A 72,089-nucleotide genomic window follows, 5' to 3' on the forward strand; every position below is an offset into this window, starting at 1 on the left:
TTGGCTATAGCCTATATATTATATTTTATATACAGTCAGTCACCACTGAAAGAAGTTGTGCGCTCGCAGCAGGACACACAATCAGATGGATAATCGGTAACGTTAATAATTTCACTTAATGTGGCCATGAATAAATTAATTCTAATGTTTCGCCTTATATGTCAGTGTTGCCCAAACGCAAATCTTGAATAGGTCTCCACTGTTTTCACATTTAAAAAGGTCTTTGTTGTCTTTGTACAGAGACAATATGAGATTTGCTTGTAGTGCAGCACCTAAAACACCCCCAATGTAGCCTATTCAGCCTCGCTTCCAATAAAACACACACTCGCGTTATAATTGCGATCAGTGAAATATATAGGCAATATAAAACACAATTTAAAATGACAGTTGATGTTGCTCTAGTTTATTTAGTTTAAATGGGTAACGCTTCATATTTAAAAGTAGCGCAAGAGCTGTCAGAAAAATTAAAAGCAACCTCCTCTCTTGTCATATTTGCAGCAATACTGTTGCTTCAGGCTGCGATCGTGCTTTTTTTTTTATATCGCTCATACTCTCTCCAGCGAGTGCAGCAGTGCGCGCGCGGTACGGTAAAAGCGAAACTATACCGATCAGTGCGTCAACTCAACAGATCTCCGACTCTTTCAAATGACGTTAAATCTTAATAAACAACATGGAATTATGGGTATTTGTTCTGTAAATTAATATATACATATTATTATTTTATTTTAAACATTTTTAAAACGTTTTTTTTTATGAGAGGTGCCAGATCTGCCCAAATAAGTACCAGAACACAGGGAGGCCAAAATTAAGAGGTGCCGGATCTTTTTCCGGCAGGATCCGGCACAAATTAACCCCTGGTTGTACCACGATCAGAATAAAAATCATGAACCCAGACACGGCAGCGTTTGGGTTTCCGATCCAAATCGTACATCCACAACAGGTAAAGTGCAGCTACGATTGTTAACTCAGCCATGGTTGATGAGAGAAAGAAAATAGTGGGAGGTGGGTTGCGTCATTGCGCGATTGAAGCGATGATCAAAAATGTGACAAATGTGATCAAGCGACACGATACTCGCTTGACGGGTTACGGGCGATGACATCGCCTCTATCGCGTTTGGTGTGAACGCACAATTAGAATGACATTTTTGGTTTTAAGTGAAATATCTATCTTGTAATGGAAGTAATTTCCCTCTGGGTGATTTGTAATAACTGTAATTGTAATAACTTTTCACCCTGATCAACCACAAGCAAAACTACGATCCAACATAATTTGTGTCAAGTAGGCTATGGCAAATTTTAGCATACTAACTCACTAAACTAGCTACTTTTATGAACATGTGCTTATATTTGCCATGTTCATCATGAACACAGTAAATGTTATAAACAATATAAATATATCACATAAGCTTATGTTATGAACATGTTGGTGTTAGCATTGTTGCTCAAAGCAGCACTGTTTCAAAGGAAGGTGTTGAGCTGCTAGCATACGCTCTTGATTTTCTTTGACTTCTCCACCTACTTTTTCTCTCCCCATCTACCTGAATGCACTCTGTTTTTCAGAGCAGAAAAAAGTCCCAACATTTAGACATTAACCACGTTTCTGTTTACATTGGCAACAGAGGTTGTAGTTGGTATAAACTTCTATTATCACAACTGATTAAACCATGTCACCCCTCAGGCGTGAGGCATTATTGTACAAATTAGGATGATTTCTTCTTACGAGCAACAACTTGCAACACACATGGATTATGTATTATTTTCTATTTCTATAAGCAATGTCAGCTGATGAAGTGTCTCTGCTGGCATAGACGATGATTTGGAATGGCACATGTGCCCTGTTTGCACGGTTGCCTGCCTGTCTGCCTGCACTTCAAAGGCATGTATGTATCAGCTACAGTGGCCGGTCCAGGTTTCTTGGGGGTGCAGACAAGGTCAACAACATGTGCTATGACTACCAACCAACCCCCTGCGGCTCCAGACTGCATCTGTTACATTCCTTGCAAAACAGAACGAAACCCGGTCACCCCGTTTGTTTTGGTAACCCGGAGCATGAAAACACATTAGTGCCTACATCAGGGGGCTTGAAATGCAAAGGTTGGGATTCTTTAATGTGGTTTACAACTCAGCGACTGTGCCACCTTTGGCTGCCTTCTCTCACAGTGCTAGGTGCTCTGCATTATTCACTCAGTAAGCCCCTTTCTTTATACACACTTTCTATTTACCACTTATACACATGCATTCACATATCCTCTTAATCTACTTTACCTACGCTTTGTTTACCTTCCTGTCTTTTCCTCGCTCTCAGTCTTTTTCTCCATCTCTGTCTCTCCCACATTTATCCCTTTCTCCGTTCTATGTATTCCACTCTCGCAGTCTGCCTCTCTGCCCCTGTGTGTTAAACTGGAGCATGGAAACAGATTCCCTTAAGTACCTGCTCTGGAATCTCCTCCACGATGATAACTCCAGACCCTTTCCATGCAGAAACTGGGAAAGCAGTCAAACCGAGCTTGAAATTTTCAGAGTGGGGAAAGAAAAAAAAACAAGCCATTAAAGTGTTTTTGCAACCTTTGAAATGTAAATTATTGTCATTGATGGTGTCACCTCTTCACTCGCAGCATTCGTCAGAATATTTATGAGCATGTAATCTTGGAAAGCGTTCATTTGTGTATGGTTCAAATGGGGTGCTCATAAATTACTGTAAGCTGCCGTAGCAGGAGACAGATGAGCTGTTGTCACCCAGATTTTCTTTATGCCACATTACTGTTCTGTCAGAGCTCGGTTCTATGCACGATCTGGCTCTGATAGAGTTGCACACATCTGGCCACAGAGCTATATATATATATATATATAAATTATTGACACTTGAGTTCACCTCTATGCTCTCACCAGCTATGGCCATGTCCTCAGGTGAGTATGGCAAATACAGTAAAAGGGCACGTAGTTTATTGCCAAATGCCACCTGGATTTTTCATTATTGCCCCTTCTTACAGTAGGCAATAAGTCTCTAAAGTTTATTTATGCTTAAATAGTCCCACATCATTAATCCTGAGAGCAATGGACTGATATATAGAGGTCATTATGTGTGTGTGTGTGTGTGTGTGTGTGTGTGTGTGTGTGTGTGTGTGTGTGTGTGTGTGTGTGTGTGTGTGTGTGTGTGTGTGTGTGTGTGTGTGTGTGTGTGTGTGTGTGTGTGTGTGTGTGTGTGAGAGAGTGTGTGTGTGTGTAGGCAGTAGCACAGAGGATGAGTGACAGACACCCACAGCGGAAGAAGACTGATTTGGTCCCATGTGAAGAAGACGTGATTGCGTCAGTAGGACTGGATCATCAGAACCCAATGAGGCCTTCCACTGTCTACCTCAGTCTATTCCCTGTTGCACCATCACTGAGTAATTTGTTTTCTGAGGCAGTATGGGAAAAAGGGATGTTCACATATTTGTGCTCGGGTTATTGCTGTTATGTGTTCTAATCTCAACAGAGTTTGATACAAGCAGGAGAGAAAAAAGCCTATTTTTCCTTCACCGACTTAAACTCATAACCTGCAGCCGAACATCCTTCAGAGGGTTGCACTTTCCTCGTATGTGGTGTTATGTATGTTGTGTCTTTGTCTCATGGAAAGAGTGCAGTGCCACAGATAAGCGTCCTTGGGGGACACTGGGGGCTGGAGCACAATACAAAGCAAACAGCGTCTAAACCGGTGAAATGATAGACTTTCCAGCTGCCATCTGTGTCCAGTCTTTCTTTTTCCCTGCCTCTGTTTGTATCTCTTAACAACCACTTCCTTTTCACTCATTCAAGTGAAACATATTGATACAACCAATTGTATTTATGGAAAGTTTACCTGGGGGTGTTGAAAATGAGAGGATTGCCTGTTTTGTTCTCACTGTCTCTGATTAGAAAGGGGTTATCTCCAGATCAGATTTTCCATAAGATATTTCCAGTGGAAGAGAGGTGGTTAAGTATAGACAGAGCACAGGCAGTGTTTCAGCTTTCAAAGGGGCTCTTGAAGGCGACAAATCTGCTACAATTGCCCTTTGATGTTCGGCACCAAATATTATCATGTGGTTAGAAACAATGTAGTTCTATATCACTTGGCAAAATGCAATTAATCTGTTTGATGACAGGTGCAGAGATCGAGAACAATGATAGCGATGAAACACGTTTTCAGTTTAGATCCTGTCGGCATCATGGCAATGAAAATAACTCCATGCGGGTTTTCAGGGGGAGATTATGATACAGAAATCGCCCACAAGTGCATGACACGCACACGGTGTAATGAAATGCCTTTATTAAAAAAAAAATTCCATGATTGTTGAAGACACACGGGTCTCCACCCTTGAACAGATTTATTTTCACACATGCTGGGTGAGGTGTCTGCAATTCCTCCCCACCCTGTCATTGTTTGTTCTGCTGTTAAGTGTGAATATGAGCAGAAGCCAGGCAGAAATATATAGTCTTGTTTAAGGACTTCTCCTGCTCCACTGAGTGCCGTTTGCTGATGTCACACTAACCCAACAGCTTTCCAGACGTCTGCAGTCGTGTCCATTGTTGTGTTGAGAACCAGACCCTGAGGCTCAACATTTGGCTGTGTGACGTAAAAATCCAGAAATGACATGCATTATTCTCCCCCGTTCCAACATTACATACTCATACATGTATAATGTACCAAAACAACTTTCTAGAAATCTCTCTGTGCAATGCATTGGTGTTAATAGGTTAATCGTAGAATGCATTCAGCCTTTCTCTGTGTTGTGTTAAGCTAAATTGCAAATGGCGTGTGTGACTATGTTCTGGGAAGTCATAGCCGTGTTTTCTTGTACTGGTCTGTCTCTCTAATTACTGCTGTGCTCATGTCTGATTTTTGCACACATACCTTTTCTCTAAATGTGGGCAACTCAGTACAGCGACTCTTTGATCACCTGGACACACACCAATGACAATATGTTACGACAAATGCAGACTTTCCAATATGTGCTCCATATTGACTTCAAACGGATGTACACATGATGAATTCCCTGTCCAGACACTGAAGCATGCAGGGAATGAAATGGAAATCCTATCAAACTCAGCACTGCATCATCGTGCATCGTTGCAAAGAAAAAAAACAAACAAAACAGCATAGAGACAGACGTACAGTCTGCAAACACAAAAAACAAGTCATACCTCCGTCCCCCTTCCCCAGGCATACACACATAAGCCCCGTTGCTCCCACACACACACCTCCCAAATGAATCACCCTCCCAAGTGCTTAGCATCATCAGCATTCCCTGAATCAGCCGTGACTGCGGAGCACAACTGCATGACATGAGAGTCTCAGGGGTCAAATGAAATGCACACTCTAAGTGCCACTTCATCTTCAAGGCATAACAGTGAGCAGCAGCTCAAGTGCAAACTCAAATAATGCCGGATTGTGTTGGCCATTGTGCCTGCATGGTGGTACATTGTAAGACCAGGTCCTTTTGCACTTCTCCACAGCCACGCTGCCCACGCATGACTTCTCCCCAAATGGGCTCTCCTCCAGCCCCTACTGTCTGTTTATGTAGACTACCACCGGGGCGGCATGGAATGCACCTCCAACACACTCGGCTCACACACACATCTCCGAGACAAGGAGTCTGCCTCAACCTGCTGATACGAGCTGTTTCTATTTTACTTTTACACAAGGCTAAATGTTTTGATTAAAAGGCCGTTACTATTTTGCTAGTCACAATGGCTTTGTAGTGGAGGGGTTTGCAGCCGTGCTGATGGACTGACGGCCGCTCCCTGCCTCCAGTGAGTGGTTGAATGAGAGAGGAGCTGTCATCACCCGGCTGCCGACAGTGTTGCCTGAAGAGGGGGTGGGTGGGGGTGTGGGGGTGTGTGTGTGTGTGGGGGGGGGGCAAAGAGAGTAGGATTTGGATGGAGAGCAAGTGACAGACAATGTGTGGAAGAGGGAGAAGATGTCAGGGAAATGAGTAGGCCCACAGAGAGAAGGGAGAGAACATGTGTTATGGAAGAGAGTAGGTCAGTTCTGGGTGCAGCTCACCTCACACCCCTATCCCAGAAGGCACTGCAGAGAGGCAGTCTGCATTACGTAAAGAGAGGGAGTGAGTGGGTTGGGGTGGGGGGCAGGTGATACTACGAAGCACACAAAGCCTCCTCTGCACGGCCTGTGATCAACAGTCCTGCTGGGCTGTTAGAGTCCACGGTTAAATGCTCCACTGACTCTGGGGTCCCATGACATGATGAAAAGTTTCACAGCATTCAGTAATGGGAAGACTATTACACTAGTTTCTACGTATTGTGTTGGACAGCCACGTCAGAGAATGACGGCATGCCATAAATCTTCAGAACAAAAGGAGTAAACTGGGGGAGCAGCATCTCTCTGAAGAGTTGGAGGAGAAATTAATGTGGTATATTAAATATGAGAGTTATTCTCTCCTAACCAGAGATCAGTGCTGATAGTGACATCAGCTATATTTGTCTTCCTGGAATAAGATCGCTTTCTCTGTTTTCTCATGTTCTACAAAGATAACTGTGAGCCATGAAAACACAAGTTTATGTTTAGACAAATCTAATTAAGTCTAATTGGATACAATGATGTTGTAACACACCACCATGCGGCCTCAGTTTCCTTTGATGCAGATATCCAAACGAACATAGTGGGAGGGACACTTCCAATTTGTTCACTTACATCTGACTTTAACCATATTCATTTTCAAATTTGAGATTGTTCAAAGAGCAAACTGCTGCAAACTGCTCAGACGAGATTGTGGAAGAAAGGCTGAGAGTCAGCTGCGTTCAAACAGTCTCACAGTGCCTCCCATTGGTGACTCCTGCTCAGTGCACCCAAAATGCCTCAGTAGCCTACATTTTAAAGACCCCCTCCCATGAAAATCGTGTTTTTCGTGCTTTTCACATGTTCCTGTGGCATTTTTCTTGTGTTAGAGCACATATCAGCAGAAAAGGAAATGCAATTTTGCACTTCTGCCTTCAAATTGCTGTGAACCAATGGCAGACGCAAACTGGCAGTTTCAGGGAGACTGGAGCTGACGTGTCACAGCTCCAGGGGAGGGCACTAGTGCTACAAGCTCCCACCCCGCTCTGCATCTGGCTCAGAGGTGAAAGGCTTGACAGCTCGGTGTAGCTGTCAAGGTATAACAGGTATAGCTCACCTAGTAGAGCAGCTTGCATTGTGAGTAAGGACTATATTCCAGTTTAGGATCGAATCGCAGTGTGCAGTTTTACGCTAAACACGCTGAATCGGTAATTGTATCAGGAATTCTGGGGCCCCTGAAAGAATACTAAAGTGTGCCCTTGACTTTTCCACTTTTTTTCTTAGACTACGTATGTATTATCATTTTTTATTTAGCCTACTTTGTTTTGATGCTAATGCAGCATTACTATGAGTATTAGTCAGGGTCTTATGCAGAATAATACAGTCACACAAAGATTAGGCTACTGGGGTTTTTTGTGGGCCCCACTGGGCGCTGGGCCCTAGAATTATCATCACCTTTCTCCCCTGGTGTGGCTTGAGATGAGAGGATAGGGATGAGAGCTCTCCTAAAATCATCAGTGAGACAAGATCCAGAACAGTGTTGATCTATTTCGTCTTTAGGAGAAAGACAATTGTGAGTCAAGAAGTATGAGCACTAGAGAAAGGAGAATCATCCTCAGCTCCGCCTCAGCGGTCAGTAGAGTGAGAGAGCTGATTGACTGGAGACACCACACTCCCATACATCAAATGAAATGTCAACACATGGGCTACTAAGCAGAAGAAAGCACAGTGAACTGTTGTTTCGGTACGCAGCAGCACATTGTCATCAGTTGTTCCTTGAGCGTCATTAACTTTGTTGTTCAGACGACGCAGCAAGAAAACAGGCAAGAGAGGCGATGAGATGAGCAGCCTATTGAATAGTCAGGCTGTCATAGGGCTGAACCTGACACCCTGGAGACAGTAACACACAATCCTTTAACCCCCTCTGTGATGAGCTGATGCATGAAGCACCTACAGGTTCCACCTCATACCTCAAAGGCGTGACAGGAAACCAATGTGCAAATATCAATCTCAGCTTTACTTTCTCACCAAGTGGACTGATATGATTATGAGGCAACCTGGGAAAGCTGAAACAACAACTGATGCTGCTGGGACAAAGCAGAGACCTATCCTCTGGATAGCCTGCAGGATATTACTCTGCTTCATGAGAAGAACATTTTTTCATATTGTGCTGCACATATTTCTACATTTATATCCAATACAATGACGTCAAGCATCTCTTTTTCATAATGGGATCATATAACCACATTTCGTTGGCAGTAACACTACAGATGCTGTTTTACATCTGTACTGGAATAAAGATTATTCACTGGACGTACTGTACAAAACATGTCCAAGTACTGGATTTTTCACAGGTGTAGCAATCATTTTTTCCCTTCATTCATTACACTTTCCTCTCATGTATCAAATTAGTTTGTTGCCGAAATGCATGTACTATAATGACCCCATTGTGTCATTAATAAAGTTTAAATGAATCCACTCAAATCTGAAAGTTTTGCCAGCTTGCTGTGTAAACTGGGGACGGCTGCGATCAAAGTCGGTGCAAAATTATCACATTAAGCTTAAATACAAAACAACCCAATATGATGTAATCCACTGAGCAGGAGGGTGAACTTGATTCTTTATGTTGAAAAAAGCTAATTAACCGCAGGAGCATTCGAGACTCACTTTCAAAGAATTCCGATCCAATTTAGCTCTTGGGAGGTCAAAACAATTAGGTGATTTCTTGTTTGTTTGCGTGAGACCTGCAGAGATTTTGCAGAGAGAAATCCAGCTGGCTGTGTAACCTATAAATCAAGCACACAGGAGTAAACAAGAGCACTTAATTGAAAAAATACTGCATTAAAGTTAAATCAATCCCTGGTTCAGATCTAATTGGCGACCCATGTTGCTCTCATTTACTGTCACCTGTCTTCTGTCCACTCCTCTGAGCACATGTATATGTATATGTGTCAGAGAATAAATAACAAGAAACTACAATACTACACGCCAGAGACGGTGGGGATTTAGAAATATTGTTGGCTATTGACTGTTTTGTCCATCAGAGAGAAGCCATACATTTGTTTTTACACTGTAAAGTATCTTGTTTGGTACAAAACAATGTGTGGGTCACCTATTTTATGTTGAATATTGTTGTTTGATACTAATCTGTCTTTCAGTTATCAATAATGACCATGTATTAGCTCATGTTGTTGGGTTATAGTAAAAAATAAGTTCTAGTAATGGAAAATTAGGTGGTGACAGTTTAGTTGTGCACATGCCTCAATGAGAGACTACAGGACTCGTGTGTCCATCTGTTTTTCATCATTTATCGGTAGAGTCTGTGGTTCAATCCCAGCTTCACCTTGTCCACAGGACAGTGAAACAAAAAGGCAAAAGTAGAAGCCACACTGTATCCACAATTGCCTCCATGTGAACTATGCATGTGTTACAGCAAATAATAAGAGATTGAAATGTGTTCTCACGTATGCTGCAAAGAAAAATGTCTTATTACAATGGATTAATCCCCCCAGCCAACCCCAACCATTAGTGGCTGACAAAAGGTGCTGCTTGATTTAGTGTCATTGGAATATCTTATATATAGCCTAACTCAAACTCAAACAAAAACCTTTTTTTAAGTATATTTTTGGGCTTTTTCTTATTGGATAGTATAGTTGAGAGAGACAAGAAATGGGGAGGCAGAGAAAGGGGGAATGACATGCAGTAAAGGGCTGCCCGATGCAGGATTTGAACCGGGGCCGACTATAGCCCCAAAGACAGACCAATTTTATAGGATTTGGGAACCAGGTATGTAGAGCCTGATACATCTGTCATTATGCTGCAAATTACAGCTGATGCGACTGTTATGAAAACAAGCCTTTTTTTGTGTGTGTGGATGTGCCGTTGTTTTGTTTTTTACATACCATTTTTGTGTTTTGTTTTATGTTGCCATTATTGATTTGAAATGTACATTTCATTCATGTTTGCTTGAAAATCATAAACATTTTGTTTAAAAAAAACAACAATGCATATGTTCATAACAATATCAAATGTATTTAGTAGGAAAGACAAATTGAGTGAAATATAAATGCCTCTAAATTTAGACCCACTGGTGATGGTGAAAGACACACATTAAAAATGGTTGATAGGATTTGATATGGTTTCTGTACAACCTTTCTCCCAAGAGCTAATTAAGCAAACACATGGATTGAAAAATAGCTACCTGAGGGCATTTTCATAGGTTACATAATGTTGATCATTCAGTGAATTATATGAATGTTTTTTTCTGCAAAAAATAAACCTTGATAGGAAAAAAACACAGTTGTTCCTGATAACATACTGTAGCTAGATAGATGAATCCACTTTTATTTAAGTAGGCCTACTGCTGAACTGAATTGAACCATTATTCATTTGATGAATTGCACTTGGACTTTATCTTCTGTAACAATAGCCTATCTATTTCATATTGGGGGTCCTCTGCTAAAATATGTTTAATGTAACTTTTTATCAGCCTGTCTTAGGCTAACGAGCTCATAGACCATTAGGCACAAATACAAAGTCAAGGATTTTATGGGTGAATTAACGTTTGACTTTCACATTGTGATGAAACAAGTTGTTAGCCTATTTCAGACAGCCAAACATAAGGACGCTGCTGGTTTCCACGGTTAGGTGAGTGAGTCGCTCCCCGATGTCACCGATGGGTAAACCCCAGCCAGGCCTGGTAGTCGATCGCAGAGCCGGGCAGCGGTTAGATGGAACATGGCTCTCTCCAGAGGTTTGAGATGCTGTCAGAGGGTTTTCTCCTGGATACCTGTGCTTATTATAACCTCCGTGGTGTTGTGGTCGTACTACGCCTACGTCTTTGAGCTATGTCTTTGTAAGTACGATAAGCTGTGGTCGTTTGTTGTGATTTGGACCGTTCAAAGTGTGGACATCGCAGATTGCCGCACAGCAGTGTTGACAAAAATAACGATATAGACCGAGCAGGAGCTAGCAAAGCGGGCGGAAGTGGATTAGGGTGTGCGCTTTTCTTTGGTCACCGAGAAATGTAGCGTTTATGAAGTGACTCGTTATTTAATTTCTTATTGAGAGAGGTCAGTGTTAACTGTTTGGCAATAGAAAAGACTTGACTACTGTTGTCTTTCAGAGCTACAACCTGTCAATCTGGCTAATCGTGTTAGCCAGTAAATGCTGTTCCTCTTTTGAATACCAACATTTGTTGATACAAACACTGTGTCTCCAGCAGCCGACTTGTGTGTGTGTGTTTTAATGCTATATCGTTTTTTGTTGTGGTTTTTTACAGTTACACTGACCAACACATTGGAAAAAGGTGAGTTCCTGTTTCTGGTACAAGCACTCTGCCCTTTTTAACAGTGATGAACTTTTATGCCATTGTGGTTTATGTGTGTGTTTTCATGACTGGTGCTTTGTCCTTTCAGTGGTTTATATACTAGTATTTCATGTTTGCTTCGTGATGTTCTCCTGGACCTACTGGAAGTCCATCTTTACCCCTCCTGCATCACCATGCAAAAAGGTATCTTGGGGGTGTAAAAGTATATAGCCTACTTGGTGTACCAGGAGTAATTCTGTAATCTAAAAGAAATGTGCCGTTGAACATGATGCATGTTTGCTGCTCTAGTTTCAGCTGTCATACTCAGACAAGCAGAGATACGAGATGGAGGAGAGGCCAGATGCTCAGAAACAAATCCTGGTTGAGATCGCAAAGAAACTGCCCATCTTCACTCGCGCTCAATCTGGAGGTAGACTGTGCTGTCAAGTAATCTGTATTTTCTTTCGTATGGTATTATTCACTTAATACTCCAAACCACTCGGGGTAACAAGACAGGTAGTTTAGCTACAGTCTGTCATCTCGCACACAATCTGTGTGTTGAAAGCAAGCAGGAAAGACAATTAGCTTTGTGTGTGCATCCCCGTCCGCAGTAATCAGCCAATGTATCTGTTTCATTAGTGCTGATTGCTAAGATAAGTTCGAGGCAGCAGGAAGTAAGTGAAGGGTAAGCTCAGCTCAAATGTCGTTAATTCAACTGGCCATCCTCTTGTCTCCAGCTATCAGGTTCTGCGACCGCTGCCAGGTTCTGAAGCCTGACCGCTGTCACCACTGCTCGGTTTGTGAAACGTAAGTCGCCCTTTCCTCCCCAATACATTCTTCTAGAGAGATTACCCCAGGCAAGGCGATATTTGTCTTCTAATTATCACAATAGCCCCTTTGTGATAATTAGAAGGTGTTGCTTTTGTTGGCTCACTGTCTCAGTAAGAATATCCTAATGATCAATCAGTGTTTTGGATTGAAAACAGGATGTTAAGAGTTTTAGTGTGTGTGGCCATGCTGTTAAAATTATGATATATGGAGAAAAAAAACAGAGACTTTTTTGTTCTTTTAAAGGTGTGTGCTGAAGATGGACCATCACTGTCCCTGGTAAGTTAAATCCTTTTCACATATAAGACAATTGAAAATAATATAACCCTTTTATATTCAAAATATACCCTGTCAATAATAAATAATATTTACATATTTAATAGTTATGTCCCATTTATAGTGAGTTTGTACAGACTGACTTGCCTGTACTCCCTCATGAGAATATTTTTGTGTATTAGTTTTGTTCTGACACTAGGATTTATTTTTCTTTCAGGGTGAACAACTGTGTGGGCTTTTCCAACTACAAGTTTTTTCTGCTTTTCCTCTCCTACTCCATGCTGTACTGTGTATTCATTGCAGCAACAGTCTTTCAGTATTTCCTCAAATTCTGGGTGGTGAGTGTCTTTTGTCTAAATTGTTACTCATGCCAATGTGATTTAACACAGTCATTTGATAAGTTTGAGTTGTTCATAGTCAGCACAAGGGTCACGGAGAACTGAACCCTTTGTCATAAATTATGCCTTTTTTTAAAGCCCATACTTTTTCTCAAGTTTCTCCTTCTCCTGTTTCTCTCTCCCAGGGGGAATTGCCAAATAGGCCTGCAAAGTTCCACGTCCTCTTCCTTATGTTTGTGGCGCTCATGTTCTTTGTCAGTCTCATGTTCCTCTTTGGCTATCACTGTTGGTTGGTGGCCAAGAACAGATCCACTTTAGGTGAGGGTTTACATATTTATTGGAAAACTTCTTAGATTCTACTCATTAAGCAGCTTTCACTGCTGCCTGAATGACAGGCGGGTCACTTGCTCAAGCTCCTTTTTGTTATTAATGTAAGTTCTGGAGGTAGTAGATGAGGAGAGTTGAAGCATGGAAACATGTTCTCACCCACGCTTGTTTCTTTTTTCTTTAAAAAAAAAAAAAAACTTTTGTAGAGGCCTTCTCAGCTCCAGTTTTTGTCAATGGACCAGACAGAAATGGCTTTAATGTTGGCATACGCAGAAACCTGCAGCAGGTATTTGGAGAGGATCGGAGACTGTGGTTCATCCCTGTCTTCACAAGGTGAGTCTGCTGTCAAGTCAGCAAGCTAAGATGCTTAATTAGCTGATTCTGTTCCTGCTGTTCATTTTCTATATGCTACGCACTCTTACATTTGATGTTTAGAAAGCTAGGAAAAACAGAATTTAAAGCAGAGGCCAATTACACATTACAAGATGGATGAACATAATAATTTAAATACTTTTTTGGCCAATGAATAAAATGTACAGTAGAATGAGGAACTGGATCAGTGGATGGGATTAGGTCATGGTCATGGTGCTTTAACTACCTTCCATCTTCTTTTGTGCAATGTATGTGTCAGCCAAGGGCATGGCCACTACTTCCCCTTGAAGAATCGGAATTCTGAATCCCACAACCCCTTATTAGCTAATGAGGACATGTGGGAGGAGTCGGATGACGGCTCTGAGGAAGGAAGCTTAGGTGAGTCCCTCTTATTTTGTCATATTTATATTTCCACACAGCCACTGTAGTACTTAGAGTACAGCTGATTTGCAGTTTCTGTAAAGCAGTCAGTTTCTGAGTTTAAATATATATTTTTTATTGAAGTTCAAAAATTAGAAGGACCAATTAGACCAGGACAGGTCCCACCTGATGAACTGGATTATAAGTTCGCAGTCTGAAGAGTGTTTGACCTCAAATGTGACATTTAAAGTGTTTCATCACAGTAGATATTGCCTAATGCATAGGAATACAGGAAATTGGTGGCACCAGAAAGCTTGAATTTGATGGTGATGATGAGTAACTCGACAAACAAAACCAGCAATCGCACACTCAACGCTGTGTATATCAATATATTTCTGCAAGCTTTCGGTCTGTGACCTTCTTCAGGCCTTTTCTAAGTAAAATAGTGTTTCCAGGATTTTTTTTAAAGCAACTTTTCTGTTTTTTTGTTAATCGTTTTAAGGCATTTTCAAACAAAAATACCAAATGATAAACAACCAATTAGCTGAAAGTGTACTAACTGATAATGGATATAATCATTACCTGCTATGCTAGTGGAATAAAAATGGTCTTGGAAAGAAAATCACCGTAACTGTGTCATAAAAGAGTACTCTCCATTATTGCCCAGCGTGATGTTGATTAAGTGAATGTTGAATAGTTACATACTAAACGGGAGCAAACCTGGATGTTTCCATTCTGCTGCTCAATGTCCAACTACAATTAATATAATCTTAGAAGTATCACTATTCATCCTAATGTGGTTAAACACAGTGTTACAACATTGAATAGTATCTTCTCCTCAAAACATGGATTAGGGCATTGTTATTGTTCTCACAGCACACTTGCTCTAACTGATAACTTTTTTATTTTTTTATTTAAATCCTCTAATGTACCATATTTAGAAACCACCAACCACCCCACTGCTTGTGGCCTCACCGCCTCCTTCAGAAACTGTTAACTTACAGTTTTAAAAAAAAATCCATTAACAACTTCTTCAGTGACAAGACATGCATAGCTGTGTTCCCAAAGCTTATTATGTGGTTAATTATTGTTTCTATTTGGTAATTTTCACCTCTCAAATTACTTTGCACTGTTACTTGTGATGATGCTGTGCAGTCAAAACAAAATCCCAAGATAGAAAGAGACAAATGCATGCTGGGAAACGTATCTTCACTTTAACTGTCCTCTCAAGCTTAACGGATCCCACTGCCTTTATGTCTTCAACAAAAATTTATACAAATGGCATCAAGTCAATGCCTACATCTAAAAAATTGTATTCATTTTTTGCAACAGAAAGATTTTATATGATTTCAGTTTTTAACAATATAACAATGCTACAGGAACCTTGAAATATATTAATACATGTAAATGATCTGGATCCATCTGATGACACAAACATTTTAATGTTCCATTCTCAGAGCATTAATTTTAAACGACAAAACAAACCAGTAATTTGTTTAAGCAGCAGCTGGAAGGATGACATTTTATAACCTTCAATTAAAAGGAAGAGGAGTGTGATTGTGAATGTTCTGTGCTACAGTAAATTCCCATATGTTAGTATGGACTGTAACCATATTATTCTGCTACCACCTGGTGGTCACACACAACGCAATGTTAACTACTTCATGAGCTCAACCACTAAAAGAACAAAAAAACATTCATTTACACATTTAAATGTGTTTTCTTTTTTTTCATTGCAGTTGACCAAGACCCCTCTGTTACAATAGAGATGGAAGAATAATAATTTAATGTAAAGACAATTTACAGTGGTACAGAGGATGGAGATTTATATTGCACACACTGTGTACCATGAGGCAAATGCATTCCACATCATATGGATGCTCAGACACTACGAAAAAAAGAAAGACCGAAGGGGGCCAAACACTGGATTAAAAAACCTGCATTTGGATTGTTATTGCCACCTTTACCCTGGCATTTTACATATTGAAAAACAGAGGAACTCATCGGATGAACAGCAGCAGTATCGTCTCTCATGGATGGACAAACAACAGTATCAACTTTGATTTGGAAGAAAAAAAAAAGTCAAATATTACCTCACCTACAAAAAGGCAACTGTAATTTACCACAGGTATATATTTGCTTCTTGTTGTTTATCTCAAAGTACTGGTCTCTGTGGGATTTTGAAATTACTGTTAATTGGGAAGCTTCTGTCGGGCATTGTGCTTTTGTTTTTTTCATATATGCCTCTCTTACAGTGTTGGGGTGAGTTTACAGTGTTGCACCTTTAGAGATTGGTCCGTGCAGTATCTAATGTGACCTCACACCCATGATGCTCCAGAGCTCTCTTGTAGTTATTCGGTTGCCTGGTACTGGAACTTGCAGCATATTAACATTGTCATTATTTTATTGTATTTTTTTCAGTGAACATAAGCATATTAGAATACCTGACTTAACCTGCGCCTTATTAATGTATTTATACCTGTGTATCAGGAGTCCACTTCTCCTAAGAATGTATCCAGCATCCTGCTTGTGAGTAGATCGTGCCAACTTTTTAGGCACCTATTTACGAAAGAACCTATCATATGTTTGAACAGAGTATTTTATCATTAATATTTTAGTTAAAATGCCCTTACCAATGTCTGACCACACTGGTGACAACAGTCAAAACTCGCATACATTTGTAGCTTTGGTTACAGCTCATTATGTCTGATAACTAATGTTGACATGTCAGTCAGAGTATTACAACAAACTAATATAATGTTGATCATTTTTAAGTGGAATCATAATCTGAATATACTGTATATCATGACTTAAATGCTGGTGGATACAGTGCTGATTACAGTAAAGAAAATGCACTGCTCGATTGTGGCTATAAAGTCTGGGATGGTCTTACAAAACATACTGTGATAAACAAAAAAAAATGTTATTTATAAAATGAATTATCACAATCTTGTTTTCAATCATACCAGCCATCCTGTTAAGAACACACTGCTGTGTGGATGCTAAGTGATAAGAAAATAGCTTTCATCATAGGCAGCAAAAAAATCATGTATAGAAGAGGACATTGATTCTTCTGTGTCTATGTTTTTTTTTCTTCATTTTTGATCTTTTATACATACATATATATGCATATACATATATATATGCTAGTAATAACTGATCCTAATCCACTGGTTGGTAGAGTTCAGTACTCTTCTGCAATATCATGTCCTGATTTTTTTTTACTACTTGTGTTTATGTATTTGAAATTGTGAACCATTGAAACTGATTCTCCTCATCACGGTTGTTTGGTTTATAGACTTATGTATTTAGCCAGTGTGCTTAATTGAAAACCATAATCTGTCATTGGATTAATCCATTTATCTATTATGAGTTAAACATTAGGCCTTTTACAAACTTGCTGTACGATCTTGGCACTTGCTTCATCAGATTTGTTTTTCTATCGTGTTGGGTAAGCCAAATGAAATGCTGCTCATGTCTAAGAAATACATGGAGTCATTTATTGATTTAAAATGTTGGTTTTATCTTAGGTATGATTTGTTGTTTGAAAGCATGTACAAAACATTAGAAAAGATGTGGATGTTGAGTGTTTCATGTCGTCTTGTGTCTATTTATTGTTACGCTTTTTCCTGTGTATTGAGTTTACTGATTCATAACTGCTGCAGGCAGTGTCTTGTTTATTTTGCTCCATCAAGTGACACTTAACCTATTGAAGCCATGTGCTTTTATCAAATCGTAGGATATTTATAAAAATGAGAAGATGACAAATTATACCCATTTTGCAAACAGGAAATAGGAGTTCAGCATTGCTAGAGAGCACATACCTGTGATCTATCTTTGGAGTATGTGATTGTGGCCGTGGCGCTTCCCCTTTTTTAAATGCCTCCAAACCACCTACAACCATACTGACACAGTTTCATTTGCTGTTCTGTCTGTTAACAAATATAAATTCTTTATTGATCCATCAGTTGTTGTAACATGCAAAATAAAATGCTCCATGTTGAACTCTTTACATGGGTTGTATGCATTCTTTCCATAGCATGAGTATTCACAGAAAAAAAGCATTACTACAATCAGATAAATCATTTTGTATAATTCTAGGAACTACGGAGATGATGTTACAGTATTTTTGGCACAACAAGGAGAACATGAAATGCATTTAAATAAACGACAAAATAGACTCCAAACAGATCACCCATCATGTTCCTCACGTTGTTCTCTGTTTAGTCGGTGCCGAAGTACCGCTGTCCAAAATGTGTGGGAGCCACTGGGTGAACCTCTGTGGTCAAGATGGTGATATCTGGGAACTCCTGGATTATAGATTTGGCTCCTAGAAGAAAAGTAAAATGTATTACTGTAAGGGGTGGACTTTTATAGGTGGTCTGATGTTTCACTTCCGCCAGAAGTTGGTAAAAGTGGTAGCTGAAATTGATGCATGAGTAAAAGACAAGATTATATTGTTGATGGCCAGGTTGTCATGAAGTGAGGTACAGTATGGAAATAATCATCCTCAGGTGATGATTCCTATTTACCGCTCCTTCAACTTTTCTCTTGACAGGTGTTACGGTCACTTTCGTAGGTTTGAGAAGGGGGGGCTGCCATATTGTGTAATGTTTTGATTGGTTGCCTGGCTACCTGTCCGCTTAAGTCTGACGTGAGCGGAAGGAGCAAGGAATGCTGGGAAGTCGCCAAAGTGGGAGCCGCGTGGAGACGAGGCTGCAGCCCCGCTGAGTAGTCAAGGGAACTTGACAATGAGAAAGGACATGTTTCACCTCAAGATTGATTTATCGTTTAGTTATTGTCTCGTCTAAACACAAATGAACTGACAAAGCCACGACCGTGTGACGACGGACGGAGGTCGACGCACGCAGGACGACGAGCTAGTGCCGGTCTGGTGCCACTGCAGCACCTGAGCTGCACTGAATCGTAACCGAGTCTTACAAAACAAGCTCAAACTTCATATTTACTTGAGGGTTAGTGTAAATACACCTAATGGAGGGTGTGCTTATTCCTTTGGCATTACATAACATTATCCTCTCAGCATGTTAACGCTGCAGTGGCCACCAGGAGGCTTTAGAGAAATGGAAGTATTAAAACATTTTGTTTGCCTTCAGGAAAGTCAAGGGGGTTATTAAAATCAACAGATTTCATCCTCTTAGGAGAATTAAAGGGTTTAGAAAATGTTGTGCTAGCATGCCCTTCAGATTTCTATATCATGGTAAAGTGGATTTTTTTTCACTTGGTGACAGCAGTCAATGGAAGGTCAAGGGCTTACATTTGAAATCCTTCTCTGGCAAACCAAAGATATCCACATTACGTGTCATGGAAATCTGGCCTGAAGTGAAGACAACTCCTGAGGTCCACAAAAATAATCCCCATAATTTCTAATACTTTATGTAAAGCCTTAAAAAAAGACCTTTTTATGGAAAAATTGATATTTAAAAATACATTTTAAATAATAAAATCTCTCTTTTTATTAATTTAAAACCACTGTTGATTGATCAAACTGATGATCCTCAGCACAATTCAACAGCATAATGGTTACAAGCAGAACACTGTATAAAGACAGTGATACAGCAAAGAGAGAGAAGAGGAGAGGAGACTGGGGGTAAACAGAAGTAAACTGGTAATGAGCTGCAGTTGCAGTGGTTTACCGTGAGGCGTGGAGAAGAGGCTGAGGAGGATAATGTGTCTGGGCTGCACTCCGTGCTCTATCAGCACCCTCACCGCTTCAATCACCGTGTTGCCTGTACCTGCAGACACAGAAAATCCAAGGTTCAATTCACATTTTTCACTACTTGTACACAAATAAAAACTGGAAACTTTGCGCATCATGGGCGTTACCGGTAAATCATATTCAGTGATTTACCGGTAATGCAAAACATTTTCAAATCAAAAGCATTACAATTGATCTATTTGCATAGCACTAGAAAAAGGTACTGATCTTTGTGCTGATTGATCAGCCCACAGGTTTTGCCATTTGGCAGGCTTTAATTTCTGACCCTGCTGACATACATCAATGTAACCCTATGTTCCATCATTCTGACATAATAAAACATACTTTCAACCTGGCTTAGTCGACATCATATTTTTTTCAAAAACAGAGCAGAAAAATGCTGCTTTTTGGCACTGGGAAACCAGAGCTATTAAGATACTATTTTTGTTGGCTCTCATTATGCTATTCAGCAGCTTGGTGGCTATCTCCCAGGCAGTGTATAATTTTCACCATGAGAGCTATAATTATCAGAACAGTGTGAATGGGCCTGTATGATGTGGAAATGCAGACTTGGTGTGAAGGTCAACTCAAGGGAGATTTCTCAAAACGGATAAATACATAGAACTGTTTTTACATTTGCACAAATGGGGACATCTCTTGACATTTAAGAGCTTCTGAAGATGGTAAACTGGAGCCATCAGCAGGATAAACCATGCTCAGCCCTGTGTTACTTACTGAGGATGGGATACATGAGCAGCACTTTTCTTCTGTACACGTCTGGGGGGAACTTGGCGTAGTAGACCTTGGCTTTCTGTGTCTCCTCGTCGCTCTGGATGAGGATCTTACCGATGCGAATGGAGCGGCAGCAGTCCCTGAGACCCTGCTCCATGGCCTCACCTGTGGTGAGACAAAAAGACCCCCACTGAGTCAAAACGTTGTCCATCTCCAAAAACCTAGCACCTGAATGTGTGTACGATGATGCCCTTTGTAGTGGGGCACATGGACGGTCATATCTAAACCAAAACTGTTGCAGTTTTTAATGGTTTGTGGCATACTGGTTGTTGTGATAAAAATATATACTTCACTGAAAAAATTTAAAATTCTTGGTATAATTATCTTGATCTGTCTGCAAATGCATTAGGTTCTTCCCTGGCCCATGCTCCCTCACTCCACCAAGATTTTGTGTAACCCTACTGACAGGTAAACAAACAGACACAGGTGGAAACATCTGCAGATTTAATGAATAACACTCGTAAAAATCTATTCAGTAAATTAAATCCAGAGCATAAACTCTTGTGTCACTTACATTAAAAGGTGCAGCTATTTCAACTTACAATATAAACTGTGGATATGCCTTTACATACAGTACTTCAGCTGCACTGTGTGTCGAACAGGCCTACATTTCATATTTCCAGACCTAGCATTACTGTCATAAAAGAATGTTACATTTTTTCATAAGACTGTGATAACAGCCTAATTAAATCTGAAGGAGAGAGAGCGAGTCAGTCCCGCTGACTGTAGTGTCTGCAGAGAACATGCTCGGCACAGTACAGAACTGCATCTGACTCATAACTCATGTAACATTTCTTTTCTGATATATTATTTAGTGCTCATATGATCAATCAATTTCGCTGAGGGAAAAGAACTGCTGATAAAAAGTGTATAATCAAGTTCACACAATAGCCTGTCCTGATGACTGAGCACAGAACAGTGTGCAGCACGAGTGCACAGTTGGCACAAATCCTCTCATAATTTGTGTCCTTGGAGAAGAAAAAGACCTGTTGTCCTGACTGGTGGAAGAACTTACCACTCCTCATAATGCTGACTCCACAGTTTCCTCTTTCAAACTTGACACCTTCATACTTGTACCCTGCGGAAAGAAATAAAAAGGACGGTGTATTCACAAATTTCTAGACAAAGTTATGGACCGGTCCACTCAGTCATAAACCACGATGCAGGTCAGATTGTAAAGAATTGATCTATTTATGCGATTCATGTTATTGTAAATGGTTGACTCTGTTGTGCTTGGCCCAGGAGGATTGCACATGTCAGAGCAACTCAGACTATCAGATTTAAACCAGACCACTGACTTTGTAGTTAAGAGAGGTGTCCTCACCCGTTGGTGTGGTCACAGTGCACTCTGAGTAGGGGAGCTGGTTCAAGCCTTCTTCAACCACTAGTCTGATCTGTTGTTGGACAAAATAGGTATTATATCGTTTATAAAATGTACACAAACACTTTTGAAATATTTTGTATTTAAGTCATGATCTTACCAGTCGGTCAGCACAAAACACAAAATCTCCTCTGCTTGTTGTCCTGAAAAGATAAATATTAACTCGATTAGATCAATTGATGGTTTTGGTCGATACGCGGCACTGCTCCAAAACTGTGATCTTATCTTTTAGTTTTACATTTTTACCGCACTGTGTAACTGAATGGGATCATCGCTTTACATGAATGGGTAAGGTAACATGAAGTACACCATTTTTATTTAGTGTGCACATATCTCTCATCAGCTTGTTCCTGGTCTTCACTGAATGTAAGTAATGTCCACACAGAATAAAATTATGTAAAAACAACCATTTGCCATGTTTCTTTATGATGTAATTTTCATTTCGAAATGAAAATTACATCATAAAGAAACATGGCAAATGGTTGATTCCATGGTTGATAAAGAAATCATTGCTTAGCACTGAAAGATTCCTCATGTCTTTCACAAATTTTCCCCAGAATTCACCTGGACATATTTTTAGCTGCTGTAAACTTTGTAACTGGAAATGGAAATTAAGAAAATGGGGGGGGACATTATGCAAAGAGTGTTGTGTCATCAGTCCCACAGGCAAGACAGTGAGACGTAAGAGGTTGATGTCAATCATTACTGAGGGATGTTGTTGTTTTTTGTCATTTAGCTACATCGGTGCTGATGGCTCATCTCAGGTGAGTGTTGTTAATAATACCAGATGAGATATCAGACCCTGGGCTAAAAGAGTAATTTCTGTATTTGTGATAGTTATATGGGATTTATAACTTGAATGTTGCCTTTTCACAGAATGAGATGCTGTCGCAAAAACAAATGACATGATATCAGTAGGAATGAACATTTGCATATAATTTGCACTTGACAATATATTTATATTTTTTAAATGTGATTTTTTGTCAGGTCTTCTACATCTAGCATTTCCCCTCACACTTGAAGAATATGATTTACAGGCAGGGGCACTTCTGTGGCAACACAATGTTTCATTTCTGCTTTGTTGTGACACATTTCACCTTCAAATACAGCAGCCAGAATACTGCACTCAGCCATATTGCGATGATTTTCGATTTTTTTCTAACTGTCTAGCTCTAATGAGCACATAAGGGTTTCTCTTGAGGCTGAACTGGAGATAATACATATTGAAAATCGCAACAACACTATGTAAAGGTTGCACAACAGCCACCAGATTTGCTCCTGCGTGTTGTGGTGGTCTGCATGTGGAGATGTAGGAGTGGGGGACTCACTTGTCTCTGATTATAGTCTGTAATTCACGGATCTGGTCGTTGAGAGGAAGCAGTTTGAGCTGAGGGCCCAGGTTATCCAGGCTGACTGGCTGCTCGGTGGTTGCATCACTTGGCTCAGGGCTGGTCAGCACTACAGGGACATTGCTGCTGCTGCTGCTGCTGCTATTGTTGTTGCTGTTGTTGTTTGCAAACCGCACTTGCTTCATCTGGTGCTCCTGTCCACCCACACCGTTCACGTGCTGATCGTGGCACAGCATCCTGACTATAAAATCGGGCAGGTTGTTTCCCCCCTTTTTTTTCTAATTAACTGTGCTAAGGGCAGATGCAGTTTCTCGACCCACTTACTTACAGCACTAGTGCTTCAGCCGCCGCCGCCTGACAAAGACGAGCAGCCTGACAACGTGCTCCTCCTTTAGCCTCGACGCCTGTTTTTACATTGACTTATCCGGCTCGCGCGGGGACAGGGTGGACAGCCCCCACCAGGACCACTTTCGCAAACCTTCAGAGACTCAGTCACGTCGTGTTAAAATCAAACTAAAGGGCCGATATGTCCTCTGGTGGCCCGTGAAGCTGCCGCTGCTAGCTGTGGCACACACTCACTGACAGGCAGCGTCGGCGTCGGCCGGATGTGACGTAGCCGGCGTGTTGACTGACCGCCTTCCTCCTTCGTCAACATGGCGCCGATGTTGGCACCGCTGAAATGTGGCTTTCACTTGCAAAGACGAAAATTAGCGCTTCTCCTTCGACAGACCAGCTCGTATCACATTTGGAGTAAAAGCCACAACGAGAGCAGGAGCGACTGTAAGCGCCAGAGCACATACCTGGTGAGTAGGGGGCTGCGGGGAGTCGGGGCGGGTGGAGAGGACACAGTGTTTTGGTGAAGACACCACGCAAGGACAGAGGGGGAAAGTGTCCCTAACTAACTTTCGGGGAAGTTAGGTGTGATAATTTTGTCACAGTTTGTCGATTTATTTTGCTAAAGAGGTTGATGTCATGCAAACAATAATAATCGCGTGGGTCGAGTTGACTCCGCGTGCTAACTCGCTATGATAACAACTAGTTGTGTTATCTGTGACGTCGTGTCTTCGTACACCACGGTGAATTAATGAAACGCGACCTGGTCTTGTCCCTCACTTTTAGACAGAAATTATAATTCATTTTGTAAATGCTACAACCTGTCGGTGGTCTCAGAGTCACGTGCTGCCTGACTGGGGTCAGTTAAATGTTAGATAAGGATTGGGGACCCAGCTGACGTAACTAGTGTAATCACGTGCCCACAGCCAGTTTAGTTATTGATTACTTGACATACAGTTCTTTTCAACTAACACTCACTTTACTACTTATTCATTTAAATGTCTTACAAAAAGTTAAAAAGTCAACCAGTCAAACGACTGCCTCTAAAACTAACTTTAACATGCGCATTTTTTCCGATTTCTGATATTTCGTCATGTCTTGCGTCATTGTTTTAGTTTTTGAGATACAAGCTCAGTTTACAAACCAATCACACATTTGCAATTAATAATTTTTTTTTTCATGACACTGGAGTAAAAGAAAAGAGTAAATATGGGAAATAATGTATTCACAAAAGCATTGTGTCAGGTAGCCTATCTGTCTAAATTGCACAATCACAGATAAGAGGGTTGCATTGAAATTGTGGCTTCAAAGAGATAAGAGTGAGATAAGTGTTGTCCAATCCATATATCACCAATAAAAGATGTGAGTTTGTAAGAGCCCAATTGCTTTACAGTCGTTCAGTATGCTTATCTGTAACCACCCACCGTATGTCTGGCATTATCAAGCACTTGGCACCGGTGGGTGTCGTAGTTGTTGTCGGTCTTCATAAACAGTGACTGTTTTTTCACAAGTCCTAGCCATCAGTTAACTTTGCCTCTGTTTGATATTTGTTTGTTCAGTTCATCCCCAACCTTTGCATGACCTTCAAACTCTGACTTTGCTGACTAATGATTCAAACTTAGTTGAAAACACAGGGAGGAGAGTGTTTCGTTTGTTTTCACCAAAATAATTGTATTTTAAGCTTATTTTTACTTTTTGTGAATGATTTATTAGTTCTGATCTTTCATACTGTGGTTTAGTAATTGTGAATGTTCCATGAAATCAATCAGCAAAAAATAAGAAACAACAGTTTAATGAGCCACCTCATGTGTTTCAGTTGAGTACCCCTCCACACTTACGGACAGCTACATGGAGCACAAACAGGAGCGAAAACTGTCGTCGTATTTTAGAGGCAACAAAGGTAAGAATATGTGAGAGTAAATTAGTGTCTGTTATCAAAATCCACACCAGAATAACAACATACATTCATTGTTTCCACAGCATTTGCAGGTGACAGACAAACGAACATGTTGGCATGGACATGCAGGAGGAGGGCTTAACGCAAATCCAAAAAATGTGGTGAGTGAATACAGAGCCCTCTTTTAGCCCTTGGTTACTGAATACTGAAAATTATTGTTTTGGCAAAATTTCGCATGTAAGCACAAATAAAGTAAAAAATAAGGCGGTGGACTCTGGCTGCAACCCGTGATTTGTTTTCGGTATTCATTCATCGGAGAATTTCAAAAATACAGAAAAATGCCTTTCCCGAGTGACTAAAGCTAAAAGTGTTTTTAGAAACCCAGGTTTTTCTGTGAGATTTGTTTTTGTGCTGATGGAATTACATCATATAAGTCTGATATATTGATTTATATGAGTTAATGCATTTAAATAATTATAAAATAATAATACATTGGTTTGAAATGCATCCTCATTTATACATTCACAATCTTCAAATTCTACATAAAATATTTTCCTTGCTGAGACTCACACGTCTGATCAAAGAAATTTGAGAAACCCTTGACCAGTCACTCAGTTGCCCAAATCTTGGTTTCACCAGTAGTATCATTAAATCCATCATTTCTGTAGCATACAGGTCTTGTAGATACAGTGGCTTGTGGTTTAAATTTGCACACTTAATTGATTTTGAATGTAATATAAGAGTAAAATTTCAGGTGAAAGCATTATGGCCCTTTGTTGTCCTAACTGTATTAAATAACCATTAATTCTATATCAGAAATTGTCAGGGTAACAGACTTTTATTTTTTATTTTTTATTGACAGTTGTTTTCCTTTTCCAAACAAAAATGTTAGTAACAGACTTTTATTATTATACATGAATCGGCCTCCTCCACATATGGTGCAGGAACCTTCCGTTCAAGTGTTACTGTTAATCCTCTCTTTGCAGTCATATAGCTTGATTGTGTTTGATTAAATGCAGGTGTTGGGCACAGTTTCAGTGTAATTTACTTGGAGGCGCTGCCATACAGCAGCACTGTAACATGGTGCCACCATATTGAGTGGATTAGAGGAATTACTGCATATTCTTTGGCCTCCAGAGGGTCCCCGCGGCAGGTGTGTGGAGGGTGGGTAAACAGCCATGTTGGCACCAGGCTCTCACCCTCAGCTGGGATGACAGCCCAGGTGTCTCCAAGGACTCGTGGTGTCAGACTAGATCCCCAAGTCCACCTGGAGACTCTGCTGTTGCAGCTTCTCCCAGATCTCCCAAGGGAGTCTCACTGACATTTGATGCTCCATGCGTCTGCCCAGAGAGCCATCTATAGGTCAATGCTGAATGCAATATAGTTGGGTGCCAAAACTGACAAATATAAGATAGGTTAGAAAGTAAACATTTCTCTAAATGCTACTCCCCCCCGTGAAGCTACATCCTGTGCTTCACACTACAGACTAATTCATTGAAGTGGAGGTGCTATGATCTAAGAACAGGTCTTTATTTTCCTCTCCACAGCTGAACGAGGTAAACTCAGCCAAGATCCTGTCTGCAATGCTGTCTTACGTATGGCCAAAAGACAGGCCAGACCTGCGGGCTCGTGTTGCCATTTCTCTGGGCTTGCTCGCTGGAGCAAAGGTAAGTTTATGTACAGTGTTGTGGCTATTAAAGTGCGGTTTTATTGACATGTTGTTTTTTGTTGTATAAATCTATTTTCATCCATTTTAACAACAGAAACGGGGAAATAGATGCATACATCACATTTGAATTTATTTTTAATTTGATGTCCAGCCACTTAACTTTGAAGCTTGTGCCCCTGTTTCTTAAGCCAGGGACACACCGGCCCGACCGTCGGGCGTCGGGCCTCGTCGGACGGCGTCGGGAGCTCGTCTGTTTGGTGTGTTCCTCTCCGACGGGGAGCGTCGGGTCTTGTCGGGTCTCGTCGGGGCCGATTGAACATGCTCAATCGGGACTCGTCGGCCGTCGGGAGAGTAGACTCGTCGGGTACTCTGATTGGCTGTGTGCTAGCTATGGCGATTCTGATTGGCGGTGCCCTAAGCGAATCAGCGCGGTGTGTGGGAGGGACGGAAGTGACCACAGTAAACAAACGGTGTCCTAGCCTGTCCTACAGTAAAAATGGTATACAAAATAAAAAGAGGAGTAAAGCAATATATTAAGCGGCAATATATATATATTTAAGCATCAAAGATGTTCAATCAAACCCACATAGTTTGAAACAATGTTCAAAACACACACAGCTCACAACTAAGCATATAAAGCCCGCTGGCTTAATGCTAACATGTAATGTAAAACACCATAGACGGGCTAACAGAAATTAGCATCGGCTATCGCCAATTCGCGGCAACCGAGCCACAGCAGTAAGCTGCTAAAAACTGTTTTAATTTTGGCTTTAGCGCTGTTAACACATGGCTGGTTAAATTGTTTTTGGGAGATTAAGGTTGGTCTCATTGATGAAATTAACTGTGGCAGTGGCATTAGTTTGTTTGAATGAAAAGTGATCAGGACTGCTTCTGGGCTACGTACTGAAATCACCACATTTACGTAAATAAATAAATGTTTTACAATGAACCGATCAGTCTAATACATTTTATTTTGTTGAGTCAACATTACTGTACATGGCAAAGCTTATTACTACCACTTTATGACTTAGAATTGGTCTGTAATACCCCTTTCCCACTGGCCAAAAAACCCGTTTAAACCCGCTAACAATCGGCTTTTGGTGGCAGTGGGAAAGGCGCAATGAGCCGCGTCGACGCGGGTCAAACGACTCGGCAAGCGACGCGGGTTAAAATCGCCTTTAATCGGCTCGGCTCTGCTCGGCTTGCAGTGGGAACACCAGACCCGCGTCAACCCGCTAATTTACGTGATGACACTGAACGTAACGTGACGCTACGTCATCGCGCCGGTCGCGTCTCATATCACGTACCAAAACAAAGCTCTGCTCCGCTCTGCTCTCATCCGAGACTGGGATCAAAACATCAGAGAACACTGACCAAAAACGATTGAAAAAAAAAGAAAGAAACGGCAGTCTGTTTAACTGACGTGTTGTGCCGCGGCGTCCGTCATCCGGCCGCAGCAGACTCCCTGACCTCCGCGGTCCTGGTGCTCCAGCTCAGCCAGCCAGAGAGTCTGCCTCGGCGGACGGACACTCCGCGGCGGGCGGCTGTGGCATGACTGTGTGTGTCTCTTGCACCGCGGTTGAGAGCGGGGCGACATTTTGGTTAATGGGAAAGGGGCCAAATGCCGATTGTTAGCGGGTCGACCCGCGTTTAAAGAACCTGCGTCGACCCGCTAATTTTAGTGGGAAAAAAAAAAAAAGTGGGCTTATTTCTATGGGGGAGTCCTCGCCACTCAATCGCTCTGGTCGGCAGTCGGGGCAGTGTGTTTCACTTTTTCCTTTCTCCCGACGAGAGGCGACAGACTCGTCGGCCAAAGCCGTCGGCGTCGGGAAGCGTCGTGGCGGTGTGTTCCTGGCTTTATGTGTCCCTGTGTCTTACTTCTGCTTCATCATTTTCTTCCACCCCAAAATGAAACTGTCTCATTTTAACTAATGCCCCCCCTGATTACATCCAGCAAATACGGTATTTCAAAACACCAGAGAACTGATTTAAAATGGTTAAAAATAATTAAGAAAAGCTGAGGAAAAATCATAATCCATTATGCATAATGCTGGTATTGTCCTTTAACACAAACAAATATTGCCAACATCTGTGTTTATACCACTGACGGTGCTCCTGATAACTGTTACAGTGTAAATGGTAAATAATAATTTAAAAAATAAACTGTGGATGCATATGTGTGAAATGTAGACAGTGCTGCTATTATCTCCTAACATCCTCTAGTGTCTTCACTCATCATCCAGTCCAGTGGTTTCAGAGTCCTTAGCACATGTTACTGCTCATTTGAATTTGTGCTTGTCGTGGTGTATCATGGAGAACTGGCAACTGGAAACAGTCATCTGTAATTTTTCCTCTGGCATCGTCAGGATGCTGAAATACCCCAAATCCTATTAAGAATAATAAGTCACGTAAATGGCTGCTTCGATAATTGCCAATTAAAGACGCCACATTGAAGTGTCAGAGGCCAATCAAAAGAGGCCATTCTCTCTTAGAAACAAGTGTCAGGAATCATGAAGGGATGCACTCAACCGAAAAGAGACAAGGCTGTGGCTTCACTCAGGTTTAGCTAAAACCTGTTACGCAGCAAAATTGTGCACAACCAGTTCAGTCAAACTCAATGCCTTGTTTTATTTTGAGTGGTGTGCCTGTTGGAAGACAAGGTTAATATGAAAAGCCTGGTCATGTAGTGCATGTTGCTGTGGCAAAGAGTCTCTGAAGTCCAGCAGTTGAGAGTTGGCTGCTCACACAGCATTGCTTTCATATGTTGGTGGAAAATGAACCCTGCAAGATAAAGAGCAGAGGTGTTTGTAAAAAGAAACTAGAGACCATCTTGTGATGGGTCATACCCATTGTGACACCTGACATTGACTTTCCATGACCACTCACTCAGTAGTCATTACCTCATTAGTGACAGGCCCCATTGCAATGTGGTGTATGATTTAACCCAATGTCAGACAGTGGAGAGGAATGACTGAAGCTCTGATACAGTTATCTGTGACTCAAAACAAATGTAGGCTAGGATTGTAAAGTGGGATGTTATGTGACTGTATCTTGAATGGCTGTGACACTATTGCCCCAGCTAAATCTGTCCACTGTCTCTGTGGTAATTCCCGCTACAGCAGATATATTAATAACAAGCACTGAAAATTAGTACATTAACAAATAATACTACCGAGTTCATACTGGCATGGGATTAACTAACACACAAACACAAACACTAAGATGGAAATCATAATTACCTATCTCCGCCAGTGTAACTCCTGAATATTCCGTTTATAGAAACTGCACTGAGGGGGTACCATTTCTTTTTTGTTTTGGCAGTATGTAAGGATTTTTTTCTAGTGCCATTATTGATTGCATCTCCTTGATTCACCTGCATGTGAATGACAAAATATATACATACATATATCTTTAAATTTAATAATGGAGGTGTTTAATTACCAGACTCAGCACAGGAAGTGGAAAAAGGCATGTCATTATAAAACACAGTTAAGTCTATGTGCTTTTAGATCAAATATTTAACATCAAACATACATCCTTGCTAAAACAAAATCACTTCTCAGCCTTTTGTCAAGCAACATGAGTTGCTCACCATGATGACACTGTGTAAATAACTGGTGTCAAAAACGCTGTGCATTTAAAACAGACTGCATTACGAAAAATTAATTAACTACAAGCTACAATCAGTGCATGATGTATTTCCTCTTCCTTTGTTGATGCTCTCTAATTTACACCCTGGAAAACAATCACAAATCCTCAGCCCCTGAATGAGCCTGTCCTGCTGCTGCTCAGCATGGCTCCCTCTAGTGTATGGTAAGGAGGAGAGAGCACTCGCATGCAAGCCAATCTTCTCCCGTCTTCCTGCTTGTCAGGGCTTGGCCTCCATTTCTCTAGTTTGTCTGTTTGAATTGAAACGACCAGGACTGTGGAGGCAATTTTTAAATCATCTGAGTAATTATGTGGTTACAATGCGTCAAACCCTCCACACTCCACATTATCTGTGACATTTTTATTTCAAACAACTGATTATATAGAAGCTCTTGTTTTTGTTGGGCTTAAATGTAGCCCTCTCTGTCCGTGTGCCACTCTGTGTCTCATGCTATAGACTTGATAGCCTGAAGCGTCTTCTAAACTACTTGACACAATATCTCTATTATGAGATGACATATCACTAGGTACAGATTGACATGGTGTCAGTTTAATCTCCAGTGTTGGCCGTTAATGGGTTAAAAGAGCACATCCTTATCATGTACTAGTGGTAAAATTGGGGACATGTTTTGGACCTGTAATAATAGCCTGAGCCCATTTTTTTTTCATGTGCTGTTGTCTTGGTAGCAAAGTAGCAGATATTGTTTTTCCTTGAGGGACTCAGAGGACTTCTATTGTCTGAGTATAATACCCATGTGTATAAAGCGAGATCCCTGGAGATGTAGCTTTTGCTGTATAAATGGTGCATTTTTCTGTGTCCTTTTATATTAGTAGGGTTGAGTTTTTTATTTTTATTTTTTTTATATATAAACTCTAATTGTAGTTACCGTTATTTTGTCAGAATTATATCATGCAGAATTTGACAGGGGTAATGGAACAAAAAAAAGAAAAGTTAAAAAAAAAGCCCTCCCCTGTGTTCGGGGTTGAGAGGTTCAAATGAAATGGGTTTCAAATGAAAATGCTTTGCTGTGTGCTGCTGTGTTCTCTGGCTGTCCTAATGCGCTGCGGCCCGCCTAGCCTGAGTCACACAGCTGTCCCTGTGCTTTTAATTAGCCCTAATAACCATTTCAATTCCATTAGCAGGAAGCACCAGCACAGCCAGTCAAGAAGAATACACAGCACACCATACATAGATGCAGACCTGCATATCCTTCAGTGCACCTGAATAGGTTGGAATTACTGCCTGAAAACAGCGGACGTCCATCCTTCAAAACGTTTGGAGTGCACCATACAAAGATACTGTAGAGAGGCACTACAGAAGAGCACCGAAAACATGGCACTGAACTATATTGAGCATATGTCTGTCTAATAGGCTATTTGAAACTACTTCCTCTCTTTTTTTCCCCCTCCTCCTCTCTGAACGTTTCCTCCCTCTCTCTCTGCCCTCCCAGCTCACCAATGTGATGGTGCCCTTCATGTTTAAGTATGCAGTGGACGAGCTTAACCAGATGTCGGGACACATGCTGAACCTGAATGACGCGCCAAGCACAGTGGCTACCATGGCAACGGCGGTGCTGATTGGCTGTGAGTCCCAGACTTGTATTGCACTGGCAGGTGCCGTGCTCATCAGAGGGGACTGTGGGACTGCCTGTTATCTACAGGATGACCTTTCCCAACACATTCATATCAATGCAGCGCCGCAACCTCCGCCTCCTCCTCACATTATTTACATTATGTGCTCTACCCTGCCTGCGTCTTGAGTTCACTTCTATTAATCCACATGGCCCCATCGTGAGTGCTGAGGACTTTTCACTATGATACCTGTGTGCCCCCAAAGCAAACAGAGCGGGATACATTTCCAAAGCAGCACGGAAGAAATCGCTAATGTTCTTTGAAAGTGGTTGGGTATTTTTTAGAGTTACACAGAGGCCAGGGATGTTTCTTTCATTTACTTCCTTGAGAGTGACTCCCTTTTTACTCTTCCCTGTCCAAATTGGCCCATTGAATAAAATAGAGACTGGGGCTAAGATATAGTGGGAATGCCAAGTTCCACCTTGATTAGATTCTCTAAATTGATGATGAAAAGCAAAAATAAATAAATAATGAATATTGTAAACGTGAGACCCACTGCAAGTCTTTTTGGCCTTGAGTGAGATCTGCTTGGATGCAGCGTACACTTAGCCCTGTAGCCACTTATTTTAATGAACCCACTTAGGTCTTGCACACTAATGCTTCCTCTTGAATAGCCGGGGTACATGAACGAGGCCCCAGACAGGACGAATCAGGACGACAAGGAAGAATGAAGGGGGTGCTCTTAAAGAAAGGAATTGTGTTTTTTTTTTTTGTTCCTTCTTTGCGACACTTGAGGCCTGGTACTTTGAGCCTGTGGTGATGGATGTAATTTGGCAGAAAAGGTTGCACAGTGCTCATCCTACCTTGTCAGATGTGGACACATTGTTCATTAGAAGAGCATTCCTATTTAACGCCACATTATAGCCCCGTGAAGACCGGCAGACAGAGCGATTATTACCCTGACTTTGGTCTCAGCAGACAAGTCTTGTATTCGCACAGCTCGGTGAAATCACCACAGGAAGGCCATGTGTCATTCAAACACAGACTAATATTAATTTGCGACAGTCATGCTAGCCATCTGCTTGTATAACAGTTTATGAGAAATGTAAGGGACCAGATAACAGACGTTTCTTGGATTAGATTAGATTACTGTTTCTATTAAACTATAGAAAACTGTGTTTCTTTAATTAGTTTTTAAAGACTTTAATTATGCAATAATAAATACACCCAAAGAAATGTTATGAAAAAGTCAGATAGTTGGGAAATTCAAGTCCATTCATGGACAACTCACAGAGACATCTTTTCATGGCACTCTTATTAAAACATCCTCCCCCTCTTCTAGTATTCTGCCTGAACCTGTGGCCTGCTCTCCACCACATGTACACACTCAAACCACTTGTGTTCGCTCCCTTCCCTCAGTCTGCAGTGTGCTGGCCTGCCAAAGTAGTGAAGCTTCAGACAGCAGCACGCTGCCCTGTAATTACAGAGGCTCGGTGAGGCTGCTGCTGTAGCACTGCAGACCTTGCAGACCAGAGATGAAGCCAAAAGCTGGTCCCTCATACAAACCTTTACATTAGAGCAGGCGACAAACATCAACCCCGACCAGTCTGAACACACAGTCTTGATATACTGTGTTACTTCTTAGAGGACAGGAAAGGTGTGGGTCTGATTCTTGTTTTGCTGCTTAATAACAGTCCTGGCAGTGTTTAGGATGGGCATAGCTTCACACTAGGTAACACCCAGTCCTGCTGTTTGTACTGTACCTCGCTGCTTTTCACAGTAGGTATGCTAAACTCTCCTTCTCTCCCCCCATCCCAGATGGCGCGTCGCGGGCTTGTGCAGCCCTCTTCAACGAGCTGAGGAACACCGTGTTCGGCAAAGTGGCCCAGAGCTCAATTCGACGCATTGCCAAGAATGTCTTCCTCCACTTGCACAATCTGGATTTGGGTTTCCATCTCAGCCGCCAGACAGGGGCGCTGTCCAAGGCCATCGACCGCGGCACACGGGGCATCTCCTTTGTCCTCAGTGCGATCGTCTTCAATCTAGGACCCACAGTCTTCGAGATGGGCCTCGTCAGTGCCATTTTGGTGAGTTGTAGTGTGAAACTGACACAGAGACATGATGGCAGTCATTAACACTGATCATTAAGTTACTGTTGGGTACTACAGGAAACACTGCTTACGATTTTCTGGTCTTTATTTTTTGTAGCTGTTACATTTTCAGTCCTTAATGTTAGCTCAGGATCCTTCCATCACCTTGACACTCTTCAGAGCAGATTGTCCGGAAATTAATTTCGGGGATATTGTCTCATTTACATTCTAAATGGAAAATGAATCCCCATGAACTTTTGGTGGCAACACAGAGCCCATTAGTGTCAATGATGAATCCCAAAGCTTTGTAGGAGCTTAATGTCCTCCTGCGGAGTATGCCCTGAACAGATGCCCCCCCCCCCCCCCCCCCCCCCCCCTGGCCAGCATTGAAAGAACGACTCGTCTATAGCTTCCTGCCATTATTCCACTCTGGACCATAATGTCAGCTTGCCTGTAATGAGGGCAGACTCCATTGCCCAAATAGCTAAAGCATTAGCACGATTACCTTTTGTAGTTTCCCCTCCATTTGTAACACTCTGTTTCATAGTGGAATGGTCAAAAACAGTACGATCCCAAAATACCTTGTGACGTCGCCAGTGTTGGAGCCCGTTTAGTTTGATGTGGTCACTGGTCACTCTTCTTTTTTTCTCAACCACAAAGCCATATAGTCACATGTTGCCATAGATAGTTTATCTAATTGTGCCTTTTCTCTTCTGCAGTATTATAAGTGTGGTGGAGAGTTTGCAGCTGTAACATTGGGTACCTTGTCGGCATACACCCTCTTCACGATCCTCGTCACACAGTGGAGGTAATGAGGACGTTTGGACTTTTTCTGTGTCTGTCTGTAATTCAATTCTTTTTTTTTTATTACTTCTTATATTTGATTTAATTATACTTGACAAAGAGTTTATGAGTACTTCTGCAATGACGTAACTGATAGCAACAAAGTTTATACACAGGCTGAAACTTACACCCCTTTCCCACTGGTCAAAAAACCCGTTTAAACCCGCTAACAATCGGCTTTTGGTGGCAGTGGGAAAGGCGCACCGAGCCGACTTGGCAAGCGACGCGGGTTTAAATCGCCTATAATCGACTCGGCTCCGATCGGCTTGCAGTGGGAACGCCCGACCCGCGTCAACCCGCTAATTTACGTGATGACACTGAGCGTCATCGCGCCGGTCGCGTCTCTTATCACGTACCAAAACAAAGCTCTGCTCTCATTCGAGACTGGGATCAAAAGATCAAACAACACTGACCAAAAACGATTGAAAAAAAGAAAAGAAACAACAGTCTGTTTAACTGACGTGTTGTGCCGCGGACGTCCATCATCCGGCCGCAGCAGACTCGTTGTACTCCGCGGTCCTGGTGCTCCAGGTCAGCCAGCCAGAGAGTCTGCCTCGGCGGACGGACACTCCGCGGCGGGCGGCTGTGGCATGACTGTGTGTGTCTCTTGCACCGCGGATGAGAGCGGGGCGACTGGTTTATGCTCTGTCTGATCCCTCAGCGGGGGGTCAGACTCGGCTCATTTTGGTCAATGGGAAAGGGGCGGGTCGACCCGCGTTTAAAAAACCTGCGTCGACCCGCTAATTTTAGTGGAAAAACGGCTTAGAGTGCTGATATCATTGTGCATGTGTATCTACACACAGGACTCGTTTCCGGATAGAAATGAACAAAGCAGACAATGAAGCAGGGAATGCAGCTATTGACTCCCTTCTTAACTATGAGACTGTTAAGGTGAGATTCAACCCACAGCATGAACACACACACACACACACACACACACACACACACACACACACACACACACACACACACACACACACACACACACACACACACACACACACACACACACACACCTCCATTACACTCTCTTACACAGCTGCTCATCTTCGCCCCTCCTCCCTTCATCAACCTTTGATTTTTTCTCTCCTGCTCTCTCCTTCTAGTCTTTGTCTCCTTTCACTTAAGCCAGACACATAGACATGAACAAATATTTACTTGTCTGTGATAACAGTATTGCTCCTGCATGATTGCCACTGCCTTTTAATCTCTCGCCGTCTCTTCCTCTGACTCCCAACACTTTCACACAAACTCTGTCAAAGCTAGGACAAGTTAAACTTTAAAGTCAAATTTTAACATCTCACAGCGTGGGAAGAGTGACATTTATGGTTGAAAGTCACAGCCAACCTCTGCTATTGTTTTACTTGTAGGTGGTTACTGTATTCCCCCCTTGTTATTACGGAGCAGTGTGCTGCGAACGTGATGTTTCTACAGGATTAATTCAGTCCCATTGTTGCCCAATTTACAAAGTGATTATAATTGATGAAGGTTGTTCTGTGCTCTTTATAATTTATTGGGTCTTTATAATTTTAAACATCTAGGAAAAATATGTTCTTGTCAAATCATATGTCATTCCAAATGATAGACAGTATCCTTTCAATAAGGTCAGAGTGATGTCTGAAAATAGAAGACATGCTGCTATTTTGCTGCTAGTTTACGATCACATACGACAAAGAAAAGCAACAAAGAATGATGATTGAGAAAGTGGAATTGTGTATTATTTGGCAGATACACATGAAAAATGAAGATTATCAAAACAATTTGGGTTTTTTTCTACACTGAATTCAGACAGTCTTCAGACCACTTGATATTTTTCACATTTTGATATGCTGCAGTCATGCTAAGATTAAAAAAAAGAAGAAAATAATCTCTCAACAATTGGCACTGTCTGTCTTTATCTCTTTATTTCTCTCCCATCATCATTCTCCATCCTATCCTTTTACTCCTCTTCTCTCACAGTGTGAAATTGCCTACACTTTTTTTTGTAAATGTCATTCGAGTTGCTAAGAACAATGGGACATTTATCACTGGACAACTCGGGACTATTTTCTTGGTTTAGTAAATGACCCAAATTGTGCCTCAATTATAGTTTTGGACTGAAAGTGTCTGCCACCGGGGGCTTTATTTTGAATAAAAATGTCTGCCGAGTGCCAGGGGCTTTCCCCCTCAGACACTTGACCGATGTGATGCAGTATGAGAGTAAACATTGCTTACACTCTTCTCAGTGGCATGATTATCCTAAATCTCTATCTTTTGCTCTTTCATGTCTCTTTCTAGGTAACCTCATTGTACACAAAACACATACAAGCTTAATCGGCATCTAGTTTTGGGTGCTTTTGTTAGCTGTTTCCAGTATATTTTAGCACCCATGTTATTTTCTTTGCTGTATTATTTTGCGTCCTGTTTTTCTTAACGTTTTGTTCTGTGTTATTTTGTGTCATCTGTGTCAATGCGGCCGGATTTAGCATCACTCTGAGCTGTGAGTGTGCATATGTAATTAGATCTCCGCCCACTCAGAAATCCGTTCCACTTTCACAAAGGGCTGGATGAGAACCTGCACACGGTGCCTTGCACTGCTTCAGTTTGTCCTCCATGTGCTACTTTCTTCCCTCCTCTCTCTGATTCCCTGCATTTCCCTATATGCAAATCAGTGGCAAGGCGGCAGCGGCACAGCACCAGTGCCGTTAGCTAGAGAAGCAAATCGCCCACTTAACCAGAGCAGGGAAACAATAGTGCAAACTAAACAAACAGCAATATTAGGTAATTGGCAGCAGAGTGGAGGAGGGTTGTTGTTATGATTATTCTGTGGTTTTTATGTGCTGAATTTAAGAGATGTGCTTGTGGCTGATTCATGAGACTTCTTTTCTCTAGAAATGATAGCTGTATGTCTTAATCAAAACTGGTGCTTCTCTCTCTTGTGGTGTCACACTGAAGCGCTGTGCTCTGTTGGTAGGTGTGTGTGCGCGCTGCTACAGGTGCAATAATTCCTGTTTAACTTTCAAGCGCTGGTAAGACAGTTCTTACAGTTTCAGCTGCCTAATTTTTCTATTTATAGATAACTTTTACTTTGCCATAAGCACTATCCTCTGCCGAGGCTTCAGATCTTCAGGCTGCTCAGCAAAGCAGGCTTTGGATTTTGTTCTCTCGCCCTCTGCGTCCTTTAAGATCAGTGGGGAGGAGATGAAGATACAGAGACATGAAAAAGTGCTTTAGAGGCCAACTGAGACCTAGTTTACAGCCAGAGTGGTCACTGAGAACAAATGCAGCCTTGAGGCAGGCTGTGCTAAAGTGTCCATCTGCCTGACATTGCTCTCCATGCTTCCTCAACCTTTAACCTTAACCATATTTTGTGCCTCTCCCATCTTTCTCTCTCAACGTACACTCTCCTTCTTTTTGTAAATCCTTGTCTATCTCTGTGCCCCGTGCTTCCTTCTCTACTCCCTCTCCTCATGCTCCTCATCTCTGCTGCAGTACTTCAACAATGAGAAGTACGAAGCTGAAAGGTATGATGGATACCTGAAGACTTATGAGTCATCCTCTTTAAAAACCACATCCACGCTCGCCATGCTCAACTTTGGCCAGAGTGCCATCTTCAGTATCGGCCTCACTGCTATCATGATGCTGACCAGCAAGGGCATTTCAGCAGGTGAGTGAATTTGGATTAAGGTCTGGGGGGATTTTCCAGATTCAGGGAAAACATTCTATCAAGATCTGTAAACCATGAAAAAACACATCACCTAACCTGAATTTGCCTCTTTATACTCATGATCTGTGTCTACAGCACAACAGAGAAAATTGTGTATTTGAAAAGAGGAAAGGAAAAACAGGAAGAAATGAGAACAAAACACAGCAAGCGTGAAAAAGTGGCACAAATAGGAAATAAAATAGCCCTGATGCAGAAAATGAAATCACAAGGGGTGGAGATAGTCAGACTGTAAAAGCCTTTGTCTGCTTTCATAACTTTCATAAAGTTAGTATATACACACCATAGACTGTAAAAGATATGGACGTAGCATCCGTGACGTCACCCATTGGTTTTGGGGAGTCGTTTTTGTGACTCAAATATGGCGGCCTGAACAGCGCCATGTTGGATTGGCCGGCCGAGAACCCGCCCACTGGCCTCGAAGCAGCTGTCCACGGAGCTGCTCGGACCTGTCACTCAATGTTTCTGCGCCCTAATTGGCCAGAGTTTTAACCTAATAACAGTAAAACGGTAGAGTTTTAAAAAGATTCACCCCCCTCAGAGTGTGTGCGGGGGTAGAAACTATCGATTGAAACCAAAAAACGTGCTGACACCAGGCTCTGATCATGTTTATTGAGGATGTAAAGTCGGTGATTTTAACATGGGGGTCTATGGAGAATGCTGCCTTCTGACACCAGCCCCCAGAGGAAGCCGAGGGGATTGCAGTTTTTTGAACGCGGAAGTGAGCTTCACTTCTCAGACCGACAACTGCCCCCTTGATACACACATGAAACAATAGATCCTGATTGTGGGCATCTCCTTAAGTCGTTGTGTTTGCTGTCGTGTAGGTACAATGACCGTGGGAGACCTGGTGATGGTGAACGGCCTGCTCTTCCAGCTCTCCCTCCCTCTCAACTTCCTTGGCACAGTGTATAGAGAGACCAGGCAGGCGCTCATAGACATGAACACACTGTTCACACTGCTCAGTGTCGACACCAGGATCAAGGTAACATCATGGCCTGACTTGGCCCCACTGTTTTAGTGAATAACAAAATGCTTTGTGTTTTCTTTTTTTTCCTAACAAAAAGAGAACTGGATAGATGCACCTGTAAACAACTGAACATGAATACAGAGTTCAATAAGAATTGAAGCAAAGATCCAGAGCTTGATAAAGCTTTTTCTCTAATAACAGCACATAGTGTTAGAATGCATGAGTGGTAAAGGATTTTAACACAGGACTGAGTTATTCCTCTGGCTGCATGACATACCTAACCTATCCACATGTGCTGTAAAAAATGATAGGTTGTAGTCAAACCATGTAATTATGTGCTTGATGTGACTCAGGTGCTTCCTCATCTCTTGCTGCTCCTAGTGCACGGCATTACTTTCTGCACTAGCGTGATCTGTTCCAGGACACAGTGCAGCAGATATTTTGGTGATTTATGCAGAGCATTTCATCAGCCGCCATTTTAATTGGTGCATTCCTAATTTTGACAGATTTTGTATTGTGTAACATCTTTATTTTTTTCCCCATTTTGGTAACATCTTCTACCTTTTTTTTTACCAGTGGAGTTCTACATGGTGTTAACATGTCTATCAGGAAATACTCATTGAAATCCTGAGCCATATTTAAATATATAAAATGAGCTCCTCTTGTTTAACTGAACCATTAGAAATTGCCAAAACACTTCAGATTTCAAACACGTTAGCCTGGTATTTCTTTGGTGTAATAGCAATCAGTTGTTTTTCAAGAGACATTTCAGCGCCTTTATTTATTTATTTATTTATTTATTTTTACACGACAGCCCATCTTGCGTCAGAAGAGCACACTTAAGTGCAAATGTGAGCCTGCTGCCTAACAATATGAATGCCATTCCCATCTCCAGCCTGTAATTACAGTAGGAGAAATGAATCTGTCCAGTTATTTTTCACTCATCAGTAATACTCCTCTCCATTGTGATTCCCTGTGGAATAGCACTGCCCAGCAGGCCATTACTGACTGAATGCAATTTTTTTTTTTTGTAGAGCACATTGGCCTATTATGTAGATGTAAAATAATTTAGAACCCCTCCCTTCTCCCCTCCCCCCCTTGAAACTGCTCCAAAAAAATAAAATAAAAATATTATTTTGGCTTTTTTCCATGTGGAGGGGGGATTGGGTGAAAATTATCATCTGTTTATACTAATGGACTGCGAGTTATTTGTATTAATTGGCTGAGGTGGATTGTGGGTGATTATGTTGCTATTAGGTAGCATAGAGACAGAGCAGAACAGGCTTTTACTCTCAGGGTAAGGCAGCGCTTTATTCACTGCTGACCTTGGCTGCAACTCAGCACTATGGCTCAGCTCAGTATGTACTGAAAGTTTTCACGCCTATTGATCCTTCAGTCACCGTAAAGGGCAACGTGCGAAGGTTCAGACAGTCTTTTGAATCGACCTCTTAAATTCGGCGTGGATGTCTCTGCTTCACGCAGCCTGTGTAGGTTCTGTGCTCCAGCATCATGCCACTTTACGAGGTGTTGGAGTAACGTTGCATCATGCTGGGCGACCACGTCTGCCAGTGGCTGTTCTGTATCTCTCTCCTCTGTTTCCGTTTCGTCTGTCTCAACCCTCTGATGGTTTGCTCTAGGAAAAGGATCTCGCCCCAGCATTAGCCGTCACACCGCAGGAGGCCACCATTCGCTTCGAGGATGTGTATTTTGAATACTTGGAAGGCCAGAAGGTCTTAAATGGAGTGTCCTTCGAAGTGCCTGCCGGGAAGAAGGTGGCCATAGTCGGTGGCAGCGGGTCAGGGTAGGTCAGCTCTCATAGAAATAGACTAACTGCCTAATGTCAAGCCGGGAATGTGTCATCTCATTTGTATGTGTAGTCAGTCTCATCGTGAGCAGACGAGTGTGGTACAGCTCACAGACACAATGATGCTGACGAGTGATTTCACGTCTGGTTGCAGGAAGAGCACCATTGTGCGGCTGTTGTTCCGCTTCTATGAGCCCCAGCGGGGGAACATCTACATAGCGGGGCAGAATATCCGAGATGTCAGCCTTGACAGCCTGAGGAAGGCTTTGGGTGTCGTTCCCCAGGTTTGAGACACACCAACACAATAATATAAAAAAAAACACAATAGACTAAAAAGCAATAAACAATGAAAGATTGTTAATAGCAGCACCAAATAGAAATGTTTTGTATCTGGAGCTTCTGAACCACAAATAAAATACATACACATACATGTGTCTTGAATAGATGAATGAAATGAAAATTATTGTTGATTGTGTACAACAAGGGGGCAGTAAAGAACAATGTAAAATTAATAGTTAACAGCAGTATTAGAAACAAACTGAATTCAGACAGGTTTTACTGCAGTGAGCTCAGAGGCTGATCTGAACAGATGGTACATGAACAGTATTTTTGTCATTTGCGTTCTTTCTCTTTCTCCCTCCTACCCTTGTCCCCATATCTGCAGTCCTCTGTTTCTACAGCTGCTGCAATAAAAACATTCTCTGAAGCCTCCTTTTTTTTCTAACTGTGTTGTTGTCAGGACGCCGTTCTATTCCACAACACCATCTTCTACAACCTGCAGTACGGGAACATCAACGCTACACCAGAGGAGGTGTACCAAGTGGCTCGTCTAGCAGGCATCCATGACGCTATCCTCAGGATGCCCCATGGCTATGACACCCAGGTTGGGGAGCGGGGCCTCAAGCTGTCAGGTTTGCTGCACCATTATGACTCCTGTTTAAATATGGTCTCTCCGTACAAGCAAGTGGAAAAGCTGTGTGCTTTGTGCATTTCCCTGGATGGCATACTAAACTGAGGGGGAAAAAAAGAAAAACCCTGGCTGCTAATAGTTTAATTCCAACAAAAGATCCAGGGAGATGTGTAAAGATACTATATTGTCAGGAATTTTAATTATTGGTAATTGTTTTCATTATATTTTAACTTACTTATTATTTTCTCAATACATATTTGGCTGTGCTGATATTTGACTAATTTTTAAATCTATTGAAATTTTACAATGCTGAATTTGACATATTTAAATAGTGTATTTTGTCCAACTAACAGCTAAAATCAAACCATTTGCCATTATTAAAGAGAAACAAGCTAATTTTAAAGGGACAACGAGGAGTTTTGGAAAAGCGAAGCGTTTTCACACTACATTTATGAGCCTCCGCGTGCACCGTAAAATTCTTTTGACCGGCGCAAGACGGACTCATGTTTTCATTCATTAAGAATTAAAGTCAGAGGTTCAAAGAGGTTCACATACCGTCGTAGTTCCCACCATAAACGGCGATTCAGCTGCGTTATTCTCATGACTCGTTGCGAAACCGAAAGTAAAAATCACTGGTCGGCTCGACCAGCATCTCCGCCACCACTAATAATAACAAAATAACGATAGAGACAGAACGATATATTTATCGAAAATGGGCCCATTAACTAGTGTGGGTAGCGGAGATTCATCCACATTAACGTGAGACTTTTTTATAACCGAATAGAAACTCCTCGTTGTCCCTTTAATATCTTTATAAGCCACCACCAGTGAGTTTATGATAAATTATTAAATACTTCTATCACAGAAGTTTGCTTAATTTGTTTTTCTGCCATCAGAAGTTGCTTTATGGCAAAAAGAAACATTCTGATTTTAACAGACCGCTTTAGCTGTTCATCTTCATTACATTAATGACCTTTTCAGTGACAAGCAAAAAATAGTCCAGCCTAGAATATCCTCACATTATCACTGGTCATGAAGTGTAAAATGCTTTGATGTTTGATTATGTCTATTTTGCTCAGCTAAACAATTCAGGGCAGCCTTCACATACTTGCATACATTACATTATTTCACATGAGTGAAATAAAACGATGTACAGCATAAATCTTTCACATACTGTCTTTAAAGTCTCCATATGCTGCCCAGGAGTCGGACACACTGTAATGTGTTGAATGGAGAGAAACAACTGTCTGAAACATCCGTATAATAAACTAAGACACTGCGAGACGGAGCCTTGGAAGATTTAAGTTTGCACAGCTTTAAATTATATAATTATAATTTTTAAATGAATGTGGCAAATTAAATAGTTATTAAGTCTGTGATTATGAGCTGTTGTTTTCTGATAGTAGGTAAAAATAAACCAAATTCAGTATTTTTCTTCTGAACATATTAAAGCAGAAGTAAGCGATCCGGTCGTTTTGGCTAATGCTGCGTTCCAGGCAGGCTTTTGAAACCGTAAATTACAGCTTCAAGTCACGACTTACGACATTGTAGCGTTCCAGGCAACCCACTCGTGTTTTTCTTACCTGTTAGCTCTTCTGTGATGGGGCGTGGTTTCTTTGCCTGCAGCGGACACGCCTCCACCGTCCTGAGGCAGAGAAAACTGCTCATTTATTGACAACTTTGATGCAGAATTTTTAGTTTTTTAGTCCTTCAAATTTGACAGAGTGGTTAATAATATGTTTTTCTGTGGTATTATAAACATAAAACACATATTTATTTTTGGTTTACCCAGTCTTTAATTATTAAATTTGACATGTAAGTCATTATAAAGCTAGTGGATAATTTTTAGCAGCGTTTCAGTATTTTACCATCATCCTCTGTGTAGTGTATGAACTTGGCATGTTGCCTTACAGTTGTAGTCATCTGCATTTGATCTGCAGCGATATCACAAGACTGTGTAGTATTTGGCTCCTAGCATCAACTCATTTATCCCACGTAAACACACAGTGTGTGAGCACTTTTCACTCAACACTCAAGACGCAATTACTGGCAGCACAGATTTCTTTATGCAGAGTTGACTGAGTGAGTGAACGGACAAAATAAAGACATGACTAACTTCTCATTAATTTCACTGCTGCTCTACGTGACAGCTGCCAGTGAGTTTGTGAGACGAGGGGGTGTTCAGGGAGGGGGGCAGTCTGGGCTGTTAGGCTCCTAACTTCCTTCATTGCTGTTCTCCACTGCCAGCAATATTTATATCTGCTGAACGCAGCTTGCTTTCAAGAGGCCACACACAGCTCATATGTAATAAAGGCCGAGTCAGACACAGTGGGAGAAATCTTTGCATCCTGCTGATTTTTCCTCACAATTAAATTAAAGTGTGTTCCACCCGTCTGAAGCCTGTAGCATTAGTATTGTTGGTGTGCTGCTACCTCTGTTTGAGGTAATTATCTGATAAGAAGGGCATCACAAAGGCCTTGTGTGTCTTCACATATTTCAAACCTTTTTGTCTTTCACCTGGTTTCGCTTTTATTGAAAATGTCTGTTGTGTTGTTTCAGGAGGAGAGAAGCAACGTGTGGCCATTGCTCGTGCAATACTTAAGAACCCACCTGTCCTCCTGTATGACGAAGCAACGTCCTCCCTCGACTCTATAACAGAAGAGGTGGGCTTGATAGTGCACAAACATGTAACACGCTGATAAACACAGGCATGCATATGCAATATACCCACAAATGTCCATTCTCTGCTGCACGTTCAGGCTGACACCTCACTCTGTCTGCATACACATTTAGCAGAACAAACTCCCACTCAGTCACCTGCTGTAGGTACACGATAATTCAACTCACTCCTGCGTCACATACCTCCTGTGACACACACACACACACACACACACACACACACACACACACACACACACACACACACACACACACACACACACACACACACACACACACACACACGCACACACACACACAGCCTTTCTCCTTTGCCACCTGCCACTGTTTTCACCTACTTAATCTCCGGCTTAGCAGTCTTAGTAAATGTTACAATTAATAAGAAAGTTCAGCGTGTCCTCTCTGAACTTCAACAAAAAAGAGTGGGGCAGTCGATGTGGTTGTTCATTGAGATTTTCTGTCGCTTTTCATCACAATTGTCTTTTTAAATCATCATATGTAAACACTGGCAAGGAAAACATATGAAGGTGGATGTTGCCAAGCAACATTGTGTTGACTTAGCTGCTTCTTCAAATCAAAGTTTCACAGTACATTTCATATATATCCTGTCATTCATGCCTTTTTTTTTTATTATTATTTTTGCAGACCAGCATAACTGCAAACCCACTTTCCTTTGGATTAGGGGATACTGCTGTTAACAGAGTGGTAATTGTATTTGTCTTTTGTGTGCCTCCAGAACATCCTGACTTCAATGAAGGAGATGGTGAAGGACAGGACATCAATGTTCATCGCCCACAGGCTTTCCACAATTGTAGATGCAGACGAGATTATAGTACTCAGTGAGGTAAGAACTCATCCACTTATTTTTTACTTGATCTTGTACCTTCCCTGATTAACATTTCTAGTTGTAATGTCAGTTCCATAAAAGCAAATTATATGACGGTTCAGAGTTTCCAAGTATAAACATGCGGTGTGTTAATTGCCAGTCCAATTAGACGATTTTGCATTGAAGGGAGAGATGCTGACCTGCACTCGGTGTGACCTTCAGCACACTGTATCTGGCAGCAACAAGAATTTAGCAAGAAGCCTGTTTTTGCCTCTCATTTATTTTCAGTTACCTTTCTTCAACGTACGTGATGAAAACATGCTTTGTTTAGTTTTTCTCATTAACTTCAACAACAACAGGACACTGTTAGTAGAAGTGAATGTATTATTTTCTCCATAAGGGCTCATTAAAGCAGTCAGACTCGACTGGCTGTTTTGGTCAGATGGCGTGTCTTGTTTGTCTCAGTGACTAATAATGTATGGGCCAGCTTCCCAGACACTGATGAGGCCTCGTCCAGGACTAAACGTGTCTTCCAATGGAGGTTGCCATTCAAATGGTTCATCTATGCAGCGTTTGGACAGATGTGTTAAAAGTGAGGCTGGAGGTACCATGGAGACAAAGACTGTGTTTTTTTTTTTCATGTGGATAAATTTAATCTTTTTGGTGCATTGTCGCTGTCTTGTACATCAGAAATCTCTGAGAGAAAAATGCTGCAGCACATAAAGGGTTGGGCTTGAAGAAACTTTAAAGCACAAAGTGAAGGAGTGAAGTCAGCCATCGCCTGGAAATTAAGAGTTAATATGAAATGTAACACAGGTGAAGTGACATTTTCCACCAGCGTTGGAGCCAGATAGGATGAAATGAGAAGAGGTTTCTTTGAACTGCGGCGAGTGAGCATGTGTCGTTCTGTGTTTCCAGAGTCAGATGGCAGGGATCAGAGGGTCGTGGTGAGGAGGCATGTTTGCGTGTGATGTCGCCACCACGGCGTTCGGTGGTGTCACCAGCAGAGGACTGCCTGGGGTGCTCATTAAAATAACGAGCGGAAGCAGTCACGTGCCCATCTTGGGTGCACTAAAGATGATGCCAACACCTCTGCATGCTCATGGGAGGTGGGGGAAGGGGGTGCCTACATTTGTGTTCGACTGTGTGGGAGGGGTGTGTGTTTGTTGCGTGTGGCTGCGCGCTTGTGTGTCTATGAGGACATGTTTTTGTGAGAGGAATGCAACAGTTGTTGGGGAGGCGGCAGGGATTCGGGTGGGGGGGGTGGTATCTGACTCTCCACAGAGTGTGGTCAGTGCCGTGTGGTCACGAAGAGAAAGAGATGCTAACCGTCTTTGTGCTAATTTATGTCCCTCTCCTTGATTCTCCTCCTTTTCTCTGCCAGGGTAAAGTGGCAGAGCGTGGCGATCACCACGCCCTCCTCAGCACCCCGGGCAGCTTGTACGCAGACCTGTGGAACACCCAGCATAGCAAAATCCTAAACAACAGCAAGAATCCGCCTGAGCCGCCAGCGGAGCGCCTCTCCCAGAAAGAGGAGGAGAGGAAGAAATTGCAGGAGGAGATCCTAAACAGTGTGAAGGGCTGTGGGAACTGCTCCTGCTGAGAGAAGCTGCCTCCTCATGTCTCCTCATCCCTCACAGATGGCCTACGCTGGAATCCCTCGTCAGTGTGGCATTGGGGCAGGAAGGGTTGTGGGTGGGGGGGTACATCCCCACTCCCCACTCCCACTCCAGCCAAGCCTCCACCCATGTGACTGCCCCTCCTCCTCCTCCTCCTCCTCCTCCTCCTCCTCCTCCTCATGTGAATAAAGGCCGCTGCTCGCCCAAGTTAAGGAGGAGGAGCAGAACAGGGAGCAAGTGTGTTTAGCGCTGGCTGGTGTCCAGAGATGGAGCTTCTATGCCAGTTGCCTCAGCTGAAGCCAAGCATAAGAGACCTTGTATATCACATACGTGTGTGTAAGACATCTGTTAGTCAACATGGCTGCCCCCCCCCCCTCCTTCTCATTTTTGACATCAGGTTTATTGACATCTTCCATTGCACTGGAAACAGATGAGAGTACAAGTAACGACTTGCATATGCCTTGATGTTGACACAAAATTTGTAGTGATTACATTTTTAAATTATTTTCCAAATAAATTGAACCTATACTTTACTTTTTTATATTAAAAATGTGCACATATTGCAATTTATTCTGCAGTTAGGTGATCACAGTTAGAATACAAAGAAAAAGATTGGATCATTTGTTCGTTTGAATAACACTATTTGATGAAGCTGATTCTTCGGTAAGATTCAGGCATAATGCACGTTGCCCATGACACTGTTCTAAAAATATCATATTTGGCAGATAATCAAGTCTTGTAGATGCATAACAACACGATATGGATGTTTGGAGTCAAGGATAGCTCCCCAGTGACTTAGCAGTAGGCACAGTCATTTATGTAAATATAACACTCTGCGAATGACGAGGGTTAACTAATAAATCATGAATGGATTTCACCACACTGGAGCCACATTAAGAGGCAACAACTTGAAAGCCTCCTCTGGGAAAATTTCACTATCATATCATTTAGCCTTGGATGACGGGTCTCCTCCAATGAAAAGTTATGTTTGAGATTTTAAGACAGCTTTCTGGATTGTGTGATCAGATTACAAAGACTTCCTCCTGAAGGTCATTTGTAAGTGTTAATATTTAAAAACAGACAGGTCATGCGTGTCCTCTTTTTCTGAGGGCAGTTTTGGCTGTGATATGCACACTTTGTTAGGAACCTTGCTATATTATTGTATTAATGAAGATTTATTAGTAAAGTGTCTTGTGCTATATACACAATGTAAAAGCCTGTGTTATAGTATTATGTTGACAATGTAAGTACACTGCAGACGGATAAATAAATGTTGGCTTTTTGTCTAAATAACTAAGGTTTCCAGATGCTGTTGTGGTCAGAGTTGGGAAATGATACTATATCAATAAAAAATATGTTGCACCATAATGTGATATATCTTTGATGTCTGTGGTTGTATTGCACTGGTGGTTCACCTGTTAAATGTATACTATAGAAGGGTCTTGAGTGCCAGGGCCCATTGAAGGGGTCACAAGATGATTCACGAAGAAAAGAGAAGGAAAAAAACCCGAAATATTTCAGCTACTAAAAGGCATGACATTTATCTTCGCCTTTTATTTGTTAAAGGAATGGTTTGACATTTTGGGAAACACACTTAAATGCTTTCTTCCTGAGAGTTAGATGAGAAGATTGATACCAGCCTCTTCACTCTGTCTCTTTGATATGTGGCTGTAGGATATGAAGTCAGCTGTTGGTTAATTTTTTACCTTCTCTGTGTGTTTAATTTCAGTAGGCTAGTCTGTGAAGTGTCAAGAGGGGAAAAAAGACCTTGTAAAGGAGAAAATGACCTCTCATGTCTGCATGTTTGGTAACTGTTTAGCTTTAAAACTGGAAACAGGGGAGCAGCTAGCCAGGGTGTTTTCAAAGGTAACGCTGAAGTGTTAAATTCAATAGTGATCCTCACGTTTTCTCATTGTGTTCATTGTCTGGCGAACAGAATGACAGTGGATCCGCCTCAAGAATCCCTGCAGCTCTCTGGGTCCTCCTCGGGGACCGGCTGCATGTCGATGACACTCTATGTGAGGCCTTTCGGCAGGATTATAATTGAAACAGACAATAACAAAAACATTCACATAACGTGACAGACCAAGCCCTGCTGCGCTGCATAGTGAAGCCTCCACCACCTCCCGAGGAAGTCACACATTATAGATGAAAGTAGACTTTGATAGGCCCCTGCTTAAAAGGAAACCAACTGGATGATTACCAGTTGGATGGGTCTCCTATCGTGCATCTGATGTCCAGACAGATGAGTCGATGTTAATGGCCTCCTTCTAATCTAACCTAGGTAGAGATGATGGGACTATTTATTAGCGACTCTTAACAATGTTCAGCTACCAGCCCTAACAGATTATTTGCCAATTATTCAGTGAACATAATTCACTATGATCTGCTCGGGTTCTGTGAGAGAACCTTCAAGTTATAGCACATTATAGCACAGTGCAGATTTTCTTGCGTTTCTCTGCTGTAGCAAAGCTTTGTGTGTGTTTGATCCGGTCAAGGACAGAACAATCTCAAGTATTGAAGTTACTGAGCAATCTGAGATGGGCCTGCACAGGGAGTGTGTTTGCTTTGTGGCTATTTATGTTTTTAAAAAACTGAATCAGAGAATCAGTTGCGGACTGACCCTTAATTGTTCTGTATGGCGTGCATGTGATTAACGCTGTTGTGAGCTGTTTGTCTGCATGTCTTCAGGAGGTAATGAGGAAGCCATCTCCCTGTTAACCATGCAGCATTCTGCAGGCGCAAAGGAAGACAGGCACACAAAGGCCTCTAATAACATCCTTAATATGGACCACAGCAGGAGAGGCAGCCCCTGATGCAAACCACGACCTTCTACTGAAGGAGAGATTTTCAAAGAATATCCAGCTGATGTGCAGATAGGACCATGCCTTCTTGCTGCACCCACTCTTTCCATCTGTTTGTGGCTTTATCTTGTCATCTTGAATGGTGATTTTAATATGCAGCACCTCTGCCTAACAGCTGCATTTCCACTCCCATGAAAACCTAGGGTACACACAGGTGATAAGAGGGGGTTTGTCTACACACGTCAGTTCCCCACTGACCCTTCCACGGCCCGTTGCTGAAGTCCGCCACACTCTTTTTCATCCCGATAACATGCAGAGTACGCTGAGACTCAGGGCGATCCCTCTGCACCAGACAATCAACTCACTCCCACCGCACTACAATGAAACTAGTATGTGGCCAAGGGCGTCTACGCCTTGATAAATATGCATCGATGCCTCAGAGAAGATGTAGTTATTTCCACCGTTTTGTGTGGGAGTGTAAATTTATGTGCGTAATCCCTGTGTACTATATCAATGCTCCTGGTCAAAATGAGAATGAATATTCAAACATGCATGCACTTACACACACACAGCAGATCCTTTTTAAGTCAATAAACACAGATATAGTTGGTATTACACAATACACTGCAGATGATGCCACCTCTGAGTAGAGCCTGGATGATCCAGGCTACACAGGTTTAATGTGTATGCTTGCTGCAGACACTGCACTTGCAAATCTCCTGTGAATTTAACCAATACTCAGAGGAACAGCCGTGTTAAAGTCTTTTCTAGAAATGATCATTCAAAGTTAGATGATTTCTTTTAGTGGTACCTTTTTGCACATGCAACGAAAAGGGAAGATCCACATTCAGTGCATGGGATTTCATGCAAAATAAATGGGACAAAACAGGTAAACAATCACATCACAAATATCAGTGTTACAGTGAAGAGGTGAGGGAACCAAGTGAATCCTGGCTGCAGCTGAACAAACTTTAACTGGTACAACCAGGAAGATGAGAGAACAAGAAGTATTACAATGTTTGTGGAAGAGACAAATTTATGGATTTTGTTTTTTTTTCCAGCATCATGTAGTGCTAAAAAAAAGATTTTAGCTATATTACTAAGATAGGAGATGTTGCCTGTATAAATCTACAAGGCTGTACTGTACTACACACACTAGTCAAAACTGTTGAGTTGTCAAAATTAACAAATATAAATGACCGTATTTGTAGCTGTTTCAGTCTTTTTACCATCAGCAAGTTTACATCCATGAGAGTATTAGCTTTTTTTCCCCCTTTTTTAAAGGAAAGAGGTCTTTAGAAAGATTAGCCTACACGGTGTAGGGTGCAAGATGCAGGTTGTAGGTTTGTAAGCAGTTACTAGGCTGGTACGGGCCTCAGGGGAAATTACTTCCAACTGTGAGGGTGATGTTGGTCCGAGTCACAGTGTCTGCATCCATCAAAGAACCGGTTTATAGCCATCAGTGTTATTTATTTATTTATTTTTATCTCTGAGTCTTATTTGTGGGGAAATGGAGAGAATCATCAGCACTGAATGAAGAGCTAGTGGCAGGCATGTTTGAGTTCAGCAACTGTATAAAACTGAAACTGTGGATTATTTTTATCACTGTCAATCAAACAAGAGACATATGCTGTCCTAGCTGAGCAGAGCTGAGAGTGCACGGTTATACTTATTAAAACTCCCGACCCAGGCAAATCTCTTGTTTTGTCATTTGCCATCTGTGCTCAAGTTTTCCACAAATCTGTTGGAGCGTGCGGGTGTCATCAAGAACAGAAACTCTCGAGTTTGTGTTGTGTTCTTCTGCTGATTTTGGACAGCGAAGCCACAATTTGCTCATCTGAGCTCCCAATCAGAGCATCAAGCACTGAACTGATGATGTCATTGGGTGTCATAGGTCGACTGTCAGCGAAATTAGTGACCAAACTTGTTTTTAAATGTCAGACTGCCAGCTGTGAATCAGCAAATGTCCCAATGAAATCACTATGGCTGCAATCAAAGAGTCCCACAGGAGTTGTTCCATTATTCAATATCTGCAGAGCAGCTCCAGGGTCTGTGCCTAGATGACTTCATCATCACTGTCTGTCCCTGTTGTACAGCTTCATAAATGTACAGTATGTAAGCAGGCCTATAACAGAAATAACTTCCAGGAGAGATTTTGCTATCAAATACAAGGTGCTACAGAGGACATTTTAAACAATCATAAAGCAGGAAATGGCTTTTTTTCTATAGTGCATTAAGACGACCTCAGCAGAGAGCGAGCTTTCTGTAAGTGTAGTAGGCTAGTGGTAATCTGACTGTCTCTGGTCTTTGTTCTGCAGTCTGACAGCAAATGACTGTTTTGGTGTGTGTGCATGTTAGTGCATGTGCATCCATCCATCCATTCATCAACAAAAACACAGACAACATGCAAACTCCACCCAGAAAGACCCCAGGCTTGGGAATTGAACCCAAAACCCTCTAGTTGAGGCAGTGTTAACCACCTTTATAAACATTCACCACACCTAGTGTTGGACCATGTGTACAGTAGGACGCGGAGCTCAGGTGAGGGCATCCTCCACAAGTTATTCCATAGCTAAAATAAGACCAGAGCACAGGTAAGTCCAAGGCCGACCATGTTCCCCAGCCAGGTCAGTGCAGTACCAAGATAGAGAGCTCCATGGACTGCTAAACATCTCCAACTAGACTGGGAACTGGCTTTTCTTCTGCTTAATGTGTAAGTTGTCTTCAAAAAGCAGCTACAGTAGGAGGGTTAGGGTCAGCTGTTAACGTTACGAGTTTGTCTGGCAAATGTTGCTACAGTTTTGTAAAACAGTTTTTGTCATTCATTTTTACTTTTAGTATCACTGGTCATCACTGATGATAAATGAAAGCAAGGTGTGCCAGGTGTGAATAGGATGCATTCAATTACCCAGAACTCTATCTCTGAATTTTGGGTGATCATGAACCTTTGATACAATTGGGTGTCTGAGGATGAGGTTCCTGCTGTGCAGATATTCAAACGCTTGTCCTGGCCTCGCCCTGCCATTCAGTGGCATCTGTAAGACGTCAGGATAAGTTCACAGGAATCAGTGTCAACCAGTGTGTGTACATTTCCTACCTGTTTTTTGAATCAAGCTCACCACATCTCACGCAGAGCTGATAAATCAGACCAAATGGCCCCTTCTTAAACTGTTTGGTCAGGCACAGTGATGCTAATACAAAGACAGATGCATGCGGGTTACAACTGTCATAATCTTGTTGGAGATTTCACACTGACTGCCAGACCTGGTGAGTGTCAAAGCCTGAAATTTCAGCATTTACATTCTGCTCTAAACTCTCACCGCCTTTAATTTTACTTGGGTTTGAATGTCATTCACCTCCTGTAGATTTGTTTAAACTTTAACTGAGGTACAGAGAGTGTTTTCCACGTTGTATTTAAAGTAACTTCTCAGCTGCTCGGCCTAGAAATTCTCATCTCAATGAAAAGCATTTGATTATTTTCCCAAGTCTGACGGTGTATGCTTGTGTTCTTCTGCACTGGCTTGTAATGTCATATCCTTGGCTTCACAACAACTCTTTTTACAGGATGACTTTTGTCCCCACTGGTCTCAAATATTTTCAGGAGAGAGTTGTTATTGTTTTTTTTTTTGTTTTTTTTTACTAATCTCATTGCATCTAAAAGATCAGTCTGGGACTCCAATCCAAATAACCAAATTATACTGTCCAGAAATATACAGACTCAATTATCTTCACTGCAGTGAATGCTTGTTTTAAATTTTGGCTACTTAAAATCATCAAACCTCTAAACACAACACTGTAAAACAAGAATATGGACTACATTTATCTTAATACAGTATACCATGTACCTCGTCAGACCACAAGAGTTCTTGTTTTTCCTCTGCAGCAGAATAACAGGTTGCCTATATGATTTATAACTCACACACCACATAATCCTGCATAGATGAGTAGCGACGACTCCAGAGTTCTCAATATTAAAACCCAGAAAGGGTGAGATAAATTCACTCCACGTCTGTGTAAAGGCTTTTGCCCTGTATTTGGCCATCACATTCAGAAAACTTTTTTGTGAAGCTCTCTCTCTCTGAAATACAGAAATGCACCGTGTATATTCTTGGATGTGCTACTTTTTAACTATAAATTTGTATCTTATGATTTTGAAATGCTATCTCTCTAGGATATGGACTGGGTATGGGGAGAAATTGTTGTTGCCTAAAACGTTTTGTTATCTTAATAAGCAGTTGAAAGCTATGGAATTATTTTTGCTTTGCTATAAACTGAATAAAAATACCTTTTTTTCTTTTCTTTTTTCAAAGAAGGGCCTGAATCAGCATTTAAATCAAAGTTACAATCTCTTTCACATCAACATTAAGCAATTTTTGTGCTGTATTTCTTACATAGAAATGCCTGTTTCATGTTAAAGAGAGGATTTCCTTGCTTCATTCATACAGTAAGAATATTAATGTACTGCAAATTCATTCATTCAAACATTCATGATTTTGGAAAACATAACACAGGGATGTTATTTTCCTAAGTTTATAGTCTATATATTTGTTCAATGCGTATGAAATTTTGTAGATAGTATATTTCCTAGAATAAAAATTGAGAGTCCCATAACAACATTATAGATCAATGCATTGGATTGCTGACATCTTCACAGATATGCAAATGTTTAAACTCTTAATTCAAACTTTTCACACACATATCTATTCATTTTGTGCAACATTTAAGCCTGGGTACTAGTACTTATTATAGTTGAGCTTATTATTTCACATTACGTTGCAGCAGTAGTGATTATCTCTGTTTACAGGAAAGACATGAATAAACTCGGTAATTATAGCAGCATGAAAATGTTCGGCTCTCGTCAGCTTTGAGTTTTATTATCAACTAGTTGCTTCAGAGATGCTGTTAGACAATTTGTTTTCCCCTTGAAACATCTGTCATGGTTACTGCAGTTTAAAAAGTGATAAGTAATAAGTAGCCTACTAAAAAAAGAAGCTGATTAATCGATACGTCAACTACATAAAACTCTATGCTGACTGATCAATCATTTATGTCATTTTCTATGATAAAATGACCAAAAATAGTCTCAAAAATATGATATGTGATATTAAAAATGATATATGTGATTTTCAGTTTTGTCTTAAGATTTTCAGACTGTTTTAAACAAGCTGGTGACATGTCAGTTTGAGCTTTCTATTCCCCAGCCATTTTCATTTTTAGACAATTTAACAATTAATCCAGAAGATATAGTGAGATTAATCAATACGAAAATAAGATTTAGTTGGCCTAGTTTTGTGTATAAAATATCAGATAATAGATTTTTAAAATTCAGTCAATCTCTGAGCGCCCAAGAGTCTTCTAAAGTCTTCTATCGTCAGAGCAACAGTCCAAACCCAATGCACAGTGACATGAAACAGAGAAAATTGTCACTATTAACAGCATTTTAGTGATAAGCCATTAATCTATTATCTAAATGAGTTGTTATAATATTCTCTGAACTAATCAGTTAGTTGTTTTAGACCCTAGATTAAATTTCTACAGCCGGAACAATGACACAAATGACACAAATGACAGACAATTAATCTGTGACTATTCTGGTCAAAACCATTTAATCATGTCAGTCATTTGTTTAAAGAAAAATGACAAACACGATCTGGTTCCTATTCTATTCCTGCTTCTACAGTTTGACAGTTTGATGCTGTTCTTTGTCATAAATGATAGAAAAGTATATAGGCAAAATCTTTCTGAACTGCTGCTCAGATCAAAGCAGAAATTGCAGCTCGGGGAAATAATATTGGGCGTTTGTCACTATTTTGTCATACATAAGTTAAATCAATGATGAAATATGCTGCATAGGTTGTACATCTAAGAAGTGGAAAAGCACTTGCTTTTTTCTGCTTGCGTGTACAGCCCTGCCCTGCACTGACAGCTTCAGTCTGGGGTAAAACACTGAGGTTTCATGTGCCAGAGCTGCTGCTGCATGTAAACTTCATGAATGTGACTGGCCATGAATATATGTAACTCTGGGAATCCATAAACACACCGCTCTGATACAAATGTGACTTTTTCATTCAATTGGTTATTCGGTGATTTGTCATTGATTTCTCTCTATTTTGAGAGAGAGAGAGAGAGAGAGAGAGAGAGAGAGAGACTCTCAAGTCTATCCAAATAATGCTTCCAGTCCGGTAAGTGTTATGAGTGGGCCTATCATCCAGCATAGGCATACACGAGTAGCCTATTCATTATTCATGTCATTGCAGTTGCCCTGTTATGATACAGTCCTATTTGGAGAGGGCTACCTGATTTGCTCAGCGCGTCCGTCAAAGCAGTGCGTGGCCCTGCGTCGGCTGGCTGTGCGCGCTCATAGGTCGGACCTAGAAGAATCGGAGGGGGAGCAGGCGAAGTACGCGCCTACGAGACTGCGCGCCGCAAGGAGGGGGAGAGGTCCAGCTGCAAAAAAAAAAAAAAAAAAAAAAAAAAAAGGAAAAAAAAATAGAAAGGAAGGAAAAAAAATACGCCGTGACAATGGCAACATCAAGCATCTCGTAAAAGCAACATAACAGGCGAGGGGGCGCCGCGGAACGGGAGTTTGAGAGGCGACGGTCCCCTGTTTGTCCCGGGAAAAAGCGGCGATATTAGGACATGCTGGCTGCCCTGTAGCGCGTTTCCTGGAATACGAATTCTTCCGTAATTGAAAATGGAGCGGCGGGGGAGAGGAGAGTCGCGCTGTCTCCATCATTGAGAGGCGCGTCCACCTGCTATTACTGGAGGCCCAGGCTGCTGCTGCTGCCGCCGCCGCCGCCGCTGCCGCTACTGCTGGTGCTGGTAGTGGCGGGGAGGGTGGGTGGGGGGAACATGCAGGGGAAGTGCTTGCATTTCGGGGGAAAGACGCATCTCTGATACTGTCCAAAGCAGCGGAGAAGGATCCCATTGCGACGGGGAAAAAACGCAGTTTGGGCGCATACGCTCTGGAGGTAGGCAGTGGATACGTTATTATGCTGCTATTGAGCGTGCCGTGTGTTATTTGAATAGGGAGCGAGCTCTATTAGGTATGCACATGACAGCTTGATTTATACACACACTGATTTATTTCCCTTGCTTTTCCCTGATTTGATCTGATCGGACATTTTATTCAAAGGGAGAACACACCAAGCATGCGGTGTAGTAGCAGCCCTGCCTCCTTGGGACAGCTGTCGAAGCCTACATTCATTCGTCTCTGCTCCATCGATTACCTTTTCCCTGCGAAAAATACCCCCACTTCTTCAAAGCACGGGCTCTGACCATTCGCTATTCGCTTAAGTCTCCGAAATGCAACATAAATACAGATGCCACGTGTGGTTGTTCATATCGAAGCCAGTTACCTTGCACTGTTTGCATGTTTTGAAGCCAAACAGTGGCCTGTGGACGTCATTTTGAATCAACGCTATGCATCCCGAGCAGTGCTGCCCCGAAATGAATAAGAAATGAATAAAGGGGGGAATAATCTATAGTCCAAACTAATGAATGATTCATGAATGGGCTATTGAAACCCAATGGGATAACACATCATCTCACAGCTAGGCCCCTTCACTGTGATATGGCGAATAAATGATTCATAAACGGGTTATAAGCTCAAATTCTTAAAATTGGCCTAAACAGCACCATAGCAGGGGCACGCACAGGTGCACCAAGGCGTGTGTGAATGCCTGCACTGTGGGGTCACTAGATCAGTAGCTTACTGTGTCTGCTCTCCTTAAGGATGCCTCATGACAGATGTTTACTGGATGTCCCAGTCAGCCACACTGCGAGCCAGACAAGCCATGTAGAAAATAATGAGCTGCAGCCCATAATAACAGCCTCAGTGCTGTGGTTTTGTGGAGGTGTTAGAATTAGTTGTTAACTTTGTTTTAAATAGGATTTTAATTGGCTTAAATTTTAACGAGCTAGAAATTTGCCAGGCTGATGTTTATTGGAAAGCTTCTCAAGATGGGATTTTCAAATAAGAACTTGGTGAATTTATTGCCACAATTAATGATCTGCACAGCACATAGTTATTGACCCGGCATGACTTGGGTTTGATTTATGTTTTGAAGCGTTTGTATTTGACAGGGTGTTTTACTTTACTTTCCACCACCGCACTGGGTGCTTGTTGGAAGATGTGCTTTCAAAATAAAATGTAATGTTAAACTGACAGGTACAGGGGTCAGTTACACTGAGCTGTTACAATCTCTTTTGCTGCCCTTTCCCTGTCTAACGTGAAGACAGCAGTGGAAACCAGATGGAAGGCCATGCATTGATTGAGTCAAAGAGAGCCTATAAGAGGGCCAAATTGAGTTGACACGTTGATGTGGGTGTCATTATCATGTGTGACGGCACAGTGTGCCATTGGGCCCGAGGCTACGTGACGTGTGGAGGGGGGGGGAGAGGGCCTCCTTGCTCTGGTCGCCCGGCCTTGTTTGAAGATCACAGATGCGGAAACTAACAGGAGCTATCATATCAAACTGTGTCTCCGTTCAGTGATGTGCCACCAAGCCGGCCGTGGAGGACTGGCTTTAAAGCGTCTGTCTTTCACATCTCCGTCCTGATCAGTCTCATTGCGTTCACTAAAATGTCATTCTCCGTTCACTTTAAATTGGGTGAGAAATTGAGCCCAATGACACATTTCAACACCATGGCCCTGTTCCACAGTAGCAAGGACAGTGCTGGCAGTATTACTGAAAATGTGTTTAAAATGCTACCCCAGCGTTATGTTGCAGCAATAAAACCAGCAGCTTGTGTACATAGCCTCTTATCTTCCCCTGCCCATGTGTGCACTGTGGCTTCTCCTCTGCTTCAGCCTTAGGCACGTGTTGGGCCTCTACTACCATGTACGTCGAATGGGAGAGTCTCAATTGGACATAATGAACTGATCCTCATCAATCATTTTCTTTGTGACAATGGACACATCATTTATATGTGGGGGATCATGTTTCTGATTCATATTTTACACCGTGTATGTTGTGATCGTTGTAGAGCAGAATATAGATGAGAAGCAAGTATCAGGATACAATGCTAATCCATTGCAAACATTTAATTTTGCATGATTGATTATTTTTTATTAATTCGGTGTTCCTGCGTGGAAGAATGGTGGCGAGACCATCTTGTTAAGCGCACAGAGAGGGCTTTTCCTGTGTATGTGGAGCCCCACTGTGTTTTATGTCTGCAGGATTCTCTGCTCATTGTATTGCTACAGTATGGGAGCACCTTGGCTCTGTCCCAGTTTATGTAGAAACATGCTGAGCCCATCAGGACCAACTATATGTTTAAGCACACTGTCTTTATGACAGGCCACTGTATGCAGAGGCCTGCTGGGTCGACCCCAGCCCTGCGTTTGGGTTGTGACACGCTGGCTGTGGCCCAGCGTAGGCTGTCTTTTTTTTCTGCACTGCTGCCGCTGCTGAGGTCTGTAATTAAAGGCAGAGGTAAGTCCAGGGGAGAAGGCTGGGCTCTGATTGCTTTTCATGGCCGCGAGGAGAGAGCTGCAGCGTGTCCTGAGGGACTGAGGCGCTGCTGAGCTCTTTGCTGTCTGCTCTGCCCCCCAGACGCGAGCTGTTCCAGGAAGACACACACACACACACACACACACACACACACACACACACACACACACACACACACACACACACACACACACACACACACATTTGTAGTCATACGCTACTGGCATACACACACACACACACACACACACACACACACACACACACACACACACACACACACACACACACACACACACACACACACGTAAACATACTTAAGCACATCGTGCTGCACACACAAGCATACACAGAGGCTGAGAGAGGCAAAAATTACATCTGTAGCTGACAGGCAAACTGTGCTAATCTACTTTAAAGAATGCCCCGTTTCCGAAAATATGTGTCAGTATGAGGCAAAACTGTTACAGCGCAGTCATGTAATGAATTAAAAACAGCGCAATCAGAAAGACATTACGGATCTGTCCCTCCATTGGCTGCTGGTTGGCATTGACAGAGCAGTTGGTGTGTGATTGGATTGAGTCTGGATGTGAGCAGAGTCTGCCTGTGGTTGTCTTGGACCAGTGCTCTGCAGGGGGAGCTGTGACACCCCCTCCTCCCCACCTCATCTCCCTGTCTCTCCTTCCCTCCCTCAGCAGTAGCCAAAGCGATGAGGGCAGCTCTGCACACTGAAGGCCTAGGCAAACATGGACATCCTCACATATAGGATTTGGGTGGGACCCAGTGTTTAGGGGAAAAATGGCCTCAGTGCTCCATTCTCCTCTTTTTGTGGATGCATTCATGACAACTGACTGGTTAAAGCTACACCGAGGGTTAAAACCATCACATGTCTTACAAGTCCTATCACAGAGAATCCCATGGAAGGCAGAACCAAGAGTACTTTGAGGACAGGAGCTTTAAAAAGAAGAAAAAAAACCAGAGCGGGAGAGAGGGAAGCAGTTGGATGCTATTTGAATGCCAAGTCCAGCCACGTTTTTGTGGCGTGTTCATGAATTAGTTCTGCCAGGATGATTAAAGTAACGCATCAGGATTTCTGCCATTAACAAATAAAAGTCCAATTAAACCGGGGTCTATTAAACCACTTTCCACGTTGCCTACTTGATCTCAATGTGTAGGCTGGTGGCCATTGGGACCAAGAGCACGCGGGCTTGATGTTCATAGCTCATTTCCTGCTTCCACATCAGACCCTTATATTACAGATGGATAGATAATGTGAAATTTCCCCTGTTCTACTCGCACTCTCTGGGGCCCCCTTGTATTTCAACTCGTGGGACTCTTGAAACAGATAGTGAGATGTGATGCTGGGAAATTTGAGAAGGAGGTGGTGGAAAAAGGTGGGGATTTAAAGCAGCGGACACAGGTGCACTGACATGAATGGTGTGAAAGCGGCATATTCACAACATGACTCGGGAGGGAGGAAGCTATATGACGGGGCTGGATTTTAATTGGTTTCACACAGTGTGCTCCCATGTATTGTTCCTATTGTAATGGCACACACTGTGGCAATAACAGCTCTGGTTTTTGTTATATAATAACACTAATAGATTCATCGCCCCCTTGTCTAATTTGAACATGTTTTCTTTTTTTAATCTTTATGTCGGTGCCGGAGGAGCCACATATCCATGTTGCGCTGGACGTGTGTACTGCCAGGGTCCCGAACACTGCAGTAATAAGCCACCTTCATTAGCCTTATCTTTGATTTGGTGGATGGAAAAAAGGGGAGTTGGGGGTGGGGATGAGAAAAGGGGTTGATGAAGAGAAAAGGGAGCAAAACATAGGGTAGGTTGTAGTGTGAGAAAGGAAAAAACAGAGGAGCTGCAGAGGAGAGGAGGGGTGGGCATGGTGGGAAGATTAGAGGAAAGGTTGGACAGACAGAGAGAGAGAGGACGCTGGAAAAAAAAGAAGCGACATAATAGTTACTATTGGTGGTGGGGGTTCAGGGTGCGTCCTCCCAGCAAAGCCAGTTGGAACAAACACGTGACCGTGAGACAGACAGTGTTGTTTCTAATAGGAGAGAAGCTTGCTGTGCCCTGGATGTTTCCCTGCACCTTTCATTTTCTAAATGCTGTTTTGTCTGTGCACCACTTAACAAGCCACCAGTGCCTCAGAAAGGAACCATGCTTTATTTGCTGCTGTACATAATTACCAGCCATTCAAGACAGGCTTGTTTGCTACTCTAAACGATGTTGTGAATTTATGTACAAATAAGAGACAGGCTATATTTTGCTGTAAATCTTTTCACGAGCATACAAGTTGAGCGTTTACAATTCACTGCCAGCGTTTGGTCTGCATTTCGTTGTAATTAATTTCACTTTAATTGTGCTGCTGTTTGTGGAGACTGCGCCATTTGTGCCCTAATCAAACATCAGTGATAATTGAATCGAATAGCTATTTTATCATATGTTGCAGTTGGTGTGGAGAGCAGAATGACAAAAGCCTGTTGAGCAGATGCAATAGTCTTCCTGTCAGATGGAGTCAGCTGACGACTCGCACTTTACTTTCCATTTACCATAGCATGCCAGAGGCAAAACATAATCCATGCGTGACACATCTAAGCAGAAGTCAAATGAGAAATGTTTTTGAATATCTTAACACAGAGAATGTGAATTGAATTGCATACATGAATTTCAAGTTGGATTTGACCCTGATCTGTTGGATGATGTTGCTGATGATACAACAGCATGACTGCTATTCTACTATGGGTAATAATTATAATCATTCACAGCTAGTGGTCCTTGTCACAGGAGTGGAGCACAATGGAAATAATAATTAGGACTTCTCATTTCAGATGCATAGCCGAAGAGTGTATCAAGTGTGTTCTGTAGCTCTTTGACTTCTAGGATGTACAGCTGTGTGTATACTTGCTTGTTTCCCTGTGTGTGCTCTTGCTCCAGAGCGCCACAGTGACAATTTCTGCTGGCTCTGGGTTTTTCTCCTTCAGCTTTGTGACTCCTCTTTTTTCTCACACAAACACACACATCACATTCCCACACACGCATACATGCATATATTTTAACATCATGACAGTGACCCAGTCTCTGCTGTCATAAACAAGTAGCTAATTGTAGCATAAAGAGACATGAAGGGCCAGGATGCCGGCTCTGCGTTTATTCTGGGCTCGCCCCTGACAGCAACACTCAGTGACGTACTGAAGCTCTGTCATGCACAAATAGACATTTTTCAACTCCCTATCTCTCAGTGCTCTTCTAACCCATTTCCCCAAGTCATCATTCAGCGCCACTGTCAGAATACAGCCCACATATATCACAGTTGAGCCAGTAAAATGCTCTCCAGAAGGAGTCAAATATGCACCTCAGCGTAGTCGCTGCTGATAAAAGAGCTAATTTATCATTTAGTCACACAAAGCCTCAGAGATTCTTTGTAATATTTTGTGTACTGGAATCTAGGAGATCTGGATTTGCTGAATTTCTTTTGGCTTTCTGGGTAATGCCAGGTTTGGTCAGTAAGAGTATTCAGCTTTGTTTTTGAATGGGATCCTACATTTATTTTTCAGTTTATATTCGTAGTATTGATGACCTGCCAAGAGCAGAGACAGAGTAAATGTATTGTTCTACAGTCCTGTGCAACTGTAGGCATCCCAACTACTATGATTACAGCTGGGTATTGAAATGTTTCACCTTTTTAACTGTCTCCCACAAATTATCAAAAACCATAAAGTATTGAAGGCTGCCATTGGGGGTTTGGTCAGATTATTGGTCTTGTTTGCTTTTTTCCCCATTATGTTTTCCTGATTAGAATCACTCTATAGTTAATCAGTTAGTTGATGGACAATAAATTGTATTTTAATAATTGTTGTTGAGTGAATTGCCTCCATATTCCAGTGCTTACAGAGTTCGGCTCTCGTGTATTTCATACTAAATATTTTGACGTTTTTGGACTGTTAAAACAGAAAAGAAGATATTACCTTGACATTTTATAAACCACAGTTAATTTATTAGTCGAGAAAATAATTAGCAGATTAATTGACAATGAAAATAGTCCTTGGTTGCACCCTAGTTAAAACACAATACATTTTGGAATTGCTTCTGAGACTCAGGTCAAATATCCTCAAACGACAAACGCTATGAAGGCGCGCTACGGACATGCTGTATTATCTGTAACACTTTGTTCCTGTGACTGGCTTTAGAACAAGTAACTTGTTTAAGTAACACATTGCTATTTAGCACACAATCATTTTAAGTACCCATTTATTGTATGTGTATGTGTAGCAGGAGTTACTGCTCGTCTATAGTGTCCAGTAAGCTTACAGTGGAAGCATTTCTTTTGCTGTCTGCTGTGATGATACGGGGACGTTTCCATCATTGTGGGCTAAATACTTTGGGAACATCGCAACACCGGGTGTTTTCTTTTTACATTCAAATGACGTTGCGTATAACCTGCTCCTCTGAGATCCGTCTCTGAGGTGTGTGTGTGTGTATATACAGTATATATGCTTCTGTGTGAGCGGGCTTTTCTGTCTTTTGTGTGCACTATTTGGGATTAGTTTATGGTTTATTTATGCAGGTAATTCCATTGAGAGGGGAGAGCTGGTGTACAGTCTGCATGCATACTTTGTAGCCATATGATCTAATAGGTTTAAAACTCGCTATCAAAGATGTATGCTGCTGCAGTGTTTTTGCTACAGTGATGAGGCCTCTGGAGAGGTAGGGTAAGGTATCTATGTGCATAGTGTATGTGTTACGGTGTGTGTGTGTGTGTTTGTACAAATGAATTGTATGTTGTAGGGGCTGCCAGTACGTTCAGAAGACTGTTAATCCCAAGGCGCAGCATGTCTACCTGGACTCAGTGACCTGACAGAAAATTAGCAATAACAAACACCCGTCTGTCTCTCTCTCTTATTCTCTTACAAATCTGCCCACAACTACGGAGACTCCACAGTGAATGCAGTGACAGTCTGCCAAGCGCTTGCAAATATGAATGTGTATGTGCGCATGTGCACATGCTTATTCGGCCCCCTGAGCTTCTATGTGGGCATGGAAGTTTGTTTTTGTGTACACACGAGTCAGTGTGCGTTTATATAATAATAATGATAATAATATTATTTCTCTCATCTTACAGAAATGATAAAGAGCGAACACTGTTATTTGGATAACAGCAAGTGCCTACAAGGAACACATAGGACAAAGGCACTATTGTCGAGAGAAGAGTAAAAAAATTTGTAACAATTCACACTTTGACTCCCTCTCTTGGGGTTTTAGGAAATGTTAATTTAGTTCCCATTATAAGATGTATTTAAGTCAGACTAAGAATTAATTCCATTATTCTAGGAGGCAGCTGGGGCTTCTGTATCCGTCGAGACGGTTTGCTGCTCCCTCCTGAGACCTGTGGGTTTTCCCATCACTTTTAAAATCAATTACCTTTTCTACCTCCCTCGCCTCTCCAACTCTCTCGAAGTACTCTCCTCATATTCTTCATTAGAAAACCCACCACTTCACCTATAGCTCACTATGAACACCTCAACCAGAACTCTGTGTGTTTTTAAGTGTTCGTGCCGCATTTGAGTGGCTCTCTCTGATTTATTATGTCTTACACAGTGGCGTACAACTCTAGGCCTTTCAGATTGTTCTTCCGCCAGCATTTTCACAGTATCCAGACAATGTTGCTGCCTCAAATATAAATAGGAAGACAATCCTCGGCTGGGTAAGACCTGTTAGCCCTATGTGACACTAAATCCACAACAAAGACCTCGCTGTACTGCTGCTGGGTAGCGACTGTAGCCCCTGGGAGAGATCATGTTATTCTCCCTTGTGCACCATCTCACAAACATCTCACCGCACTAACTGAGGGGAATAAGCATGGATGGGTTTGACGGCTGCTTCCTATTTTAGTCATCGGCAGGTAGGCGGATGAGTTGAACTGCGGAGGATCTCTGTGCAGCGAAGTCTTCGTCTAATTAGTTTGTCTAATTATGTCTTTGTGCTGGAAATTTCTCAAATTAGTGGTATCGTGCAGAATGTGAGCATGCTCATTATGGTTGTCATGAGAATTGTTGCGGTGGTTGGAGAAGAGAAGAGAAAGGGAGAGGGAGAGAAGGAGTGTCATTGGAACCAAAAGCTCTCCACGGTCCAAATCCCTTTATCAAATACAAATATCTTGTAATGGGAGATGTGGCGCCCTGCTCCGGCCCAGGAATTCACAGGGAAAACACTGCTTTCGCCTGTGAAACACACTGTGCCCCTCCTCTGCCTCCTGTGCAGAGGGGTGCTAAGGGAGAGGAGGGGGTTCACCTATTTGTGGCAGACCACAAAAAGGTCCCCTTTGATTTTCCCTCCTCGTGCGTCAGCTGCAAGAGTGTCACAGCATCAGGGATGTAAGTGTCTCACATGGAGACACTTTTTGATTTTCCCTCCTTGCGAGGTGCCACAGCATCGCGGATGAAGACCCCCTCCCTTCCTCCCTCTCCCCTCCTCCTCCTCCTCATCCTAGACATCACCCACGACTTTGAGCTGGCCACCAAGCGAGGACAAGCCCCCTGGATCGTCTGCCAGCGACCCAACCATTTCCCTCCCTCCTTCTCATGGCCTCTCCTCTTTCTTTCCCTCTCTCCTTCCTCATGCCTTCCTCACCGTCCTCTCTCTCTCTGTCTCCCCCTTTCTCTCTCTCTCAGTCTCCCTCTTCCCCCTATCTCTCTGCCGCTCCTTCCCCCACTCCTGGGCCTTCAGTAATTGGTATTCCGAGTGGCAGCTGGGATCCATACAAACACAGCAGACAGAGGGAGAGAGTGAGCGAGGCAGAGTGTGTGTGTGAGAGAAAGGGAGAGAGGGAGAGAGAGACATGGAGGCAGGGAGAAAGAGAAAGCCAGCAAGTCAATACGCTGGTTCATTAGAGCACTGAGTCACAGTGGCCGCTGCCTCGTTTGTTTGTGTTTGTCCAATACTCTGTCTTAAGCAGAGCCCACCGCCTCTGTCCGCTCACACTGGCAAACCTGACAGCAACACACCCCAGGCTGCCTGGTCGCCTGTGATATGGGCTTTTCTGTGCCTGTGAGTACTTGGACATACCGGCTTATGAAATAATTACCAAATCAATAGCTCTGAATTAAGCGCACCAAGGCCTTTTCACATGATTCTCACTAACACGAGTCCAAGTTCACGTCTAGAACGCAGCCAGCATAGAAACAATGCATATTTGCTCACCTGTATGTTATTCCATAATCAGCCTGTGATTAAGTTATATTTTCCCTGACAGATTATATGTCAGCAAAATGTGATATTTTAGACCGGATTAACTGAGGTGTTGATGAACCACGCAGAAACAAAAAAAAAACAGCGCGCCTGATTATGGCGGTGGATGTAAAGAAAACAGGCCGGTTCTCTGAAATGGAATTTAGAGACAAGAAAACGAGAAAGAGGTTCCATTAGGAAACAAAAATAGGACTCTGCAGTTATTGAAAATATGAAAGTGGATGTTCCAAAAACAAGAGGGAGGAGTGTTCTCTGGTCACGGCAGGCTGAGAGCAGACCACTCGTCAGGATATTGAAAGAGAGAGAGAGAGAGGCAGAAAAAGAGAGAGGCAGGTTAAGAGAAAGGTCTGAAATGACCTGTTCCTCTCTTCAAGGCCTGTTTATTTTGGAGGAAATAGTAATATGATGGTGGCTGTGTGGTGGTTGTTGTCTGGCTGGGGCTGCTGGCTCTTAGGGCCCTCATGGTGCACAGCGACCTCTCATTACCACTGCTTGAGGGAGCGTGAAACGGAGGAGATCACTCCAAAGGGCAGCTGCGTAGATGTGCCTAACCTTTTAAACCATCGAAATACGTCAACCATACAAATAACTCATTAACCTTATCCATTTAAATGAACGGCTTCTACTTTTATCCCACATCCCTTTCTTCTCTTCACTATTAGATTTGTTTAATTGGCCATTGCACATGATGAAACCAGTGAGCCCCTTTGCAATGCGGTGTGGTCAACGCGAGCCATACAGTAGGGCAATTGGGATTTGGCCCCCTTTGGCCCCAACACTTAAAGAAGCTGGGTTAAGATTTGAGGGGGGCGAGAAGAGAAATGGGGGTTGTGATAGTATGTTAGCATGTGTGTGGGTCTGTTGTTTAGGAAGTGGCCTCTGGCTCTGTACAGAAGCACAGGAGGGCATTGATTGGAGGAGCTCAATAGCTTGGGCCTTTTAATCACCTCGCTCAGAGGCTGCATTGTCCCACAGGCCCAGAGAATATGCGCTGCTAATACCCCTGTGCATATGCACACAGCCACCGGCTCCCAGGCTTCTGCAGCCCCTCACAGACCCACACGGCCACTAATCAATAGGCCTGATTACCTACAGGGAGGCATACTGGGCTTTGTTCTCATTTGTCCACAGAAAAAGCTTACACCCCTTCCCACCACATCTTGCCAACTTCTCCCTTCGTTTAGACGCAATATGGCAACGTTTAACGACTGTGACTGTGAAATTTGACCCGCTGCGCAGTGACTCGGATCTGCCGCTATCAAACGACTGAACGCTTGTTCTGTGAGTCTAGAATAATTGTGCTGTTCTGACCCAGTTGTAAAGAAAACATTTAGACTTACACATCAGGCTTCTAAAAATGGCATTTCTCTCACTCTCTGTTTTGCACTCTGTCTCCATCTCTCTCCCTCCCTCAATCTGTCTCTCTGCCTGCTTGGCTGTCATATCTCTTTATACTGTTTAGAAATGCTGTACATTGTGTTACAGGGTTGTGACTGATAGCCTGCCAATTTCAGCTGTGGCACATCAGAGAGGCTAACCCCCATCTCCTGAACACAGAGAGACCCACATTAAAGCCGTGACAGTGTGCTCCTTTCACTGCTCTCACTGATTCCATACCGCCTGATTAAGTGTTTCACAGGAAAGCTGTGTTTTCATTTATTATTGGTGAAGGCCACTGGTAGCGCAGAGGCCAAAGCTGCACCACACAGGAGAGTCTGGGTGCTGCAAAACACAGAAACTCCCTCCTGGTGCCGTTTGTGTGTCGTAGACGTGTCGCAGCCTCACACGAGCAATAGACAAGAATTATTGTTCTCTCTCATCAGAGATTCTGAGGCCATTTATATTTCCATCTGCACAGCCTATCAATAAGCCTCTAAGCCGGGTTTCAAAAACTAATAACATCAATGACTTTAAAAGGGAAAACAAATATCAAAGGAAGGCAGCGTATTAGCAAGCGGAGATGGTGGGTGAATATTGAGATTTGGGTTTGTAGACGCTCTGAAGGGCAGAATAAAGCTGTTGTTCCGTCCCATGTCCTCATCATTATTACCTCTCTAATATACAAACACATAGTAGGCTACTCACACTCTTACTCTGACTGACACCCTTCTCTGCATTTTTCTGTCTTGTCTCTCTTGATTTTTTCTCCCTCTGCTCTCCCTTTTTCCCATCCCATCCTTTGCACTCTCTCTCTCTCCCTCTTTTTCTCTGTGTATCCCCTTTCTTCTCCTTCTGTCCTCTGCTCCCCCCCTCCTTCCACCCCGCCTGCCCCTGTCCTTTGGTTTTGAAGCCAAGTAAAGGAGTAGCCTTCTGAAGCAATGGGGAAATAATTTGTGGCTCCGAGAACAAAGGGAAATCTTTACTGTGAGAGTAATGGAATGGATTTTGTGATGTGGATAAAAAAAAACCCATGTTTTCATTTTAGAGTCTCATTCTGAAAAACAAAATGCTGACGAAAAGACTGTGCTTTAAAGAGAACAATAATAAGGTGCAGTAGCTGTAGGATAAATTATATCCCTTCCTCTGGATCATTATTATTAAATGTATACATATAACTAGGGAGTGTTAACAATTTATCAGCTGCTTATTATTTCTAACTTTATTCTGTCTTTGTCATTGTTATTGTGTTTTGACGGGGAAGTTTGCATCCAAATTGCAGCCACTGCAATTTTGGAGCAAAAATACAGGTTTTAAAAGCGCCATGTGCAATCCATTATGGTCGTGTATTGACTGGAAATTCCTCAAAGCCCTCAACAGACCTCCATGCTCACTTATTGAGCTGTTATCAATGAGCTGCTTTTGTCTTGGCTCAAGAGACTGGGGGACGTATTAGCAGGATATTTATTGTGCTAGAAAAGAAGGAATTGGTGAGCCGAAGATGCAGTGGATCTGTCCGCCAAACGCTCACCAACAGATATTTTCTGTTCCTTGATGTGTCAAACTGCAGATTTCTTTTGGCCCCTTATCTCCCAAAGTTATTTTATTTTTTCACCAATATCTATCTATGTGATGGAGCCTATCGCCGTGCAACCAGAGCCACTGTGCTGTTGTCTTTTTTCTGCACCACTCATGATACCAAACTGCATCACTTAATGAAAAGAAAGAAATTCAGCTTTTTACACAAGTGCCTCCAGTACTCTGGTGAATACATCAGTTAGTGACTCCTCTGTGTTCCTGATTGTCAAAGTAACCTGAAATTGCGTTATTAAATCATCAAAATTACACAAAAAATAAGAAAGAAAAGAAAATGAAGATGTGTGCTCAAGTGGTAACGACCCCTTTCATTTTATTGCAGGTTGGGTCTTTACATCTATTGCTAATGGCTGAGTTGTTAGAAAAGTAGTGTTTCATGACGCTCAGGGACCAAGTGACTGAGGAGTGAGAGCAGCAGTCAGTCTGTTCATTGCCTCACAGTCTTGTTCAGGACAGAGACAGATGGATGAAATGTTTTTCAGACGTTACGGATCTTGTGACTTGTTTACTGTAAATTCTGCTTATTTTATACTACAGTATCTCATGCTTTGCAGTGGTGTAATATTCATAGGTAGTTTGGGCTACAGCATTGCAAGAAATGTTTTTTTTCTCTAAATGTCTCAAGCCAATTAATAATAGTAATTAACCAAATCATAATAATTGAGTGAAGTTCATTGATTTTTGCCTCATAGGAGCTTGTCTACTCTTCAGCTCTGGTTCAGTCTCCTGAGAGGAATACCTGCTAGTTACTAATTATTTCTGTTGTTTGTTTTTTTCAGGTTTTGAGTTTATCAGGTCCTTTTAGATATCAAAATAATTTCCATTCCAGGGTTAATCAGAGTGACTCATTCTGAACTAAAAAGTAATTGTGCAGGTGGTAAAACTAGAACAATAAACTAAAAGTATGAATTGGGGCTTCAAAGGTCAGTGGTGCTGCATAGATTGATGATCATTCTGATTAAAGTACCATGAGTGGCTCTTTTCATATGACACAGTGGTTTCATTCAGTGTTAAAATAAAAATACTGAGTAATGCCGGCTTGAAGGTGTTCTCAGGCACACATTTCAAGTTGTAAAAGAGGTGAAGTGACTGATGATCTAACTTGCAGGTAAGGTCATGAGCATTTTAGCATGGATGATGTCATAGCAACCAAAAGATGTGATGTCTGTCTGGCGCCAGACCCTCTGAATCGCTGCCCACAGCTCAGCTTTTTTCTCTCTCAGTGATTCAAATACGTCCTGTTGGTAGGTGTGTTCTTGAACTCCTGAGAGAGCCAGGCTACCTGCTATGCTATGCTGATCTAATTGCCTGATGGATCTGTAAACACATAGATCAAGTTTAGTATCAGTGTTTTCATCAAAGTCTCCTAAACCATGTTTTAATTCCATACAAAGATGTTGTTGTGTTTACTGCAAATATATAAATAATACAATTTACACAACAAGAAGGCAGGTTTTCCTTTTTGCTTGCGGAAAATATCCTCCTAACACTAACTCTCCTTGTTGAATTGTTGAAAACTATGTTTTTTCAGTCCAGTGACTGATAGTATTAACCAGATAAACATGACCTCCACAGATAAGCTGTATCATTGTGAGTTACTTAATGTTCTGAAACATCTCTAAACGAAATGCTTATCCTGACAAAGACGGAGGCAGCGCCACAGAGAGGTAGAAGAGGCTGTAATCAGTGCAGCAGCAGCCTGCCCCGCATCACTGCCTCCTGCCCCTTTGACTCTGGCTTTTCACTGAGTTGAGAGAGGCGGCGGAGGGAATGACCTCAGCTTTCTCTCTGCTATAGCTACTAGAACCAAAGTCTTAGTCATCTATGATGTTTGTCCATTAAAACGGTCGGGAAGGGACAAAGACCTCACAGTGAAGCACATAAACTTTGCATTCATCACCCATGTTTTGAAAGGTCTGTACACAGTAAGATGTACTGCTTTGTTTACAAC

At 42.1% G+C, this 72,089-nt stretch overlaps 3 protein-coding genes across 3 annotated transcripts; 2 read left to right on the plus strand and 1 right to left on the minus strand.

The window, feature by feature from the left end:
- The first annotated feature begins 10,752 nt into the window (after positions 1 to 10,752).
- zdhhc15b (zDHHC palmitoyltransferase 15b) lies at positions 10,753 to 17,380 on the plus strand. The gene is made up of 11 exons (XM_083980170.1): positions 10,753 to 10,889; positions 11,316 to 11,342; positions 11,452 to 11,546; positions 11,652 to 11,772; positions 12,080 to 12,149; positions 12,417 to 12,449; positions 12,664 to 12,784; positions 12,970 to 13,102; positions 13,318 to 13,444; positions 13,743 to 13,861; positions 15,583 to 17,380. Exons 1-11 carry the CDS (start codon positions 10,772 to 10,774, stop codon positions 15,621 to 15,623), a joined length of 1,005 nt encoding a protein of 334 aa, XP_083836296.1. The 5' UTR covers positions 10,753 to 10,771; the 3' UTR covers positions 15,624 to 17,380.
- A 418-nt stretch (positions 17,381 to 17,798) lies between these two features.
- uprt (uracil phosphoribosyltransferase (FUR1) homolog) lies at positions 17,799 to 23,339 on the minus strand. Its single transcript, XM_083980173.1, has 7 exons — positions 23,061 to 23,339; positions 21,833 to 21,875; positions 21,676 to 21,745; positions 21,367 to 21,429; positions 20,295 to 20,456; positions 19,498 to 19,596; positions 17,799 to 18,173 (listed from the first exon to the last, which is right to left on the minus strand). Exons 1-7 carry the CDS (start codon positions 23,315 to 23,317, stop codon positions 18,067 to 18,069), a joined length of 801 nt encoding a protein of 266 aa, XP_083836299.1. The 5' UTR covers positions 23,318 to 23,339; the 3' UTR covers positions 17,799 to 18,066.
- A 354-nt stretch (positions 23,340 to 23,693) lies between these two features.
- abcb7 (ATP-binding cassette, sub-family B (MDR/TAP), member 7) lies at positions 23,694 to 48,965 on the plus strand. The gene is made up of 16 exons (XM_083980164.1): positions 23,694 to 23,884; positions 25,231 to 25,314; positions 25,395 to 25,472; positions 26,859 to 26,978; positions 32,080 to 32,212; positions 34,019 to 34,287; positions 35,010 to 35,098; positions 35,937 to 36,024; positions 38,605 to 38,779; positions 39,664 to 39,821; positions 41,444 to 41,607; positions 41,765 to 41,894; positions 42,350 to 42,521; positions 45,080 to 45,183; positions 45,936 to 46,043; positions 47,410 to 48,965. The coding sequence occupies exons 1-16, from the start codon at positions 23,735 to 23,737 to the stop codon at positions 47,626 to 47,628; spliced, it is 2,241 nt and encodes a 746-aa protein (XP_083836290.1). The 5' UTR covers positions 23,694 to 23,734; the 3' UTR covers positions 47,629 to 48,965.
- Positions 48,966 to 72,089: the final 23,124 nt, after the last annotated feature.

This window comes from Trachurus trachurus (assembly GCF_905171665.1).
Source record: "Trachurus trachurus genome assembly, chromosome: 10".
Taxonomy (NCBI): domain Eukaryota; kingdom Metazoa; phylum Chordata; class Actinopteri; order Carangiformes; family Carangidae; genus Trachurus; species Trachurus trachurus.

Coding starts and splice junctions, on each gene's coding strand:
- abcb7 (XM_083980164.1), top strand. CDS start 23,735: ATGGCGCCGATGTTGGCACCGCTGAAATGTGGCTTTCACTTGCAAAGA. Junction 23,885..25,230: donor AGCGCCAGAGCACATACCTG/GTGAGTAGGGGG, acceptor CATGTGTTTCAG/TTGAGTACCCCTCCACACTT. Junction 25,473..26,858: donor ACGCAAATCCAAAAAATGTG/GTGAGTGAATAC, acceptor TCCTCTCCACAG/CTGAACGAGGTAAACTCAGC.
- uprt (XM_083980173.1), bottom strand. CDS start 23,317: ATGCTGTGCCACGATCAGCACGTGAACGGTGTGGGTGGACAGGAGCAC. Junction 21,746..21,832: donor TGTTTTGTGCTGACCGACTG/GTAAGATCATGA, acceptor GTCCAACAACAG/ATCAGACTAGTGGTTGAAGA. Junction 21,430..21,675: donor CACTGTGACCACACCAACGG/GTGAGGACACCT, acceptor TTCTTTCCGCAG/GGTACAAGTATGAAGGTGTC.
- zdhhc15b (XM_083980170.1), top strand. CDS start 10,772: ATGGCTCTCTCCAGAGGTTTGAGATGCTGTCAGAGGGTTTTCTCCTGG. Junction 11,547..11,651: donor CTGCATCACCATGCAAAAAG/GTATCTTGGGGG, acceptor TTGCTGCTCTAG/TTTCAGCTGTCATACTCAGA. Junction 11,773..12,079: donor CACTCGCGCTCAATCTGGAG/GTAGACTGTGCT, acceptor TCTTGTCTCCAG/CTATCAGGTTCTGCGACCGC.